This window comes from Pantherophis guttatus, chromosome 2, assembly GCF_059756535.1.
Source record: "Pantherophis guttatus breed Tessera chromosome 2, ASM5975653v1, whole genome shotgun sequence".
NCBI classification, from domain to species: domain Eukaryota; kingdom Metazoa; phylum Chordata; class Lepidosauria; order Squamata; family Colubridae; genus Pantherophis; species Pantherophis guttatus.
This window is the reverse complement of record NC_142064.1, coordinates 161,545,358-161,617,446: the sequence shown is the minus strand read 5'-3', so window position 1 is coordinate 161,617,446 and position 72,089 is coordinate 161,545,358. Positions and strand designations below refer to the sequence as shown.

Genomic DNA, 72,089 nt, shown 5'->3' with positions numbered 1-72,089 from the left:
TTTGTTTAGTTTGCACATTCTCAGCCTGGATCCTGAACTTTCAGCAACTTTGTGCAATCCACAGGTAGACCTTGGATGATGATAGCAATTGGGACTGTAATTTCCAAAGTTGTACAGCATGATGTTATGTTACTGCATCACTTATTGATGGCAATCTCTATAGTTAACAAAATCATCGCTTTCGTTAAGCAAGAATGTGGGTCATTAAGCAAAGACTGGCAGGAATCCAGGCAATCATGTCTGAGGTTGAGTGCTATGAACAGGGGATACCACAGGTGAGTACACTACCAAGTGCAGATATTTTAACAGTAACAGAGTTGGAAGGGACCTTGGAGGTCATCTAGTCCTACCCCCTGCTTACGCAGGAGACCTGTACTAGGGATTTGAACCACCTGCCTCTGATCAACAAGCTCAGTATCTTAGCCACCTAGTCAGGCAGTTGGGTGTTAGATGCTACAGAATGCAGGTGGGTGAGTGGGTGCCACACAGGCACTGTGGAGGATGGTAGGCAGACAGTTGAAAAAGTAGCAGGATTAGAAGTGATTTGTGTGATGATTTGTCAGCCTCTGCCAAAATCACAAATGATTTTGCCTGCAGGGAAGGTTACAAATGGGGATCACATGACTGTGTGATGCTGCAACTGTTGTAGCAATAGCAATAACAATAGCACTTAGACTTATATACTGCTTCACAGTGCTTTTACAGCCCTCTCTAATCGGTTTACAGAGTCAGCATATTTTCCCCAACAATTTGGGTCCTCATTTTACCCACCTTGAAAGGATGGAAGGCTGAGCCAACCTTGAACCTAAATCATGATCATGGGTATGCAGTGACAGATTGCTCAATGTCATTGTAACTTTACATGGTAGCTGAATGAGTGGTCATAACAGGAGGACTTCTTGTATTTCTTCTTCCACTGGTTTGAAAAGGCCTTGGGAGGAGGGCTTAGCTAAAAGTACTCTAGCTTTGTCAACATACTTGGCTACTGTCTCTTCTTCAATCTAATTCACATAACTTCTTGAGCATCTGCACCTGATGGGTTGGTGGATTTTGCCAAATATTTTGCCCCAGCAAAGCCTGTGTGTAGCTTTGTGACTTCAAAGGCAGTGAACACACAAATGAGGGAGATGCTGAATGGATTGATTGAATGCAGCAAAGCAGAAGAATAACAATCTTAATAGCAAGTAAAATCTACACAAATGGTCACAGACAGGACATAAAAATTCAGTAGAGGAAGGTAAATCCAAAACACGATCTCACTTTTTTCTGTTGTTGAAAATTCTATCCTTTCCAAAGTCAAGAGTAACATTTCATTCCCCTGGTTTGTTTTGGCAAATGTGTAATACTCCAAATTGCTTGACAGTGAGATGGGTGGCATATAAATTTAATAAATAAAATCCCAAGGGAAGAACAGAGGAAAATGGTGTACGCCATCTAGATTTCCTCACCATTACAATAATTTTCCTTAATGGCACCACAGATTTAAATTTGGGTAAGGGAATTTTCTTATATATTTTTTCTTGATGAGTGTGTACAGGAAGTCCTCAACTTATGACCGCAACTAAGCCCAAAATTTATGTTGTTAAGCAAGACATTTATTAAATGAGTTTTGCCCCATTTTATGACTTTTTTTGCCACTGTCGTTAAGTGAATCACTGCAGTTAGGTTAGTAACACAGTTGTTAAGTGAATCTGGTTTCCCCATTGGTTTTGACTGTCAGAAGGTACAAAAGGTGATCACATTATCCTGGGACCCTGCAACCAGGGGTGGGTTCTACTTACCTTTACTACTGGTTCGCATCATGCCTGTGTGAGCGTTCTTCTGCGCATGCACAGATCACCTATGATGACATTCGGGTCATTGGGCAGAGCCTCCCACTGGTTTTACTACTGGTTCTTGTGAACCGGTCCGAACCAGGGGCAACCTACCACTGACTGCAACCATCATAAATATGAGTCACTTTCCAACTGTCTGAATTTTGATCATATGACTATGGGAATGCTGCAACGATCGTAAGTATGAAAAATGGTCATTTCATTTCATTTCATTTATTGAATTTATATACCGCCCTACTCCCGAAGGACTCAGGGCAGTGAACAGCCACAGAATAAAACACATAAATACAAAATTTAAAAACAGAATAAAATCGAATTAAACAATTTGGCCGAGACAAATTTTAAACACCCAATAATTTTAAAAACAAATTAAAATTTACATTTTAAAGGGGAAAGATTTAGGCCAGGCCAGCTTGATGGAATAAAAAATTCTTGAGAGCGCGACGGAAGGTGCGCAGATCCGGGATCCTCCGTATCTCCGGGGGGAGCTCATTCCAGATAGTAGGTGCCCCCACAGAGAAGGCTCTCCCCCCGACATTGTTTGGCTGACAGCACCCGGAGGAGCCCCTCTTTATGAGAGCGTACCGGCCGGTGGGAGGCTATTGGTGGTAGCAGGCGGTCCTGTAAATAACCAGGTCCTAAGCCATGGAGTGCTCTAAAGGTGATAACCAAAACCTTGAAGCGCATCCAGAAGACCACCGGGAGCCAGTGCAGCTCGCGCAGGAGAGGTCATAAATGGTCATAAGTCACTTTTTTCAGTGATGCTGTAACTTTGAATGGTCACTAAATGAACTGTTGTAAGTCGAGGACTACCAGTATACTTAAAGTCACTTATAGGTAGTCCTCAACTTGCAACCACAACTGAACCCAAAATTTCCATTGCTAAGAGAGACAGTTGTTAAATGATTCCCCCCCACCCCAATTTTACAACCTTTCTTTCCACAGTTGTTAAGTGAATTGCTGCATTTGTTAAGTTAGTAACACGGTTGTAAAGTGAATATGGTTTCCCCATTGACTTTGCTTGTCAGAAGGTCACAAAAGGGGATCACATGACCCCAGGACACTGCAACCGTCATAAATAGGAGTCAGTTGCCAAATGTCCAAATTTTGATCGTGTCACCACGGGAATGCTGAGACAGTCGTTAAGTGTGAAAACAATCCCAAACCACTTTTTCCAAAGCTGTTGTAACTTCAAACGGTCACTAAATGAACGGTTGTAAGTCAAGGACTACCTGTAACAGGATTCAATCACATTGTGTGAGCCGCTGCTACGCTACACCTTACTCTGAAGTTTCTAAGGACAACTATTGCCATGTCGCTCAAACACATTGGAATAGGAAAGTCTACGCTTAGCTTTCCTAGGGATTCAGTGTGACTCATGATAGCTAGGTCAAAAGACCTTCAATCATCACTTGAGCATTCATCCCACCAGGCCTCTGTCACAAGCAATCGTTCAGCACTTATAATTACCATTAAGTGTTGAGGCGTATTTTGTCCAAGGCAGGTTATATAATTTGATTATGTAAGAGTCAAGAGAAGCGAGAGAGTTTATCGCATGTTCTTCCTGGAGGCTGGTTGCACCCTGTAACTTTAAATACATTGACATGACATAAGACACACCAATGATTACCTATTGGACCTCCTATGAATTTACAGAAATCCTTTTCAAACCTGTCAGAAGGTACCTGCTCTGAGCCTGGGGAAAGGCAAAGGTGTATCAGAGGGAGAACGAGTGACAGACCCTTCTCAAAAATTAGCTTTGGAAACGGGTTTATTAGGTGACAGAGACCGATGTTTTCGACCAGCATTCTCCAAACAGTCACCTTTGGGGGTGTGGAACTGCTACTTCCCCAATTCCTGGCTAGTGTTCATTTAGCCTTCTGCCCTAGAAAGTCTGAAGTTGCAATCTCAAGGCATCTGCAAAGCCATTGCGCTCAAATCCCATGGATTTTTTTCCCTCAAAAGAATGAGAACAGACATCCATAAAGCAAATATTAAAATAAACTTCAAAATTCATAGGTGACCATTTCATTTTTTTTTAATTTCAGGAACTGGAATGATGAGGACTAGGAGCCTGGATAGTCACAGTTCAAATTCCACCTCATTGTCAACTGATGGCCATAGGCTGTGGCTATTATATCTCTGACTTAATTCCTTATCTACAATATGGACTGGTTATTGAGCAAACTGACGTCATGAAGTTAAATATACTAAAGCACTATGCCAATTTTAAATATGAAAATGTTAAGGTAAACACACTCTAAAAAGTACTCTTCAATTCAGTTGAGGGGGAAAAAAGCAATGCAAAATTTCTTCATTAAATAATCTTGTTTGTTCAGCAGTGTTTGGGAATGGTTTAATGATTCCTTCATTTCTCAGAACATTCTTTTAAACAATCAGTTTAAACAGTTTTAAATTCTGAATCTTTTGACCTGGCTTTAATACCAAGCGGAAGTACATTACCTGCATGGCTTAAATATTGATAGCCTAGAGTCTGTGGCATAATTGGCAAACTGTAATTCTAGGTAAGGAAAATTACCAGGGAGACACCACCATGCTTCTGAAAGGGACTAGAGGTTCTTGGAAAGAAGAAATTACATCTTTTTCCCCCAGCTTTTTCTTTTTAAAGGACAAGATTGAAAAGTCACGTGACCTTTGGTCACTCTTGAGAAATGCTTTTCAAACTTAAAAAAAAAAGACAAGACATGAGATGAAGAAGATTGTACTTTTACAGGGAGAACTAAAATGGCCTCCAGCTAATGACACCACCTGTCACTATTGCACACTCTCTTCATGTTTATCCTGTTGGGGAACTGAAGAACGTAGGCAGAGCAAGCCACGCACACTTTTTACATGTTAATATTCATTTTCTCATTTATTTTAATTCTGCCCACATGCAGTTTTATGTTTCAAGATAGAAATGTATTATGCAAATAGACAAACAAACAAACAAACGACAAAGGAGAATATTTGTAGCTCAGGATTAAAATGAGGGGTCCTTGGTGCTCTTTGAGCTTGCTTGCTTTCTTGCAGAGGTTTCATTATCCAAACTAGGTAACATCTTCAGTGCTAGTAAGGAGTGCTGTTTGCTATCAGTTTATATTCTAGTGACTTGCCTCTCAGTGTTGGTGGGGTTGGTTTTAGAAGTTCTTTAGTTGGGCTGTTTACTGTTGGCTTGTTTGGCAGTTCCTTAATTGGGGTATTGTTTACTTGATTGTTGGTTTGATGTTAATCTTGGAGTTAAGCTATGCTCACCTGGATGCCATTTGCTGGTGGGGAGGTGTTTTCATCTTTTTATTTCCTTTTTGACTTGTTGATTGTCTCTTTCACAGAGTACATAGATATTGTTTATGTCCATGTTTCTATTGATCAGAGTCCCATGTAAACGCATAATTATATTTAAATATAAGAATGTTCTGGAAAATGAAGGGATCATTAATTCCCTAGTGCTTTTGGACTTGGCTTGGTCTAGGATGGTCATAGCATCCCAATTGAAATTCTGGTTAAATGTGTCCATATGTTGTGAAATTAAAGAGTTTTCATCAAAGATGAGGACAAAATCATGGTTTCATCTGATGTCACAGCCCTGTACACATCCATAGATTCAGAATTAGCCAAAGCATCTATGACCACATTGCTCCATAGCACATCTGACTTAACCAAATACATTGAAACACCCAGGATTATGGATCTCATAGACCAGGGGTGGGCAATTGTGGCTCTTTTACAGCCTGTGGACTTCAACTCCCAGAATTTCTGAGACAGCCAAGCTGTCTCAGAAATTCTGGGAGTTGAAGTCCACAGGCTGTAAAAGAGCCACAATTGCCCACCCCTCTCATAGACCATTGCCTGACCATATACTTCCAATTTGATAGACAAACTTATCAATAAATTAAAGGCACACCTATGGGATTATCACTTTCTGGATTTATAGCAGTCTATTATGCAACGTCTAGAAACCATAGCACTTCCACAAATACAAACAAAAATATGGATCAAATATGTAGATGACACCTTCACCACAATAAAAAAGGACCAATTAGAGAACACCCACAGAACCATCAACATCTTCAAAGGAATCCAGTTTACTAGAGGAGAAGAAGAAAACAACAACTCACTACTCTTCCTGGACATCCTGGTCAGTAGAGACCAGAGTGGCAAACTAGAAACACAAGTGGACAGAAAAACCACTCACACCAACTACCACTAGTGGTAGTGCTCCACTACCAAAGCAATAACAAATGCTCAGTCCTGCACATTGGCAAGAGAAATAAGAACATCAAATATTTGCTGGCCAGAAACGATCTAAAAGTTGACCCACACTCTGTCAAGGACCTAGTACTACTCATTTCAAAGGATCTAAGCCCCAGAGCTCACTGTAACATCATTGCAAAAAAGGCATTAAGAGTTGTCAATCTTATTTTATGAAGTTTTCTCTCTGGTAATGCTATACTTCAAAGTAGGGCATACAAAACTTTTGCCAGACCTGTACTTGAATACTGTTCACCTGCCTGGAACCCTCACTGTATTTCAGACATCAATACATTAGAGAGGGTCCAGAGATATTTTACTAGGGGAGTACTCAAATCCTCTGCTCAAAATAAAATTCCCTATACCACCAGGCTTGAAATTTTAGGCCTCGAACTACGCCGTCTAAGTTCCGACCTAAGCTTAGTTCATAAGATTATTTACCAAAACGTCCTAACTATAAATGAGTACTTTAATTACAACCGCAATAACACAAGGGCTATCAGTAGATTCAAACTCAATGTAATTCGCTGTAATCTTGATTGTAGAAAATATGACTTCTGCAATAGAGTAGTAAATGTCTGGAAAACTCTACCTGATCCTGTTGTTAGTCTCTCTAATCCCCATACCTTTTACCTTAAACTGTCTACCGTGGACCATTCATGTTTTTTAAGAGGTCTCTAAGGGGGCGTGCATAAGCGCACTAGCGTGCCTACTGTCCCTGTCCTACTGTTCCCATTTATATGTACTCATTTTATAAGTTTATGGCTATGTTTTGCTTATTTATTTCCTTTTATATGTGTCCATGTCTATGTCTATATATTTACTTGTTTCCTTGTACTTGTTGACAAATAAATAAATAATAAATAAATAATAAAAAACCTAATCCCCTTCAAGAGAAACTGTGTAAGAACTTTGTTTAGATGAGCACAAACTCATTGCAGCAACCCTGAATAGCAGAAAAAGGAAACAGAGCATCTATACAACATATTCCAACAAAATGGATATCCATGCAACTTTATCAAAAAGTGCCTGACCATTCAACCCAATACAGTACAACCAACAGAAGCCCACAAAGAATAATACTGCCAGACATCAAGAACATCTCAAAAACCACCAACAGACTACTACAATCACATGGAATCAGTGTAGCAACAAGCCAACTCAAGTCCTTCAAAACATCCTAAGTAAACCAAAAGACCCAGCAGCCCCAGGGGAAAAAAACGGGAGTCGTCTACAATGTACAGTGTAATGACTGAAACAACCATACATAGGACAAACAGGCAGAAGATTGGCAGAACGCACCAATGAACACCAACCATCAGAGGACATGATGAAAACTCTCTAATTTCACAACATATGGACAGACTTAAAAATAGTTTCAATTGGGAAACTGTGACCATCCTGGACCAAGCCAAGTCCAGAAATGCTAGGAAATTTCTAGAAGCCTGGCACCCTGACAAATTAGCCATCAATAGACACCAGTGGTGGGTTTCCAATTTTTTTATTACCGGTTCTGTGGGTGTGGCTTGGTGGGTGTGGCTTGGTGGGTGTGGCAGGGGAAGGATACTGTAAAATCTCCATTCCCTCCCCACTCCAGGGGAAGGTTACTGCAAAATCCCCATTTTCTCCTGATCAGCTGGGACTTGGGAGGCAGAGAATAGATGGGGGTGGGACCAGGGTTGAAATCTAACATTTTTCCCTACTGGTTCTGTGGGCGTGGCTTGGTGGGGCGGTGTCCTGTGACTGAGTGGGTGTGGCCAACTCAATGTCACCCACAGCCACGCCCACTCAGCCACAAGACCCCCTCCCACCAAGCCACGCCCACAGAACCCAGTAGGAAAACTTTTTAAATTTCTATTCTGCTGGTGTGTCCTTACCTTTCTCCCTTGGCTCTGCCCACCCGTCCCATTGCCACGGAGTCGCTGCCTGCTCGCCCTTCGCCACACGACTCTGCCCATCCGCTCCATTCCCCGACTCCTACTGCTCACCTTTCTCCCGCGGCTGGCTGTCAGGGAAGGCAAGTGGCTGAAAGTTACCGGAGTCACTCACTCTCCTTCTTAAATGAGCCACTCTGGTCCACGCGTCAGCTGCGCAAGCGCATACCCAACTTGCCGCTGATGAGTGAATTAAATAAATGGTGTGCGTTTGCGCAGCTGGCGCGTGGACCAGAGCGGCTGGACACTAGATCAGAAATATGCCTATTTGAATTTGGGATAGAGCTATTTCTCAGTTTGCTTCTATCCTAATTACTGTCAATGACTTAACATCTGCCACATTTTCTGCAAATTGGTTTCCTCCCCTTCCTTTTGGTGGGGCCTAGAGGATCCTTTAAAGACAAGAATATGCTTTTCCAGTTCAATATGCTTTTCCGGCAGTGGCAGGGAGCCTCACTTAACTTTTGAGAGGCCTATCGAATTGGCCCATCAAAAAGAGGTTCAGTCCTGGACAATTACTACTTATTTATTGACCATATGGTTATTGAGTAGGGCTTAAATCATTGTTCTATTCTGTCACCTTTGCAAGTTATAGTTCTCATCAACTTTGGAGCGACCCCCAAGGCCTTCACCAAATGCTTTGAGAAAAGATTCTTTGGTACCCTCTGTAGCCTGATGAAGTTATGGGCCTTCAAGGATTTAGGAAATCCAGAGAATTAACTATAAAAAAAGGTCTTGCTCCACAGGAGCTACCACAAACCGGTTTTACAGCAATCCCTCTGGAGCTTCAGGGCAGGTGGTTTTACTCAAGTGGAATTTCCCACCTCATCCCACTTTGTGAAGCCTGACATTTTCCTCTGCTGCTAAATGTCAAGACTTTATCATAGTTCCTTGTTCTTATTTATTCCAAGGATGGTTTTGCTGTTCCCCATGCATAGGAAATTTAGATAATGTTTTCAAACTTAGCAATTTTAAGATGTGTGGACTTTTAACTCCCAGAATTTCCCACCCAGCATAAATCCATGCATCTTAAAATTGCCAAGATTGAGAAACATTTATTTGGGATCCTTGCCAAGCACATGCAGCTGCTGCTTATGAATAGAATTGATGAAGACAACAGTTGTGTCAAAGGAAGAGGGCGTAGTTTTGAAAACGTAATCGTGTTACACTTATCTTCAGAGAAGGAGGGCTCCTTGGGCCAATATTTAATCAAAACTGTTTCAACAAGTTGGTAAGAGATGTTGGATCTGTTCCTTCTGGTTATCAGAAGGAACAGACATAATATGACATAATTCTCTTCTTGTTTTTTTTCTCAATTGATAAGAGTGGTGGCCACCCTTTGTGACATCTGCGGATAGAATCATTTTACGGACGGTTTGGCATTTCAAACAGACACTAGATGTAACACATTTGTAATAGGCAGCTCTGAGCATCTGGATGCTGCGTATTTTTTTGTAATTAAAACAAAACTATCAACAGAGTAAGAGGCAGAGGTAAGTGAAAAGCTTAAAGGAGAGTTGATCGTTGAAAAAGACAACAATGTGTAGCATCAGAGCAGTAGAACTTGAATTAGCACCCCAAAGAATTTTATTCAGTGAAAGGGATGATACCTAGGAAAAAGACAGTAGAAAGATCTTATTTTTATTTAGTAGGAACAGATGCACAAATTATCTATACTATACCCTGTGCTGGCTGGGGAATTCTGAGAGTTAAAATCCATGCATCTTAAAGTTGCCAAGATGAGAAACAGTGATCTATTCGGTGGGCCCTAAGTAAGGAGAGACTCAATGTGACTGAAGAAATTTGGGAGGGGGGGAATGATGCTTTCATGAATTATTCATAAATAAAGGATGACATATGAGTGAAAATATGAAAGTAACATAGTCACATTAGCCAAACAAGACTCTTTCTTAAATGTTTTGTACTAATTGATTACTTACTAGAGGAGTGAGATTTTCTTTGGCCTGGGTTTCACAGTAATTTTTTGCTTGCTTGAAAGCTGCCGGAAGTGAGGCTGTGAGAGCTATAATTGATCTAAAGTCTTTCAGAGGCCTGCAGCAATATCTGGAGGGCCTTACCCCTGTTGTTTATTCTTCTCCTAGTTCACAAATAAATGTATGAATAGATGGTATCAATTTTTTCAATGACAAAGCAAGGCATCAAGAGAACTAAATCTAATGTACTACTATTTTTACTTCCTGCAGGCTTCAGGCCATTTTTCACCTCAGAGAAGTTCCTCCTGTCATCAAAATTAGGCTGGATGAAAGAAATGGTATTTCTGATAAGTAGTTCAAAAAGTCAATCTTTTCACCTTTTTAGTGTGTGCAAGGTAAATCTCTCTACCTCCGGCTGTATATGAGGTCAAAGAAATGCATGAACAAGCACGGCTATTATATCGAATCTCTTTTGGCTCTGAGTGTTAGTAACAAAAAGTCCCTGCAATCAAAAATTAAATTGTGGTGACTTGTCACACATATCTGTCATTCTTGCAGGGTGATAATATAATATTTTCCTAAAGAAGTTCAAACAAGTCATTCCAAAACTAATACGTTAAGAAGAAAAGATTGATATCTGAGGTTACCTTCTATTATTTTTTCTATGGCACACAAAGTCCCAAATCACAGACTTTGGTAAAGGGGCACTTTCTAGATCAGCAGTCGCAACTGGTGGCCCGTGGACCACTGGTGGTCCACAAGAAAATTTTGGTGGTCCGCAGAAAAATTATTTGCATTTTTTATATTGCACTAAATCAGGGGTCCTCAAACTAAGGCCCCTAGGAGCAATAAACTTTTGTTGCTGAAGAGAGTCTCCCTCTTCGGGGTCTTTTTGTATGGGTCAGAGGGGGACAGAAATTCTGGTTTGGAGTCTGCTTTGGCCTCCTGGTGCAGGGCTTTAGGCGAAGGCTGGAGGGAAATGCTGCTGGTAGTGAAGAGCCGGAGGGCCTTGTTCCAGTGGGACTGCATCATGGCCTGGAACTGGCTGACCATCTCAGGCCATACTGAGCCTCCAGGCGCCTGTATCTGGCCTTTCACTCCTGCAGGTCTCGCCTCTGCTTGGAAAGCCTATGTTCGTAGTCCTCAGTGAGGTGCTTCTACTGAGCCTCGTTCTCAGTCAGATCCAATTTGAACTGAGCTGTTTTGCCAACTCTTTCTCATGGTGGCTGCTTAGCTCCAACAACTGCTTCCTGTTGGGGCTCTAAGGAGCCCGGGCGGGGAGATGAGGAGTGGTTGGGAGGGGAAGGGCGAATAGATGCTGGCGAGGCGCCCCTCGATGTGAGTGACATCGAGTTGGCCATGCCCACCCAGTCACATGACCACCTAGCCACATCCACCCAGCTGGTCTTTAGGCAGATCATATTAGTGGTCCACGGGATTTAAAATTATGAATTTAGTGGTCCCTGAGGTTCGAAAGGTTGGTGACTCCTGTTCTAGATAGTCTCCAAGGGCATTTCTATGAAGAATTAAAATTTTAATCCATACAATATTCTATGAGGGAGACCATCTTAACTGCCTTGTATTTTAGTTAAGGCTGTAATCAGTGCACCAGCTGGAGCCAGGCAGAGGCTTTCCAGGATACAGCTTCCACCTGATGTTTCAATAGAAACTTTGAGTCCAGAAGGACTCCCAAATTGTGAGCCTGTTCTCCATGCCTGAGCTCCAGCCTATGAAATGTCAAATGAAGTATAAATCTAGAATCAGAGGGCTTCATTCAAACCTGCCTTGCTAGGTTTGAATGTGAGACTTTTTCTCCTTATCCAGATCCTGGCGATCTCCAGACACTGGGTTAGGACTTCAAGTTCTTCCTCAATTTACAGCTGGGTATCATGAGTATATTGCTGATACTTTATCCTAAATGGATGGATGAGCTCTCCTAGAGGATTCATATAGAGGTTAATAGGATGGGGGAGAGGACTGAGCCCTGGGCACCCTATAAGGAAACACCTGAGAGCCAGTTGTCCTCCCCTGGGTGACCACCAGTGGATTCTCCCATTCACAAAAGAACAGAACCTTTGTACTACCAGTTTGTGCCACCAGTTCCTAATCGGTGGCTTTAAAAATTGCTAGCATCAACAGGCATCTAAATAGGATGGGGATGGTTATGCTCCTTCCCTCCAAGTCTTGCTGCAAGTCATTTGTGAGGTAAATAGGGTAGTTTCAGTTCCACTTCTGGTTGCCGTGAATCCAGATAATTGTTTCTTTAAGATCCCCTGTAACTATCACCCCCGTGCATTCTCCTTGCCACAGAGGAGAGTTTGAGTATAGGATGATTTTTGCCCAATACAAGTGGGTCCAAGGCAAGCCTCTACAGCTTTCAAACCTGCTGGTATCACCCTCTCCTTCAACAAGGCATTGACTCTTGCCTAGATTGCTCTTTCCCTGGTCATTTTAATCATGGGGTGGGGGGCGGGGTGGTGGGGGGAGAGATGGAACCTACAGGTGGTAAATTTAAGGGTACAGAGAATTCTGTCCATTTCAGAGACTCAAAAGCTTCCCAGTTAACATAATCATGAGACAATGTCCCTGTCATCTCATCAGAACCTCTCCACATGGATCCAAACTCAGAACAAATGGGAGCAATTTGATCAGCCCGGCAATCACACTTATTGTCTCTTTTACTTTTCCCAAGAAGCGAATGGGTCACTTTAATCGATACTCTTGAATGACAGTCTGCAGATGCAACAAGGGTGGAGAAATAATTCCTCTTCACCACCCTTATTGCCCCAGAGTAGGTTTGAATTTGATCCTATACTCATATCCAATCATACATGCTTCTTATCTTTTGCCACTGTCATTCCTGATGTTTCTTCACCCACTGCTTTTCCAGGAACTTCTCACAGAACCACCCAGGATTAATGAGCGCAAAGAAGATACTGTGCATTCTAAATGATAATTAGGAGTTCAGAACTACCCTCTAGCTTACTGAGAAAATTACCCAAGTCATATGCCTGCTTCAGGCCATTCAAATTGGTCTATCTGCCCTTTGAAGGTTACTGGTGATCCTAGTCAGTCTGATGATCAGATTAGAAGAAACTAATTTGTCCATGAAAAGGAATTGATGGAAATGTTCTCCATCAGAGCATGTTGTACTTGCTCCCTGGGCAATGTTCGGCCAGCTCTGTAGATTGGACACATGGCGACTGGTGGCCACAAATTCTTGAGCCACCTCCAACCCTGGAGGGAAAGGTTAAAATCATCAAAGACTAATAGCTTGAGTGACTATATAAACCCCCCTGCCATAAGATCAGATAGCTTGGAAAGGATACTGCAATACAGCTGAGAGGAAAGTACAAGAATAGTCACCCGCAACCTCAGGCCTCACCTCACAAATACAGTTTAGTTTAGTTTAGTTTAGTTTAGTTTAGTTTAGTTTAGTTTAGTTTAGTTTAGTTTAGTTTAGTTTAGTTTAGTTTAGTTTAGTTTAGTTTAGTTTAGTTTAGTTTAGTTTATTTGATTTGTATACCGCCCTACTCCCGAAGGACTCAGGGCGGTGAACAGCCAACAATAAAATACATAGATACAAAAAATTTAAAAAACCAGATAAAATCAAATTAAATCATTTTGGCCCAGACAGATTAAAACACCCCAATAATTTAAAACCAGATTAAAATTTACATATTTAAAAAGGGAAGAGACAAACTCATACCCAGCTACCTACAAAACTGGTAGCTGATGCACAACCCAAAAACTGGATGGAAAAAAATTCAGTGAAAGATACGCTCTCCTCCTTGTTCAATCAGGTTTCAGTGGTCCCTGGAGATCTGCCCTTCTACCCCTAATTTCATGGAGGACGAGGCTGAATTTATAATAGACATAAGAGACAGATCTGGCATTGAAAATAGCTTACAAAGGTGTGGGATGAGAGGACTGACACAGGATTTCCCATCTCGCTTTCCCTAGAAGGAGCCAACCCCCCACTTCACCAACATACCTCCCCTTTCCCATCATGCATTTATCCCCACCACCACCCTTATCCCTGCCCCCCCATCTATTGGATATCCCTGCATTTGAGAGTCACATTCATTTAAACCGAATCCAATCCCAGCCTTCCCAATCCCAACCTTCCTGCATCTGCATCCACTTTTTCTCTCCCTCCTGCTCCCCATTGGGCTGTCGCCTGGTCTAGGGACTCTGTGGGCATGGGCAGAGTATCCCCCCTGCCCAGTTGTTCTTTCAGTTCAAGGAGGGGGGCCCTCCTCCCCAGTTTTCTGTCTGTATTAAGGGTAAAAGTTAATTACATCTTACTTTCTGTGGCTGTTTACCCACTCTCAATGTTGTTCATGGCTTCATAAATTTAACTCTGGGCAATCCTGGATCAAGCTGGCATTCTTCATCCATTCACATTTACAAACATCTTCCATAAACTAGATGGCCAGCTAGTCCAGCAGGGATATAGTACAGAGCCAGTTACTGCACACCATCATTTCTTTCCCCCCCCCTCATTTTTGCTCATAGTAAGACACTTCCAAGTGTCCTTTTCTCTCTTTTTCTTCCTCTTTTTGCATTTTTGGGGCCCAGATCTGGCAATAGCTACTCTGGCTTTTGGTGTTCTGCCATATACCCTCCCTAGTATAGGGTATGCAAGGGGCCATGGCTTCTGAAACTCCTACCTTTTCCCTTAAGTGAACTTCAGCAATCACTCAACATCAGTCTTTGAGCCAGGGGTGGGTTCTAAATTTTTTTACTACCGGTTCTGTGGGCGTGGCTTATTTTGTGGCTTTGGCTTGGAGGTCATGTGACTAGGTGGGCGTGGCTAGCTGGTCAGAGTCATTTCTGGAAGGTCCTCACACTTACGACCTGACTCATTTGTTTGCTTTTAACACTGATCAGCTGTAGGACGGCCCTTTGAAGCCCCGCGGCAAGAGTTTAAACAGTTTTTTTCCCTCTAGTCATCAGCTGGGACTCAGGAGGCAGCAATAGATTGGGGGTGGGACCAAATAAAAGGTAAGAATAACATGGGTGGCGGGGCGGGGGGGCGGGGGGGAGAACCGGTTCGGTGACATCATATCGTCACCGCTACCAGCTCGGCCGAACTGGACCGAACCGGGAGGAACCCACCACTGCTTTGAGCCCAGGTGACTATAGCTCTTTTTTTTTTTTGGTAAAATGTGGGATCTTAGGGCACTGTTTAAACAAATGTCACAATGTAAAACATGAGTCCTTTCCCTTCCTTTTTCTTCCATTGCTCTGAACAAGTTATCTTTCAAGTCCAACTTAATCTACCAACTTCTTCCCCCCACCCTATCTTTTTCCTTTTTCTTTCTTCCAAACATAGTTTGTTATCATTCCTATTATTCTACTAATTATTAATTTCCAATTTCTCAGACACCATCCTACATTATTGTCTCTTGCAATTGGAAAAAAAAAAACCACCACCAGGTGGAACGAAAAGAAGAAAAGCCAGAGCAATTCTTCATCATGAAAAGGTTACTCAGTTCTGGAAGAGGAAATAGGGAAGAGGAGAGGCGAGGAGGAGGAAGAAAGTAGAAGAGGAGAGGAGGGAGGGAGGGAGGGAGGGGAAAGAAAGAAGAAGGAGAAGGTTTGTTGTGAAAAGAGGGAAAAGAAAGGGTAGAAGAGCAACCCCAAATGAAAATTAAAAGGTCTTATTTTTATGCTTTCATTAGAAAAAAAATATGTATATATATGATTAATTATGGATAAGAGAATGTACATTTACAATATGTGTATAAGAAATAAAAATAAAAAACTTTTTTTTAAAAAAAGAAAAGATTACTCACTTCTACAGTAAAGGAAAGAAAGCAAATGCAAACTAGATGTTCAATGAGTTTGTATGCAGCATCTTCCCTCAGTCTGATCCCTTCTAGATGTGTTGGGTTTGGAATTCTAGGAGCTGTGGTCCAATATATATGGAGGGTACCAAGCTCAGTAATTTTATGAAAATTGTCCATCCTCTTGGGCAATTATTGACATATCTGAATCAAATGAATCTCTCCTCAATATATAAAATAAATGAATTCTTTTTAGCTAAGGTAGCTTTGATGACAGCATTGTATGATTCTTTTTCTATTTCACACATAACACATAATATTTTTGCAGAGGTCTTGTATGCAGCAAGTCATGAAAAAGAAGGGAATTTACTATGTTATCCATCCTATCAAATTTCTGAAATCTCCAATACACTTTCCAGTTATCTGCATATTTTTCCCTTCCAAAATATGATCTAGTGTTATGGCAGAGAACAATTTATTCTAAAGAACACATGCATAAGTTTTACCTATTTCACTAGGTCTGCAGACCTACCTTCCTTCCTTCCTTCCTTCCTTCTTTCCTTCCTGATAAATAAGGCCATTTTTGAACTTCTTGAAAGAAGGAGTTGTCCAAAGCATTAGGACACAATAGGACTAGACTATGTATTAAGTGCCTCTGATGCAACTTTATGGGCTTTAACCCACACAGTCAGAATGATGCTAAGATCTGGGTCAAAACCTGTCCCTGCTATGCAGTTCTATGAGTTCTAGAGAGATTTGTACATATCACCGGGTCAGGTCAAGCCCTAACCTATTTTAATTCAAGACATCTGGAGCACAAAAGCAAACTTTGCTCTTTCAAATTGATTTCTCAAATAAACTTGCCTTGATCTAGAAAAGTTCAGGGGTGGATATATGTAGAGCAGTTAGATATGGGAAATACCATGCAATTTAACACTAAACTTCTAAAAATCTGTGCGGCACTTCACAGGTCCTGATCCCTTGGATATCCTTGTGTTATTTAATGAACGTAAACAAGAGCCATCTTGTTTATGGAGAGACTCTGAAATCCTGAAAGAGACGTTGATGAAAACATCCAAAATATGGTTGTGTATTTTAAGTTCCATCATAACCTTCACTTTCCACATAGAGGTAGTCCAGCTGAGCCCAAAATTTCTGTGGCCAAGTGAGACAGTTGTTAGGTGACTTTTGCCCCATTATGCATTTCTATCCAAATCCTACTGCATAAAAACTCAGTTGTTGCCATTAGGTACAGACTTCAAAAGGCAATTTGGCTACTTCAGAGATGCAAATCTAAATCCAGAGGCAATCTGGATTTCTTTGACTGAGCAGATCAAATACTTCTGTGTGTGAAGGACGCTGTGATGCCAATCGCTGACTTGTGTTTCTTCCTTGCCCAAGCATTTGCAATGCAAACTCCACTGACATCCAAATGGTGACAAACAGAGGAAATACTCAGTTTGAAATTATCTTTTGCATCACCTTTGAAATATCTGTTTTCTTCAAATGCTAATGTCTGAAGTAAAAAGAGTGCCTGGCCAAGACATCAAACAATTCTGTGATCATATTTCTCTATTGTTGCTACAAATAGTGTGCTTCAAATAGTTTAGAGGGTGGTTTGGATTGTAGCGGGAGACTTTTTTGTTTTTTTGTTTTTTTGTTAAAGCACCGAGGCTTTGTCCTGATTAAGCTTCTTATTCAATACCTACCATACCTTGCAGTGCCCCGCATGCTGTACATAGCAAACAGTATAAATGCACCGCGATCAAAATATTGAAAAGACTTCTCCATGGTATCTTTGATAAAGTTTGGCCTGGACATGAATGATGGTGCCAAAACACTTGTTTAGTTTGATAAAGCAAACTTTCAGAGTTCCGCTGAAGCAGGCTATAATTGTTTCCCTCTTCCCACAGGAGGGGTTAAACTCCATGCAGGCAGGCAGGTACATGTTGTGGTGGCGATTGTTAAATATTGTGAATATAAAAGCATAATGTAATCTTTCTGGTACCTTATCATGCATTTTGCATTTTTTTTCCTTATGAAAAAAATAATCAGTGGGTCGTGTTAACATTTAATATTCAAATGATCCTAAAAACTATCGTATCTATGAAAGCATAATACAACTATTATTAACAAAGCATTTTTAATCGCACATGACTATGTATTTTGCTTTTTCTTTACCACTCCCTGAATTCAGTTTACATTTAAAAACTTCAGCTAAAGAAGCTCTTGTAAACCTACCTATTAGATTTCGCTGGGACTGCTTTGCATTCATGGGAGATTTTACAAAGAACCGGCCATCACACAATATATTTAACTGTCTTTTCTTCCCACTATGGGTACAGGTAGTCCTCGACTTACAACAGTTCATTTAGTGACTGTTCGAAGTTACAGCTGCACTGAAAAATGTGGCCACTTTTCACACTTACGACCATTGCATGGTCACATGATCGAAATTCAGATGCTTGGCAATTGACTCATATTTAGGACGGTTACGGTGTCCCGGGATCATGTGATCATCCTATTGTGACCTTCTGACAAGCAAACTCAATGGGGAAATCAGTTTCACTTAACAACGATGCAAGAAAGATCCCTGAATGGGGCAAAAGTCACCTAACGACTGTCTCACTTGGCCACAGAAATTTTGGGCTCAGCTGGACTACCTCTATGTGGAAAGTGAAGGTTATGATGGAACCTAAAATACACAACCATATTTTGGATGTTTTCATCAACTTCTCTTTCAGGATTTCAGAGTCTCTCCATAAACCCTGGGCTGGACCTGGATCAGCACTGGATCTGCTTCTTCATATGATGACAGCTTGTTTTGAGGAGTGAGTCAGACTGAGTATGGCTTTGTACAGGTTTTTCTGAAACTAGAGCAAAGCTGGGTTTTCTTTTTGCAATACCGGTGCTTCGGGCCATTTGGCTTTTGTATTGGATTTGCTCTTGCTCCATCGTCCCTTCTGGATCCTTGATGCCAATTGAGCACGGTGACATTTGCTGTGATTTAACTCTACAAGGGAAGAAGTGATTGCATCAGCAAACTTCATTTTAATCTGCTGTGCTCAGATTTGAACCAGTTCCCCCTTTGTGAAAAATGCCTGAAGTACTTTTTTTTTTTTTTTTTGCTTGCTGCATCTATAAGGAAACTGCACCATCCTGTTTGTGAAATTTCTGCTTGTGCAATTCCAGAGTTGAATTTGGAAGCCATGATTCTGTTCCCACTCCTGGCCCTCCTCTACATTCATAGATGTATAGATTGCACTCTGCAACATGAAGCCAGTTACAGAATTATGAACTGTTTGCAAAAGCTTAACTATGCTTTATTTGTGGATGGAAGCAAAATAAAAACAGTTATGTGGAAGTGTCCTTCTTCTTAAAAAAAAAAAAAAAAGATAAGTTGTGCACAGAATATTATCGTGAACATTTGAATCAACCAAAAATCTCATTTTGCTTAATTTATGATCTCACTCCTTAATTCGGGTGGTTAAAAACCAGCCTACACTCCAGAGAAATTAGCAGCTTTGTGGGTCTTTGGGGAAGACTGTGTTTTAGCCAGCTCATAGTTTGTGGAACAACAATTAAGATTGTCCTTGAAATCTTCAGACTTGATGCATGTCTTGTAGCATAGTTGTAGCAGCCTAATTGTTGTTCTACAAGAATTCAGGAAGTAAGACTAAAGGGCCCATACTTTGCTAGATTTATGAGACATTTTAAAATAGTTTAAAAATAGAACATAGGTGCAGATTGCATAGGTGCAAACTTCATAAACCCTCAGACTTTTTTTTCCTGTCCTATATATTGTTACATCAAAGGAAGAAATCTGCAATGCAACAACAAGATGTAAACGAGATAATAATTTATTAAAAGCTCTTCCAGGGAATCCATGCTTAGCTTTTGAAGGTCAAAAACTGGACAGCTTATCCCTTTTTTTCTATATTGTTACCACAAGTTTTATTCATCTCATTAAGATACGATCTTAGAATAAACTTTTGGTTGTGGTTAGGCTGAAGTGGAAAAAGACATCAAAGTGAAATGGTTTTCTGAAAATTGATTAACACCCTGCAGAAGCAAATGAAACAATGATGGAAGCGGAATTAATCACAGTATCTGAACAGTTCATCATGGTCTGTCCACTAGAGTAATGATTTCTTCAGGACTTTGAATGGACTCCAGTAAGTGGCCATCAACTACATGTGGTCATGGTTTATTTCACAGAGTAATAGGATACATCCAGGCTCTCTTTGTTCTATGACTTAATGTTTCTGTTTCGCCCGCAACTCCAGAACTAAACTTAGAGCAAACATATTGAAATCAGTGTAGACCTGTTAACCTTCATTGATTTCAATTTCTTTATCCTAAAAACGACTGGATTCAAGCCATTATGCAATTACATGGCTTGTGTTTCACATTATAATTTGATATTTTGTGTTTTATTATATTGTGGGTTATTTTAAGAGGGTAATTCATAAATAATTCAATCATCTTTTTGTCTCTCCTATCATCTTTGGGTGCCATCAGATTCTTACAATGCAGATCAAACATTTGCTACAGTTTGTCACAAATTATACAAAAGATGGTGATGGAGAAAGGGTATCTTGAAGTAACATCATGAAATGGTTGGTTCAGAAGTTTTAAACTTCTGTTTAAACAAAATAAGTAGGAAAGATAGAGAAACATGAAGCTGTAAAGCAGGGGTGTCAAACTCAATTTCATTGAGGGCTGCATCAGGGTTGTGTTTGACCTTGCAGGGGATGGGGGGGCCTGGCTAGGGTAGGCGTGGCCAGCTTGATGTCACTCGTGTTGGGAGTGCCTATGGTGGCCGAGTGCTCTGCCAGTGAAAACAGGCTCTCGAGCACCATTTTTGGCTGGGATGGCCTCCTGCAACCCTCTGCTAGTGAAAACGGAGCTTGCAAGGGCCATCCGCGACCCTCCCGAGCCCCGTTTTCGTTGGCAGAGGCACCGCGGGCCGGTCCTTTGCTGTTTCCAGGACAGACCCACAGGCCAGATCTAAGGACCCACAGGCTGGATCCGGCCCCCGGGCCTTGAGTTTGACATCCCTGCTGTAAAGATTCAAATGAACAAAGAAGAGAGAGACTGTGATACTGACTGGAAAATAATACCCTGTTTTCCCCCAAATAAGGCATCCCCTGATAATAAGACCAATTGGGCTTTTGAGTGCATGGTAATAAGGCCAAGCGCTTATTTCAGGCTTCAAAAAAATATAAGACAGGGTCTTATTTTCGGGGAAACACGGTACTAAATATATAATATGCATAAATGCTTAGGATTCAAAACTTTTGACTCGTTGCTAATAGATGTATGCAGCCTTAGGTACAATTTCTTTGGATAAACTCTGCAATTATGAGAAATTAGAAGTATATACTTTCCATCCTTGAGTTGCAAAAATTCTGAGTAAGGTAATTCTGACTTTAGAGAATGCAACGTAAGAACGGCTGCCACCGTGTTTGTACATGCAAAAATGAAGGAAAACAGGTTCCCCCCTTGTGCAAATCAACAACTGCCAGGTTTGCACATAAGTGCATGGCACACCATGCAAAATGTGCAAAATTCAGGTAACAGAAGGGTTACTTGAAGAAATACAAGACCACAGGGAAGAGAAAATTGGTATGGGGCATCCCTATTATAGAATGAATCATCCTTCGCTGTTCAGTACAAAGTTGGTGTATATCACTTAGTCAGTAGTCGACTAAATGGACAAGTTTAAATTTATAAACAATTTTTATGCATCTATCTTTTTTGGGGGGGGTGCCTTATGAAAAATTTCCACGAACACTTGAAACTAATTTGTAAGACTTCAGTTGACCCAATGAATGTATTCATTCAATATGGATTTCTTTTTCTTCCTGTTTTGCTTTTTATGTGACTTGGGAATTATTTAATGTTAGAGGAGCAGCCATTGTGCAGGAATATGTTCTATTACTAATTTAATTTTTTTTAAAAAAATCAATTAAACAAATACAGCAAGATTGATCCTAGTTCTTATTAAAATTGTACCATTTTAGAAGCTATCCAAAAAACATTGATAAGATTACGATCAACATGCGGTTTGCTCTTTGTAGCCACCAGACGGTCCCTCGGGACCGCCAGCCCCTTCGCCTGTAAAGAGCCACCTGTACAGCGGAAAGGCAGCTCGAAAAACTCCATTTCCAGAGCAGGTGAGTGTAGGTAGAGCTCTCCGTAGCCCCCAGAATCTTTTTTTTTACTCTTGGGGGCGAGCGGATGAAGCTCCCTATAGCACTCGCCGTTTGCTCCGGGCGTTGGGAGACCTCTGCTTTTTTGCAGAGCAAGGCTACGAAGACAAGCTTTTCAAGATAACTAACAGATTAACCAAAGAGGATGAGTTCTGGATCTGGACCTGTGACCCTAAATTGCAAGTATTAATACTTATTTCGCAAAGGATATTCAATAAAGTAAAAAAGATCTTTTAAAATGGCGACTGCCGAAACTGGAGCAGGGAAGCTGAAAAGGGAAAGTCCTTCTGTTTCTTATTAAGCCACAAAGTAGCGGAATAAATGCTCCTGGCTACATTTGAAGAAAAAACTCCACTTTCGTATTTTCTCCTTCCTGGAGATTTGATTTGATACTGATCTTGTTTGGAAAGAGGCTTGGGGTTTTTTCTTTCTTTTCTAAAAAGTTTGCCTGTGTGGAAATATGGCGTTTAGGCTTACAAAGCTGGACAAACAAGCAGGGGGGAGGGATTCCCCCATCCACAAACTATATGAACAAGTTCTTAACTTACAGTCTCAGAAAACTGATTTTAATATAATCGAATTTCTTCTGGAGGAGATTGTAAGAAGGGATGAGATTATGAATCAGAACTTTGAGAAATTTAAGCAGGAAACTAAAGAATTGGTGCAATCAAAGTTTGATATTTTGCATCGAAAGATTTTAAAAATGGCTAATGGTTTCTCAGAATTTATGATCAGGCTGGATACAAACACTAATCTATTAGAGTCCAAAGTGGAGGAAATTGAGGACAATTTGGAAAATAAAATAGAAAAAATTGAAAATGATTTGATAAATATTCAAGACAATAGTTTAGAAGAAAAACCTGAAATGGAAGCTGATTGCAATGTAGAAAATATACAGCAACGTATTGAAAAGGAAGTTTTATTGATGCAATATAATTTTACTGAATATGCGATTAGATTGAGAGGACTACAGGAAAATAACAGAGAGAATTTAAGGAAAATATCTTCTGAAGTTCTGGCTGGGATTTTAAAGGTTCAACCTGAGGAGGTATTTTGTAGGATCGATAGAGTTTATAGAATAAACTCCTGGATTGCAAAGCAAAGGCAATTGCCTAGAGATGTGGTGATTTATTTTACAGATAAAGATATAAGAAATAATATTGTGCAGAAATCTTTTAAGTCTATTTTGCAATTCTTTGGAAGAAAGATTTGGATTTATAAAGAGCTCCCGCCTAAGATATTATTGGAAAGAAAGAAATTTGGTTTCTTGGTGGCCGAGCTTAAAAAAAGAAAAATCTTATTCAGATGGAATGTTCCAGTTGGTATAATATTGAGATATCAAGGAGAAAGATATCAATTAAATACTGTTGAAAAAGCGGAAGAATTTTATCAAAAATTTTTAAAAATGAACTTAACATCTTTATGCACAACACAAGACAAGCAGAAGGAGTTAGAAATAAAGGAAAAATATTGAGTTACAGAGGCCTTTGCAGATGAATTGCCTTTGGATTCTTCAGATACCTCAGATGGATTATTTATAAATAAGAGAGAAGTGGCATTGGATTTTAATGTGATGACTCGCCAAGTTACAGATAACCATGGAAACCAACCAATTGATATACAACTTACAGAAAAGAAATATGAGTCACAAAAACAAAACCAACAAGATCAAGTTATAAAACAGAATGAAAATCGATCAGTTGATACACAACCTGCAGAAAGGAAATCAGGATGGAGGTCAAACCCACAAAAAGAAAGGAAAAAAAGAAACAGGTTTCACAAAAATAAAAATTTCTAAATTAAGCAACAGTAAAGCCAGTTACTTTGAAAAAATACATGACTGAATATATGAAAAGATGGATGAGGCGAAGTAGTGGTTGATATCATCCTGAGGAGAGTGACAGACCTCTGCAATGCCGTAATTTTGGGATGTGAAAAGGGTCTTGAATTGTTGGATTGGAATTATCTATTTTGGGTTTTTTTTTTTTTTTCATTGATCAACGTATTATATTTATGCTGAGCTATAAGGCAAGAGAGTTATGCTGGGGCATGCAGAAGATCTGGTTGTTACCCCATTATGAGAATGGGAATTAAGAATCCTGAAGAAAGCCACTATTACAGATATGGATTACAATTATAAAGTCACTCGGGTGGTCGTTTTCTTTTTTTTATATATATGAAGATATTCATTATTGATGGGGGCAGATGATAACTGAGGATTTTGAATATTCTGTTGCAACTGGGATGTTATGTTACCCTAATTCGGATGATGGAGTCAGCAATCCAGTGGAAAGACATCAAAGAAGATATTATATGGATTATAAATTTAAAGTCATTGATTTTGTTTATATAAGGGAATATTTTTTTAGTAGGATGGGCAGAAGAATAAAGATATTAAGAATTGTTGTGCATGGTAATTTTGTAGGAAAGTGGGTGGAGACAGGCTAGTGTATTGATTGTATAGATTAAGAAAAGGGATGCTTAAGAGATATATTTGTGGGAGTGGAGGAAATGGATAGAGTAGAACAAATGTAAAATTAGAATTCATGGGGAAGGCTGCTTTGAAATGTTATATTAATATACACAAAAGATTAAATGTTAAAGTAGGATTTATTATATAGTTCTAAAGTGGAAGGTTGTTTTGAAATGTTATATTAATATACAGACATAAGTATGGGGAAGGGGGAAAAAAAAGAGGGCAGACTATCGATAAACTGGGAGTTATAATAATATTACTGTGTTAAATCAGAAGTTATTATATAGTGTTACAATGGAATGTTATTTTGAAGTGTTTGGTAAGAGGGGGAAGTAATAATATTAATAATATCACTAGAAGTAAGGGTCAGTATTTGGAGGGGGGAGTAAGGGGATGGTAAAATATTATATAATCTGTTATGTATTAGGTTTTTATTTTGAAGAAGTCACAGGGGGGATGGGGTGGTGAGGGGGGGTTAGGGAGGAGTGGGGGGAAAGGGGAAATTTGTAATTGAAAATTTTTTCAATAAAAAAAGATTACGATCAACATGCTGAGAAATTAGTTGGATATTAGTTATGTGAAATAATATTTATATCTAGATATTCTTAGAGAATCAAATATAGTATGTTTTAATAGATTTTGGCATTGGAAATTCTCATGAATTCTCTCTCTCTCTCTCTCTCTCTCTCTCTCTCTCTCTCTCTCTCTCTCTCTCTCTCTCTCTCTCTCTCTCTCTCCCTCCCTCCCTCCCTCCCTCCCTCCCTCCCTTCCTCTCTTTCTCAAAACCTTTGATAATATATACAGTATGTGGATGTCTCCCTCTAATGGTGAGTCTCTTTTCGATAGATATATTGCCAAGTTGGTGGTTTTAAGTATGAGAAAGTGTTTTTCTTACCACTACAGTAGCATGTAGCTTTGGGAAGAATGCTTCAGCTACTATGTACATGGGATATTCATGCATTTGAAGCAGTAATTCATTAAAATAGCAAATTACATATAATACATACCCTAGAGCAAGTTCACAAGATGTGACTTGCAGTGAGTAGTTGCCTGTTAAATTGGATGTCTCATTACATTTTATGTTAGTACATCATGTGAATTGACAGGATGCATGGCTATTGTAACATCATCAGGATTTTCCAAGATCACAGATGGAATGGGAAGTGGCTCATGGAGCTCTAAGTCTAGTGATAGAGTGGCTAAAAGGCAGAGCAATGTATCTGGAATGCCTCCATTCATTTCTTAATTTGTCTGTGAACTCACTAGAGGGTCTTTGACAAGAACAACAGCTCTTCTCATGGAGACTTTGTTGGGTTGTTGCTGCCAGCTTTGATGGATCAATGGGCAATTCCAAAAACCTTCCTTGATAGCCATCTCATCTTCCCTTAGTCCAAGGGTGTCAAACTCAAGGCCCGCGGGACAGATCCATCCCACGGAGTGCTTAGATCTCACCCATGGGGCCGCCCTGGAAACAGCAAAGGACCGGTGTGCCAGGCCTACCAGAGACCGGCCTGTCTCTGCCAGCGAAAACGGAGCCTGTGTGGCCCTCCCAAACTCCATTTTCACTGGCATAGGGTTGCAGGAAGCCATCCCAGGTGAAAACAGGGCCCAGGGAAGCCATGCGCACCCCTGAGCTCTGTTTTCGCTGGTAGAGGGCTAGCAAAACAAACAAAACAGAAGGAGAAATGTTTCCCCTTTTGCATTTGAGCATGCAAGAAGGGACAAGTAAGGAGAAAGGGAAAGAGGAAAGAAAAAGAAGGAAAGATGGGAAGAGAGTAAGAAAAGAAAAATAAGGAAAGAGGGGAAGGAAGAAGAAAGGAGAAGGAAGAAGGAAAGAAAAAGGAAGGGAGGGAGGGAGAAAGGGAGGGAGAAAGGAAGGAAGGAAGGAAGGAAGGAAGGAAGGAAGGAAGGAAGGAAGGAAGGAAGGAAGGTTATAATAAGAGTGAGGGGGGGTCTGAGGGAAGTCCTGCCTTAACACTTGGCCACCACAGATACCCCCAAGATGAGTGACATTGAGTTGCCCACACCCACTCTGACCCCCCAAGATCAAACACAACCCTGATGCGGCCCTGAATGAAATCGAGTTTGATACCCCTGCCTTAGTCAAATAAATATTTCGAAATGAATAATCCTAGAAGACTGAAAAGACCATCTTATAAGATAGAGGGGGATTTTGGAGCTTCAGAATAGTTTGATTTGATACAGATCAGCCCAGAGATCATATGTTCCAGTTTTATAGACAAACCAGGAACAAAATGTAAAATCCAAATCAACCAAATACTAAACTCTATTCTTTGGTAGCCTAGCACGGGGAAAATCCACATAGCTATAAATTTTCTTTTTTAGCAGGATGGGATGACATTTGCAAGCAAGCCTCGCATTTTATCAGCTAACAAAAATGTGTCAAATTTTACAGAAATGGGAAGAGGGATTTTCTGAATATGCTCCCTTTAAATATGATTTTGTGGTTCTTGCAACTTGGATGTTTGAGAACAGATTACAATGCAATTTGCAGAGATAGTTCACCTTGTGATGGTTTCACGCAAAATAACGGTTCATTAAAATATTATAATTCTCTAAGTATGAGAATGCTGTTTGTCACAGGATGGGCAGAAATATAACAGATTAATTGATTGATCATGTATCTTTTCCTGGTGCTAGAACCAATACATTTGCATCAAGTCATTGGACTTGGTGTATCTCCTTTCTCTCTCTCTCTCTCTCTCTCTCTCTCTCTCTCTCTCTCTCTCTCTCTCTCTCTCTCTCTCTCTTTCCTTGCTTGCTTGCTTGCTTGCTTGCTTTCCCTATTAATTTTTTCATCCTCATCTGAATGTTTCAAAGTTCATCTATTTCCAGGTGTTCACAAATTATGCACTCTTTTGACTGTTCTATGAATTTGTCCCTCAACAACAAAATAATTTTTAAGAAAGAGGTTGGATCTCATTTTGGGGAGATGACCTTTATGCAGCCTAAGCTTCTTTCAACTTCCAGTTTTGCAATACGTCAGACCTAATTGGACTTTGGAATCCCATAGAGTCCAATAAAATAATTTTAAAGCTTGAAATAAATATATACATGTTTTCTAGCGGAACAATCAGATCAATAGGAGAGAGATCCTATAATAGGATATATATTCATCTGATGCAGTTGATTCCAGTTATTATTAGAAATGATTGAAAACTAGATAACTAATCACATAATAATATCTCTATTACTACGAAGCTCATTGTAGTAATATGACCTTGGGAGAGAACTCATTTTTGTTCTTCCTTTTCTTTTTTTTCATAAATGGGCTTTTGAAACAAGTATACATATGACTCATTCACATATATCCCTTTATACCAGCACAATAAGCATGAAGAAAACGAATAATACTTAATCATGTGTATCATTAATTAGCTTTGACAACATATTGGTGTTAATAACCTTTGCCCTAATTCTCTGGAACAAAATGATTTGACTGGGCAATGCAGCTGAATAAAAGCCAAAGGTAATTAAAAGCAGGAGAGTATGCACTCCCCATGTTTTGAACATGAAATGTGTTCCCTCAAAAACAAGCATTAGGTTGGAATCAATACTATGACCTGTAGCAGAAGACATTGTTAGCATAGTGAGCATCCTAACTCTCCAGTGGACAGTATATAGGGTTCAGACCTTTAGTTCTTTATTCTTTTTTTCTAAGCAGGTTGGAAAAACCCAGCAAGAGATTGCTGTGAGATGCCCAGAGATGCCCTTCTTACCTGTCCTGTAATGACATTTAACTCGAGACTGGAGAATGAAAACAAGAAAATATTTATTATAATTTTTAATATGCTCTGCCTGATTGCTATCTTTGAAGAGAATGTATTTTGCAATCTAAACATTTCAAAACAAATTATTTTGCAATTTATGTTTGCATATGTTTCCCTTTTCTTTATTCCATTAAAAAGATCTCACGTGTGATGGAATTTTTGTACCCAAGGGTAGGTGCTCCTACTCATATCACTTGATCTTGTAAATCTCCCAAACCCCCATAAGTTGCTCCCCCCCCCACCTTCAGAACTGAAAAAACTTCTTGGATGAGAAGTAAAACATTTTCAAAGTCCAATTGCCTTTTGAAAAACACCTTTGAGACAATAACGATCTGGATGATTAAGAATTTCCATAGACTTTTTTTTAAAGAACTCTTCTTAACTTGAAAAGTCATTTTAAATTGTAATGGAATCACAAAGAATGTCGGGAATATAGGTTCAAAATATTTCACCCAGACCTTTTACAAGGATGACTGATGCTCCTTTCTTCTTTTTTGTTCTCCTCCTTTCGTTTTCTTTGTTTTCTTTGCCATGTGTTTTTTTGATATTGATTTTTGTTCTTAAATGTTTTTAACAATTGTAAACCACCCAGAGCCATTGGGAGTCAGACTGCATATACACTTACTATAGTATAGTTGGTTGCACATTCATCCAGAGGTTTTGACTGGATTTGGCATTTTTATCCATCTACGGAGTCCTTTCCAAGGACCTGGCATAAGCAGATGTTGTGGTTCGATGGAGTTAAAAGTATCATTGCAAATTGCCTCCTACTAAGGCAGTATTTAACATCCAGCTGCCTGCAATTACTGTGAGTTCAATTCTCACCAGGCTCAAGGTCGACTCAGCCTTTCATCCTTTCTAAGGTGGGTAAAATGAGGACCCAGTTTGTGGGGGCAATAAGCTGACTTTGTATAAAATATACAAAAGTATGAAGGCTATTGCTTAACGCATTGTAAGCCGCCCTGAGTCTCCGGAGAAGGGCGGCATATAAAAATAAATAAATAAATAAATAATTGTAAGCTGTTGCAAGTAAAGCCATTTTTGCAATTGACTGATGGTGCTTTTGTCAATGAAAATGGTGTTCAAGTGGTGCTCCAGATGTATTATTATTATTATTATTATTATTATTATTATTATTATTATTAACTTTATTCATTAACCATGAAACTCAGTCAACTGAACATTCAAAAATGCATCACAAATACCGTTGACTGGTGCTAATGGTTGATACAGGTTACTGCCAGCGTCCTAGGTATCAACCCAGTACCTTCTTAAGATGTACGATGTTCCGAGTAGCGCAATTTTTTGCAGTTCCGCTGGTGTTATTGCAGGAAGCTGCAATTTCTTGATGTATATTATTATTATTATTATTATTATTATTATTATTATTATTATTATTATTATTAATCTTTAGTGAGATTCACAGCCTTTGAGGCTGGTTAATAGCTCAGCAGATCGAATCCTAACCAAGGACCTAGGAACTGTTAAGGTATCGTCGGAGGATGTAAGCTGTTCTGAGTAAGGTGTTTTTTTGTAGAGTCAAAATGTTCAAGTCTGGTAAATTTAGAATTTCTAAATAGCAGGGTAGCCCTTTGGGTATTGCTCCAAGGGCTCCAATTACAATTGGGACAACACACGATTTCTTTTTCCACAGTTGTTCAACTTCAATTTGCAAGTCCCGGTATTATGTGATTTTTTCTTGCTGCTTATCTTCAATCCGTGCATCACCAGGTATTGCAATGTCAATGAACCATACTTTTTTCTTTTCAACTATTGTTACGTCAGGGGTGTTGTGAACCAAGTGCTTGTCAGTCTGAATTCTAAAGTCCCACAAGATCTTGAGTTTCTCATTCTCTAACACTTTCTCAAGTGGTTCCCAGTGGTTTTTGCTGTACTACTACTACTACTACTACTACTACTACTACTACTACTACTTATTATTATTATTATTATTATTATTATTATTATTATTATTATTATTATCAACTTTAATTCATTAAACATGAAACTCAGTCAACTAGCTGCAATTTATTGATGTATTTTATAAAATTCTTGGACATGGTACCAAATGCCCCAATGACAATGGGTATCACTGTTACATGTTTCATCCATAATCGTGTAGTTTCGATAGCCAGGTCGCGAGATTTTGTGGTTTTTTCCAGTTCTTTTTCTTCGATTCCGACGTCTTCTGGTACAGCGATATCAATAATTGTACTCTTCGGTTTTCGACAACTGTGATATCTGCCGTGTTGTATTCCAAATGATGATCCACCTATATTTGAAAGTCCCACAAGATCTTCACCTTCTCATTTTCGACAACTTTTTCCACTTTATATTCCCATGACTTTTTGGATACAGGTAAGTCATATTTTTTACATAATGAGCAGTGGATTAATTTAGCAACTCGGTCATGTCTAGCTTTGTAATCAGTTTATGCGATTTTACTGCACTCACATATTAAATGTGAAACAGTTTCAACTTTGTCATTGCAAAGTCGGCAGTTATTATTATTATTATTATTTAGATATCAACAGATTGAAGGGGATTTTGATGTAAAGGTAAAGGTAACGGTTCCCCTCGCACATATGTGCTCGTCGTTCCCGACTCTAGGGGGCGGTGCTCATCTCCGTTTCAAAGCCAAAGAGCCAGCGCTGTCCGAAGATGTCTCCGTGGTCATGTGGCTGGCATGACTAAATGCCAAAGGTGCACGGATCGGTGTTACCTTCCTACCAAAGGTGGTCCCTATTTTTCTACTTGCATTTTTTACGTGCTTTCGAACTGCTAGGTTGGCAGAAGCTGGGACAAGTAATGGGAGCTCACCCCGTTATGGGGCACTAGGAATTCGAACTGCTGAACTGCCAACCTTTCAATCGACAAGCTCAGGGTCTTAGCCACTGAGCCATTGCCTCCCTTTTGATGTTTGATTTTGATTTTGATGTAGGATATGTTTATAGTATGGACTTGATGTCACTCCTACATCAGCAGTTACCCTTGTGTTCAGTGGTCCTCCTTGGACAGTAGAACTCAGCAAAAAAAAAAAAAAAAAAAGGCAACATTTCTGGCTTCTGATTTGAGACACTGAATGTTTGTAAAACTAAGAATTAAGAGTTTTTCCAATACATGGTAACTTTTGCTTCCTCCTAATTGCTACGATTTGAACCTGGAGTTTTCTAATCAATTTGATAAACAATAAATCTAATCTTAACCATTCTAGTCAATATCTAATCAATCAACAAATTACTAATGCTTAGTCAGTCAGTGGCTTGCAAAATTTTAAAAAATAGAACAAAAATGGAATGAAGTAAATAACTATAATAAAATCTAACAACTAGCAAAATGAATCATGGAATATAACATCCACTCCTCTCTTACTATATTAATACTGCTATTTACCCAGGTGATAAATCTGATACATTAATAGGTATAAAATAAAAATAAAAAGTATGTATCCCCTACAGTTAATAGTTAAGATGCAACAAACCAAGTAGCATGTCTAATCGCAACACCTATAAAACCTTGATTTCCCTATTTAGGTAAGTAGTATGTATTGAACTTCTGTCTTCTTCTTACTTGTATTGTCTGGCCTCAAACAAGTGATCACTCTCTTCATTTTTCACTTACACATATAAAGCCTCTATTCAGAAACCAACATCTATGGCTACAACTACTGGGGATAAAACGGGTACAAAACTATGGTTGTGATGCCATTGTTAAAACTTTCAATAGGATTTACACACTGAAAATATTTGCAACCATCACCTTTTTCATTGTACAAATAACTAAAATATTTTGGAAAACAGACTAATGTGGACAGTTTGCACTGAAAATTGGGAGGTTGTGTCTGCGTTGTACTTGTTCCCCCCTCCCCTCCCCATTTATGTGCTATATGGGTTCCCGTAGAAGCTGCCACAGCTTAAGGAAGTGCTGTGTGGGAGAGGAGATTTGCATTCTCTTTTGGCTCACAGTGTTACCTGTTTGTTCTCAGCATTCTAGGATTAGTGGGAGTGAGGACAATTGCGGGGATGACTTCAAAACTGGAGAATGGAAAGTGTACAATGTATGAATATCTCCAATTTTTTATAAACAAACTACTGATTATAACTATTCTTGAGGGAGATGGGTAGTCTAGAAATATGAAATATAAATAATATATTTATAATATATGAATATATTATATATTATAATATATATAATCTATTTATAATATATAAAAATAAGAATGTTTTTATAGGGTGAAAAAAGGCTTACTGCTTAGTCTAAAATATGTTGCAGGATTTATTCTTTGACTGTCCTGCTCTATCTTCTATGGAGTTCAAATCATCTGGCAAGCACTAGTAACTTCTATGGGTCAGTCTGGGCCTTAATTTTATTATATACTAAAACAGGCACTCATAAGCTACTGTGTCTACTCTTAGTAGATGTCAGATGGCACAAGTTAATCTTTGTTGTAACATACTCCTGTAAATTTGTAATCGGTTTCATATTTAATATAAACTGATGAACCGGTTGACATTTTGCAATCAATAATTAAACTGTGTAATTGTTTGGACTGATAAGGAAAATGTGGAGAACTTCTGCCTAACATGATGTGAATCAGCTAATGATAAACAAACCTGTTTTAAAAAATCAACTTGACTTATGCAATAGTGATTACAACAATCCAGCAAGTCAAAATGATTAAAATGTTTTTGAAAACCATAGTGTCAAAATCATGGATCTATCTCAACAGTAGTGGGTGAGGAGATACTATTAATGCTAGAGCACCAAGCAAAATTAATGAAACATTAATTGTATAGATAGATTCTAAAAGAAGAATGGGCAACAATCTTCATTTTGCCCAAACCAATGACTTATGGAATGAGTTGATATTTTGTTCCAAACTGGAATTCATCAACTTATATTTTCTCATTAAAATATTTATCTTGCCTTTAGACAACATGTAGCAGATAAAGTAACAAGAGTCTAATAGCAGCTGAGAAGATTGTTGATTAAAACACATGATACCACAGATTTGTATTAAAAAAAACCTACCACAGCTCTGAGATGTATTGAATGATACAGTAGGTATGACTGATTGCTTTGTCTTTTGGAATTCAATGGGTACAAACATCATGAACAATGTGACTGGTATCTTCATTAAGTCCTTCCTCTGGTTTTCTGATTCAAGTGAACATGCAACGGATAAGCAAAGCATTCAGCTGGATTGCTTGTACACCTCCATGATCAATGAAGAGGCATTTCCTTTTATAGATAATACTGAAAGAGATTTTTTCGCTGGAGATCAAGATAGAAGTTAAGTTTTCTTTGAGCGGAGCTCAACTCGTGAACTTCATGGATGCCTCCAGGTAGTCTTCTTGGCAACAGTAGCCAAATGGTTTGCCACAACTACTTTCTAGAAGAATTGTGGTTGGTCGTACAGTCAGCCAAATGTTTAGACTGGATTTGGCATTTTTATCCACTTTCCCAAGGATGTGGCATGGGCAGATGTTGTTCGTTGGTATTAGACCTATTCTTATTTTCAGTCTAGCCTACAACCCTGAAAGTTTTTTGAATGCTTTTTCATCCAAGTACTAATAGGATTGAATTCTATTTAGTTTTTCAAGATCAGGGCAGAGCCAATGCAATAGAAATGGACATAAAATCAGTTCTATTGTTTCCACATATTTTCCTGAGAATAATGGTCTTGAAGAGGTTGGATTTTATCTTCCTTCTCCAAACAAAAATTTCTCAGCCTAGCCAACTTAACTAGAATAAGTGATGCTGGTGGTTGTTGTTACTTTTATTTATTTTATTACATTTATATGCAACACATCTTGCTAATAAGTGATTCTGGGAAGCTTACAACAAGAAAAAAACAATGGTCTATTGTTGGATATTAGTAGTTTAGGAATGGCTGACCTACACCAGAACCTGTATATGGGGAAACGTGAATAAATTCAATTATGGAAATAATTGCCCATTGGGGTTTAAGCACAAAGTAATTTATTTCAAGGAAACTGGAGCATTAGTGAATGCTTTTACACAAAACAGATGTTTTGTCTACTTTTGTCTATACATTTTGTTCATTTGAGAGCTTAAATCTTCAAGAAAGATTTGCTTTGCACAAAGGACAACTTTTGAAAGAGAGGCTTCTTCAGTTCTACTGAATGGTGGGGTGGGGGTGGGAGGAATGGAAGGCTTTTAACAGATTAACAGATTAACAGAGTTGGAAGGGACCTTATAGGTCATCTAGTCTAACCCCCCGCTCAAGTAGGAGACCCTACACCATTTCTAACAAATAGCAGTCCAATCTTTTCTTGAAAGTCTCAAGTGATGAAGCTCCCACCACTTCTGAAGGCAAGTTGTTCCATTGGTTGATTATTCTCACTGTCAGAAAGTTCCTCCTCATCTCTAGGTTGAATCTTTCCTTGGTCAGTTTCCATCCATTATTCCTTGTCTGGCCTTCAGGTGCTTTGATTTATATTCCTTGCAGTCATCTGGTCGTTTCTCTGAGATTTGTTGAGGCCACCTCGGGATTTATCTGTGCCCTCAGAGTCACCTGAATCAGAGTGCATCCTTCTATTCTGACCCTCCTCCCCTCATTCAGTCAAACAGAAGAAGCTTCTTGGATGAAACATCTTGAAGAAAACAAAGAAAGTCCAGTTGACTTTTGGAAAAAGCACCTTTGGGACAACCATGACCTGGATGACTGAGATGCTTGCTTTGGACATTTACCTGAAAGCAGTGGACCAAATTTATAATACAGAATGAAGCATAATTTATGGTAGAAGAATTAAGTAAACTTCACTGCAACAATTGACAGACTGGTGAGGCTATTATTCCAGTACAGAATGTACTAGGAAACTAAGGATTACCATAGTTTTCATAAAATTAAGATTAATATAAATTACTGTTTGGCGTGATGAGTAAGTTAAGAAGATTTGTCTATATTTTACTTCTCCAGGCATTTTAAAATCTATTTTAGAGTTCTTGGATTATTGCTGTTTTACTGCTGCATTTTCATGTTGCTTGTATTGCTGCTATTATTATTGGTGCTGAAGATATTTGTCTTATGGTTTTGTCTTTTGTTTAGCTTTATCTTTTTTATAATTAAAATATAATTCAATTATACTTGATGAAGAAAACTATGGCTATGAGATGATCTAGAAATGCAATAAATAAAAAAAAACATATTCTGAACAGAGCTCGGTTTATCATTTGAGGCCTGTGGCTTGTTTCTATTTTGTCAATGTTCTCTCATTTTTAAAAATAATTTTATATTGGAGAAAGCTTGGAAAATTTTTACTAATCGGTATTTGGGCTGCAAAATTCCAGATAAATATTAGATGGTACCCAAGAGTTTGACTTCAAAGTTCTTAGTATTCTTGTGCAGTACCAAGGAACTAAGGTACTTTTTCATTTAATTTTTTAAAAATTAAACTGATCTCTTCCGTAAGTGATGGAAACCTATCTTTATCCTTAACGTTTTTCTTCTGATGCAGGTAGCAATGGCTACAATTTCATGGAATGTCCATGGAGCCCTTGGCTCAGATTTCACAATTTAGTGGTGTATACCAACAATTCCATGAGTGTTTCATCTCATCCAATATACTAATGCTGCACATTGGCTACCTCATTGCCCATTTGTGGCTTTGTGGTGGCATAACACATCCGGTCAGGTTGTGGATCTTCAAGTGGCAAAGTAATGATGCACAATAACCTAACCACATTTTGACATGACATATTTATTTACCATGCACACCATCTCAATGTGGTGAATTGATCTTGAGTTTTAAATCTTGTTTTAATCAATTAATTTATTGTCAGTATAAAGCTTTTCCCACCAAGGCAATCAAGGCAAAAGAGAAGTCCAAATTATATCATACTGCTGTGATGCAAAGAACAAGCAAATCTGGAGGGAAAAGAAATATAAGTAAATTTGGACACTAATTCTTACTGTATTAGTACAGTAATACATTATTATTATTATACAGTATACATTACATTACATTATAGTGTAATGTATACACTAATTCTTCCTGGAGCAACTGATCATATTAGAATGATCAGTTGTTACAGTAACTGAGAGAAACAATTCTGAGAGAAGAAAAAAGCAAATATGTCATTATTTATTTATTGTGGAATAACAAGCTGCAAAAATATAGCTCCCTCTGAACAATAAAAGTAAAATGTTACCTTTCAAGGTGTTAATTAATTATTATTATGTTAATTATTATACTTTTTCACAACATCATTTATAATATAAATTATTTCATTATTCATTAAAAAAGGTATTATTAATTAGCACAGTGATTCTCCTCAGACTTCTGGAGGGGGCTGTGATGTCATCACAGTGGGTCCACGAAGGCTTGAAGAAATGTTATGAGTTAAGTTTTGGGGGTCTGTGGCCATGGTCCGTGGCCACAAAAGGTATTTAAAGGGAGTCCGTGGTGAAGAAAAAGTTTAGAACCACTGAATTAGCATCCTTCCTTTCCCTCTGAATTGTGTGAGCAACAAAGCTGGCAACGACAATAAAAAAAAAGTTATGTTTAACATAAAATTAATAATTAAACCTATTAGTCAACTAGTAAATAAATCTTAATTATAATTAATAACAGCATTAGTTAATTAGAATATAAATTATAATAATTATTAATTGTAAAGAAAACCATAATGGCATGTGGAGTTACTCAAGAATAGTTTTCTTTATTGTTATTCACCTACAGACAGAAACTTGCCAGACTCAAGCAACTGTTTGCATAACTACACATATATATTCTAGGATCTAGGGATCTAGGGAGGAGCCATTTTAATCCTCTTTCTCCTGACCAAACTTTCCAAGCTCAGTTGCTTCTTTGCCCATGGAAAGCAGCCCTTCCCTCCTGGGAATCCAGATGATATTCCATCAAATCAAATCAAATCAAATCAAATCAAATCAAATCAAATCTATCAATTAATTTAATTAATCAACATCCCCTTTTCTTGTTAAGCTCTAAATAAAATATTTTCTTTAATATAATATAAATATTATATTCTTTAATATAATATAAATAAAATTATTTAACTAATGATTAATTTTGAAAATGAGTCATTTATATGAAATACTTAAATAATTATTTCAAAATAATTAAAGAGGCAAATTACGAACTTATTTTCTAAGGAGAGAGAAAGATTGGCCAAAAGGTCTCAGAAAAAGATTTTCTACTATTTGCCTGGAAAATTAGTTGTTGTTTCTAGTAACATGTAATGGAAATTTTCTTAATTAAATTTGAATTATGAGATTTTAAAGATTTATAAGATGAGGTTTACTAGAGGTGGGATGAGGTTTACTAGAGGTGAGATTTTGGGATGAAATATTAGAGAACGTGTTAAATTGCTGTAAATGTTTGTACTTAGTGAAGGGGAAATTCATACACAAACATACACACACACACACATACGTGTATGTATGTGTGTGTGTGTGTGTTCCCTTGTTACCACCTTCTTTTACCTTTTTTTCTTTTTCCACTTTCTATTTTTTTCTTTTTAATATTTTTCTTAGTTTGTACCGTATTAGTTTTTTTATCTTTGTATTTGAAACTTTAATAAAAAATATTATTAAAAAAAGAAAGAAAATTGGCTCCTGACCTTGCAGGATCTTTACTTATAATTCAGTGATAAAAATGCCTGGAATTGTTAGTCCTGCATTTTAAAAAGTGGAAAAGAAACTAGTGAGCAAAACCTGAGTGAATATCGTAGCTATTGACCCTGGAAGCAGGCTAGCAGGGAACTCTGTTCTTTCCAAGCTCTTGCTGAATTCAAGCTCTTTGTTCCATCTCGCCATCTTCTCTGGAATCTCTTTTAAAAAGCCCCAGAAACTAATGAGAGGATTGTTTAGTGTTTACCTAAAGTGAGAAGTAGACAAGCTTTGCTCTCTTGCCGAGAGAACTGGGAAAAAGCATGACAAAAGTTCATTGTCAGCTTCTTGTGAATTTCTGATAAATTTCTTTAAGCTCATGCTCAGAAAAATTGGATGTGCCCCTTTCCTCTCCCGCCCCTCCTTCCCTTGGGTATTTTGGGACTGTTCGTTTCCTGAAATAAAATGCCTGGCACTTTAAAACCAGCTGAAAATTTTGGGGCTTTGCTCCCTTCCTCATTTGCTACCTTTAAAAATACTTCCATTGAAGTAATTGAGATACAGGATGTCCTCAACGTACTACCACAACTGAGCCCAAAATTTCTGTTAAGTAAGCGAGACATTTGTTAAGTGAGTTTTGCCCCATTTTTACCACCTTTCTTGCCACGGTTGTTAAGTGAATCTCTGCAGTTGTTAAGTTAGGAACACGGTTGCTAAGTGAATCTGCCTCCCTCATTGACTTTGCTCGTCAGAAGGTCCCATAAGGTGGATCACATGATTCCAGGACATTGCAGCTGTCATAAATATGAACCAGCTGCCAAACATCCAAATTTTGATCACATGACCATGGGGATGCTGCAATGGTCATAAGTATGAATAATAGTTATATGTCACTTTTTTCAGTGCCGTTGTAACTTCGAACTGTTGTAAGGTGAGGACTACTTGTATACTTCAAGTCACTTACAGGTAGTCCTTAACTTGCAACCACAACTGAACCCAAAATTTCCATTGCTAAGAGAGACAGTTGTTAAATGATTTCCCCCCCCATTTTACAACCTTTCTTTCCACAGTTGTTAAGTGAATTGCTGCATTTGTTAAGTTAGCAACATGGTTGTAAAGTGAATATGGTTTCCCCATTGACTTTGCTTGTTGGAAGGTCACAAAAGGGGATCACATGACCCCAGGACACTGCAACGGTCATAAATATGAGCCAGATGCCAAATGTCCAAACTTTAATCGTGTCACCACGAGAATGCTGCAACAGTCGTAAGTGTGAAAGACAATCACAAGCCACTTTTTCCAAAGCTGTTGTAACTTCAAACGGTCACTAAATGAACGGTTGTAAGTCAAGGACTACCTGTAACAGGATTCAATCACATTGTGTGAGCCGCTGCTACGATACCCCTCACTCTGAAGTTTCTAAGGACAACTATCGCCATGTCACTCAAAGCACATTGGAATAGGAAAGTCTACACTTAGCTTTCCTAGGGATTCAGTGTGACTCATGATAGCTAGGTCAAAAGACCTTCAATCATCACTTGAGCATTCATCCCACCAGGCCTCTGTCACAAGCAATTGTTCAGCACTCAAGGACTGCCTGTATATCACAATTGTATGCAGCAACAAATGGCTGGTTCTAACAACATTTCATCACCAATGGACTCACCCCGTATTAACAGTGAAATTACACCTTTTATCTGCACATCCGGAGAAGAAATGAATCCAGAACTAGTATTAGTTTTGCTTTATCTTCTTGTGCATCTATGGAAATGCAGTCAAATATATTTTGGAACAATCTTCTCCCTGGATCAGACTCACAGACTCTTACTTAGGGAGTTTTTCAACTTTCAATTTCCAAACATTAAGGTAAAGGTAAAGGTTCCCCTTGCACATATGTGCTAGTCATTCCGGACTCTAGGGAGTGGTGTGCATCTCTGTTTCAAAGCCGAAGAGCCAGCACTGTCCGAAGACGTCTCCATGGTCATGTGGCCAGCATGACTAAATGCCAAAGGTGCACAGAACGTTGTTACCTTCCCACCAAAGGTGGTCCCTATTTTTCTACTTGCATTGTTTACGTGCTTTCAAACTGCTAGGTTGGCAGAAGCTGGGACAGGTAACGGGAGCTCACCCCGTTACGCGGCACTAGGGATTCGAACCGCTGAATCGCCAACCTTTCGAGCCACTTTCGACTTTTCAAGCTCAGTGTCTTAGCCACTGAGCCACCGCGTCCCTTAACATTAAGGGTGCTCAAAAGCTGGGACCTGCCTTGGGGATTGTAAAGATATTTTGGTCACTTTAATAAATTTAGATGTGCTTGGTAAATAACTACATAAATATCATAACTTTTTAACATTTTTTTGTTTCATTTCCTATCTGCAGCTCAAAGGACTGTTCCCATCAATGAACAACCCCCCACCCCCCACCCCCAATGAGGATGTGTTCTAGCTATTCTTTGGATTTATTTTTATTATTTTTCTCTGTCCCTTTTAAATGAAGAATTAATAAATTTGATCGGAACTGTTCGATCAAAGAGTGCAATTGGCAGGGCAGAAATGAAAACATTTGGGCCTCAGTTTCTTATATCTCCATCCTACGAGAGAGATGGGCAGTTAAGAAGTTTGAGAGCGAGAAGGAACCGAGTTCCATCTGAGGATGGAGGATGAGTGAGGGATAGGCAGAGAATTAGGAGGAGTCTTGAATATTTGATCTTGATTGTCCCAAAGGTGCTTTTTCAGGAGGCAACTGGACTTCCTTGGTTTTTCTTTGAAGACGTTTTGCTTCTCATCCAAGAAGCTTCTTCAGCTCTGACTGCATGGTGGGGAATGGGAGGATTCAGCCACCATCCAATCAGAGGTGAAGAAGCTCCTTGGATGAGAAGCAAAACGTCTTCAAAGAAAAAACAAGAAAGTCCAGTTGCCTCCTGAAAAAGCACCTTTGGGACAACCATGACCTGGATGACTGAGAATCGCTACAGACTTCATCGGGATTGCTTTCTGCATCCCCTCATCATGTCGACCACTGTGTGATTTTTAGAGTTGAGATTTTCTGGATTTAGAAGGTATTGGGAGACAGGAGGGGGAATCTGATGCTGTAAGTAGTCCTTGACTTACGACCACAATTGAGCTCCCAATTTCTGTTATTGAGACAGAATTTTGCCTCATTTTGTGACCTTTCTTGCCACGGTTAAGTGAATCCCTGCAGTTGCTTAGTTAATGTGGTTGGTAAGTGAAAAATGGCACCCCATTGACAAAAGGGGTCACATAACCCCGGGACACTGCAATCGTCATAAATATGAATCAGCTGCCAAGCAACTGAATTTTGATCACATGACCATGGGGATGCGGCAAAAGTCGTAAGTGTGAAAAACGCTCATAAGTCCCTTTTTCTCAGTGCTGCTTGTAACTTCAAACGGTCACTAAATGAACTCTTGCAAGTCAAGAACTATCTGTACTTTTTTCTATGAAATCAAATTCAATGCATTAAGGGGGGAGGGGGAAGGGGAATTATTGAAGAGGGTGAGAAAATCAGCCCGGGAATCAGAGAAATAGCAAATGCAATTGACTTTTTTTTCTCTGTTGCACGGATTCCAATAAATAAATATATAAAATGAGTAGAAACTCATAAAAAGATGGTGATTAACAGAAGCTTTCAAGGAGCTTACAAATGAAGTTCCCACATTCAGGTGAGGTACATAAATACCGGAAACTGTAAACCGTTTCATTATTCAACAATGTTATTAAGAAACTGTTGGAGAATAAATTTGAGTTTTGCATATACTATTTTATTATTATTTTTAAAAAGACTTGTACCCACATCAGAAGAGAAAATCTATTTTCCATTTATTTTCTTGCCCAGTCTTTTTTTGCTTTCTCCAGGGGATCGTCTTCAAAGAAGTACCTAGTACCTAAAGAGCCATGGAAGGGTACATTAGCGATCAGTAATGATATTGAGGTCTTGAATGTCTTTTCTTACGCACAAATGCCTCATCCAGTCTCTTTTCCTTCACAACATACCTTTTATGTTTACTGGTTTAAACATATATTTAGTGGCTCAACCATCATATGATGACGCTTTTCTTCCTGGATGAAAGATGCTTGCAAAGATGCAAGGATTCTTTGAAAATCAAATTTGTGATTTTTCTATTGCAAATGATCCTTTTGATAAAATGAGAAGCATTATATAAAAATTAATAAATATAGGGTCCCAGGACTACTACCTACCAAAGCCTCAGTATTCTTTCTGTAAAGAGTTATATCATAATAAAGTGTTTTAAGAAACCCTACTATTCTATTGTATAAAATAAATTGTATTCTAAAAAACAGAGGAATCACATGCATTGTAGACAAATAATTTATTGTTTACAGAAGTATCCTCTATTGTCTGCATAGTATTAAGGTAATAATAGTCCCTATGTAATTAATTGAACCACTGGAGACTTGGGTGAAATGTTACCCATTTACCAGCAGATGATACTCTTCACTTGGAGAAGATGGATACCCATGCTTGGCTGCCTAATACTAAAGGACCTGAAAAATAAAAACAAAAACCCACCACACACTGGGCATTTAACATTCTGTATAATTTGAAATAAAATAATTGTATCATGTCTAAGTTGTATATTTACAACACTATAAGATCCGGCATGGTTTCTGCATTGGTATCCAGATATTACTGGTAGTTACAACAAATAATGTGCAAAAAATGAAGAGGAAGCATGTATCTCACAGGGGTGAGAAAAACTCGCATTTGTGAAGAATCTTGCAATTCCACTAATTTTGAATCTTCATTTGACAATCAGGTCTCTGTGTCCTTAGAATAGAATACAGCTGGAAGGGACCTTGGAGATCTTCTAGTCCAACCCCCTACTCAAGCAGGAGAACCTATACTAGTCTCTTCTTAAATACCTTCAGTGATGGAGCACCCACAAATTCTTTTTCTTTTTTTTTAAATTTTAAGTTAATTTATTATTATTTATATATTAACATACATAAATCATAATATATAATATATAACAATATACACAATACAAACAATCAACAAGTGCTCCCCCACCCCTCGGGATCATTCCTGCTTCCAAAATCTTAAAGCTTCTTCTGGTGGTGGTATCCCCCTTCCTCCCAAAAACACATATATTAGGAACTGTTTCCAGATTCCATTGAATTCATTTACTTTCATTATGCCTCTCCTTAGTTTAATATTACAAGTCAGTTTATCATTTATGGCAATATCCCATACTTCCTTATACCATTCTTCCAAACAATAATCACCTCATGTCTTCCAGTTCCTAGAAATCATTAACCTTGCTGCGGTCAACAAATTTGTTATCAACTCTTTAGTCTCTTTTTTACACTTTATATCTTCCAATAGTTTTTTTTTTTTTTAATTTGATTTATATGCCGCCCTTCTCCGGAGACTCAGGGCGGCTTACAATGTGCTCAGCAATAGCCTTCATCCTTTTGTATATTTATACAAAGTCAGCTTATTGCCCCCACAACTGGGTCCTCAATTTACCTACCTTAGAAAGGATGGAAGGCTGAGTCAACCTTGAGCCTTGGCGAGAGTGAGAGTAATGCTACCTTTGGTGCCTCTTCTACCTTTATTCCTACAATTTCTTCAATCTCATACCATCTTTCCCATACCATCTTTCCTAAATTTTCCCTCTCCTCTTCCTCCAACAATATTTTATAAATTCCACTAATTAAGCCTTTTATCCCTTTATTTTCTTCCTTTACAGTTTCATTTTTTTCCAATTAATTCCTCGAACCTCATTAACTCTCTACACTCTCCATTTTCTCTTATCCAGTTTTTAGTCCATTGTTCCACTTGGCTGTAATTTAACCAAGACAACCATTTTCCTCCTAGAACCTCTTCCAATTCCCCACGTGTCCTCATTCCTCCTAACCATTCCCTTAGTTTCATTTTATTTTTTTCTTTTAAGATTTTATTCACTTTATTCTTCAAATTCCCTGGGAACTTTTCCAAGATTACTACTGGTGATAATGGAGAGTTCTTTGGAATCAGCCTCCCTTTATATTTACTCCAAATTTCCCAATGAAACTTCAGGAGAGGATTGTTTATACTTTCAACCCATTTCTTTCCACCCTCCATAAAAAATATATTTTCCAGCTTCCATTCTAATTTGGTTTTAATTTTAGATTTATCTTCCAACCATTCCAATTCTCCTATTCCTAAAATTGCCTCTATAACATGTATAAGTCTATTAGCGACATAATATAATTTAATATTTGGGAGTCCTAAACCCCCTTTTTTTTGGCTTAGATACCACTTATTTTTATTTATCCTCACTTTCTTATTCCCATTACAATAGTTATTTAGTATTTTCTGCCAATTCTTTAACTCTAAATCTGATATTATTATTGGTAGCATCCTAAAAGCAAAATTAATCTTTGCTAAAATCTTCATTTTTACTAAAGCAATTCTTCCAAACCATGATAAATTCAACCTTTTATATTTATTCAAACTTTCCAAAATCTCCTTCTTTAAGCTGCCTATATTTTCCTTTTCTAACTTCTCCAATTTTTTTGTAATTCTAACTCCCAGGTATTTAATATGATCTTTAATTCTCATTTTGCTTCGCTTCCCTTCTCAATCCTTCTCTTCCCTTTTAGTATAATTAAACAACATCAACTCAGATTTTGACCAATTTATTCTTAATCCAGTTATTTCTTTAAATTCTTTTAGATGCCATCCAATTCTTTCCATCTTATCTACTATGTTCTTAACTGTTAACAATGTATCATCAGCAAACATATTTAGTTTTATTTTACTTATCCCTTCTATCTCCCCATCATCTCTCAATGCATTGGCCAATAGTTCCATAACCAATACAAATAGGACAGGTGAGAGTGGGCACCCTTGCCTTGTTCCTCTGGCGAGTCGTATCTTGTCTGTAACTCCATCATTCACTACCACTAAGGCAGAGTTCCGAGAATATAATTGATCTATTACAACTTTGAATTTGTTTCCAAACCCCATTCTGTCTATTACCATCTTTAATGCTTGCCAGCTCACACAATCAAAGGCCTTAAAAATGTCTAAGACTAATATCCCCACTTTAAGCTTTAGATTTTTAATCTCGTGAATTACATTTAACACTCTTCCAACCAAATTATGCATTTGTCGACCCATTACAAATCCACATTGATCTTCCCTTATATAATTACCTATACAATTATTCATTCTTCTTGCTAAAATAGTTGAAAAATTTTTTGCATCTTGATTTATTAATGATATAGGTCTGTACGAGTCAGGGAGCGTCGGATCCTTATCTGGTTTAGATATTAATATTATTAACGACTGCTCCCATGATTCTGGAATCTTTTCCCCTTCTAATATTGCATTATACAGCTTTAATAATTTCGGTACTAATAATGTTTTAAATATTTTATAGAATTCTGTTCCTAATCCATCTACCCCAGGTGATTTACCCACCTTCAAACTTTCAATTACTTCTACAATTTCCCTTTGCGATAAACTCCTTTCCATTAATTCTTTATGCTCCGTTTCCAGAGCCCTTTTTATATATTTCCCAATATAAGCTTCCATTCTATCCTTCTTAACCTCCTTACCCTTGTACAACTCTTGATAAAATTCCTGGAATATTTTTAACTTTCCTTTCATCGTACTACAATAATTCCCCAATTTATCTTTCACTATACCCATTGAATTTTTAGCTTTCTCCTTTTGTGTGAGCCTGGCAAGCATCTTGGAATTTTTATTACTATTTTCAAAAAATTCTCTTTTCATGTATATTAAATTATTCTGAACTTCCTCTAAATTTTTATTCTCTAATTCTTTTTTCTTATCTTGTAATTCTATTAATTTCTGTTTATTTCTTGTATGCCAATACTCTTTTTCCAATTTCTTGATCTATTCCTCTAATTTTTCCCGTAATACAGCTTCTTGCCTTTTAACACTACAGGCTTCCCTAATACATATTCCCCGTGTCACCGCCTTCATGGTATCCCACACCAATCTCGTTGTTATTTCTCCTTTTTCATTAATTTCCCACAATTTCTGAAGGCAAGCTGTTCCATTGGTTAATTGTCCTCACTGTTAGGAAGTTTCTCCTTAATTCCAGGTTGCTTGCTTCTCTCTTTTGTCAGTTTCCAACCATAATTTCTTTTCCTGCCCTCTGGTGCTTTGTAGAATAATTTGACCCCCTCTTCTTGATGGCAGCCCCTCAAATACTGGAATATTGCTATCATGTTGCCCCTAATTCTTCTTTTCTTTAGACTAGCCAAACCCAAATCCTGCAGGCGTTCTTCATATGTTTTAGTCTCCAGGCCTTTGATCATCTTAGTTGCTCTTCTCTGAACTTCTTCCAAGGTCTCAACATCGTTTTTGTAGTATGGTGACCAAAATTGGCTGCAGTATTCCAGGTGTGGTCTTACTAGGGTTTTATAAAGCAGTACTAATACTTCACGTGATCTTGATTCTATGCCTCTGTTTATACAGCCCGGGATTGTATTAGCTTTTTTGGCTGCTGCCACACACTGCTGCCTCATATTCAAGTGATCATCCACTAGGACTCCAAGGTCCCTCTCACAGTTACTGTTTTTGAGCCAGGTCTCGCCTAATCTGTACTCATACCTTTGATTTTTCCTGCCTAAAAGTAAAACTTTACTTTTCTCCACATTAAAATTCATTTTGTTGGATAGGGCCCCATTGTTCAAGTTTTGTCAAGATCTTTTTGGATCCTGAGCTTGTCTTCTGGGGTGTTGGCTATTCCTGCCAGTTTACTGTCATCTGCAAATTTGATGAGTTCCCTCACCTAAGTCAGCTATGAAGATATTGCAGAGTCCTGGCCTAAGACGGAGCCTTGTGGTACCTCAATACTTACTTCTCTCCATGTGAATGTAGTTCCATTAAGGACTACTCATTGAGTACAGTTTGTCAGCCATCTACAAATCCATCTGGTGGTGATGTTGTCTATTCCACATTTTTCTAGCTTACCAAGAAGTAGGTTGTGGTCTACTTTGTTGAATGCCTTGCTGAAGTCTAAGTATACAACGTCCACAGCATTTAGCTGGTGTACTACTTTAATCACTTGATCAAAGAATGGAATAAGATTGGTTTGGCATGATCTGTTTTTAACAAACCCATGCTGGCTACTAGTTATAACTTTATTTGCTTCAAGTTGTACGCAGATCTGTTTCTTGATTATCTTTTCCAGGATCTTCCCAGGTATTGATGTTAGACTGATTGGTCTGTAGTTTCCTGGGCTATGACCTCATTTCATCAATTTAAGAGTGGTGCTCACTCTTTTTTTTTTTAACCTGGATGAAAGAGGCTTGCAAAGATGCAAGGATTTTTTGAAAACCAATGTTTGTGATTATTAATGCAAAGATTATTCTATTGTAAATGACCCTGAGATTTTTAATAAAATGGGAAGCACTATATAAAAATTAATAAATATAGTGTTCCAAATACATGAATTTTAGTCTAATTTTATAATTATTTTAAGGCCTAAACTTTTCTGAATCTCACAAAGGCTTAGGCCTTAAAATAATAACAATTTTTTAAAAAAACTACAGGTTTTAAAGGTGTTACAGACTCCAATTTATAAATACAATAAGTATGATATAATTTTGGGACTTTTGTATTCTTCAAATTTTGTAAACTTTCTATGGCAAGTGTATTCTTCCATCATAATTGTCGTACATTATATTCCTATGCATCTGTTTAACCCTTAGATGAACAAAGAAAGCAACGCATCTTTATGCAATTCATTTTTACCTTTTAAAATCATTCGTTTGTACTTCTTTTTGACCAATTTCTGAATTCAACTTAATTCAATGCAAGGTTACTTGGTATAGGATTAATAATCTTTGTTGCCTTCTTTATTAGTCCTTTATTATTTCTAGTAATTTATACTGGTTAATTTTATGGATGGCTTTACAGTGCAAATATGAACAACTACCTGTTGTGGTCCGCCAGCAGCCTGTGGAGCTGGCAGCAGAGTCAGACAGTGAGGAGGCTGGGAAGGAACATGGGCCAGTCCTGAAGACTGGTAAAGGCTCGGATGAGGGCTCTGCGTCGGAGGCAGAGATGAGGCCAGGGCCATCTGGGAGTTATGTGCGGACTCTGGAGCCTCCAGAGTCAGACATCAGAGAGGTAGAGGAACAGGAGGAACCTGTTCCTAGTGCGTGCATGTGCAGAGCTGCCAGAAGGCAAGAACAGTTAAAACAAAAGGGATGACTCGGGAGTAAGGCTTGGAGATGATTGGCCCCTCCCATAAGACATAAAGGAAGAGCAAAGGCACGTGGGCCTTTGCAGGAAGCAACGTTGTGGATGGTGTCAGTTTGTACTTTGAAGCTCCGATTTTGACTCTGTGTTTCTGTGTGGCCTTGCCAAGATAATTGCCAATTAGGTCTTTGGCAGCATGTCAAAGAAGGTGAGTGTTTACCAGCCTTATCCAAAGGACTGTGGCAGACTTCTGTTGAACTATTTATAATAGTTGATTCAGCACGTGCTGTGAATGAAAAGAATTCACAGCCAATAACATTTTAAAAAAGGAGTTTTGGGACTAATTGTATGCTTTTTACTATATCAGGAAGCCTAGGTCAAAACACTACCCCCTCTTCAATCCAACCTGATCTCTAAAGGTTTGACAAAGCAACTGATTGGAATGCTTGTTCCACATCTGCTGGTGGTAACTATTGCCACTTCTGAATAAGGGCATCAACCCATAGTTATGAACAATTAGTGCAATTAGAAAAACAGGTAGTAGTTCTCATTGTCATCTCTCCTTCTTGAGAAAAATCTCTGCAGTTAATTCCTTTCTCACTGGGGATTGTTTTGACAACACCATGAATGAAGGAGAAAACAATCCAGTGTGACTGCTTTTTTTTTTTACAATTAATTTTAATTGCCTCATGTAAGCTGAAGCAAAGCTCCAGGGAAGAATTATTGTAGAGATGTTTGGACCGTTTGCAAGCACACCAACATTAAGAGCTGCGGTGGCGCAGTCGTTAGAATACAGTACTGCAGAATACTTCTGCTGACTGCCGGCTATTTGGCAGATCGAATCTCACCAGGCTCAAGGTTGACTCAACCTTCCATCCTTCCTAGGTGAGTAAAATGAGGACCCAGATTGTTGGGGACAATATGCTGACTCTGTAAACTGCTTAGAGAGGGCTGTAAAACACTATGAAGCGGTATATAAGCAGGGGTGGGCTCCTGGGGGTTTGGCAGGGTTTGGGTGATCCTCTAGCCAAGGATTGCCGAGGTTCGGCAAACCCCCAAATGCCATCTGTGGCTGGCCACACCCACCCCACCCCTCCCAGGACTCTCCACGTGGCCCATTCATCATTCCAGGTAAGTGCAAGGGCCATGCGGAGGGTCTGGAAGGGCAAAAAACGGGCCTACCAGAGGTTCTGGAAGTCTGGAAATGGGCCTGTTTCTGGCCTCCAGAGGGCCTCCGGACCCCGGGGGAAGCAGTTTTCACCCTCCTGGAGGCTTGAGGAAAACCTCAGGAGCCTGGGGAGGGTGAAAAATGCCTCCCCTGCTGTGATGCAGATGATCAACTAGGCCATGCCCACCATGGCCACGCCCACCCAGCAACGGGGCAGCGAACCTGTTGCTAAAGGATCTGAAGCCCATCCCTGTATGTAAGTCTAAGTGTTATTGCTATCTGAGATGGAAGTGTAAGATTGGGACTGCCGCCAAAGCAGCAAGTGTAAAAAAACATCTTGCTGCAAAGATGTTGATGCAATAAGACAATTTGATAGGTGTTAGATCAGGCGCAGGAAATGAAGACGTGACCAGCTCGATACATTTAGTAACTTTATTTGTTACAAGGTATAAGACAAGACTGCAGGCGCGCTGCCGGAGCTCTCCTTATATTCGCTCCGGCAGTTGCACCGCCCCTTGACAGGGATTCAAATTTTCCCGCCCGATGGCTAGCAGCCAATCTGGGCGGATGTCCTTATAAGGACATAACACTCCTCCCCCCTTAGTCCGGAAACTGTCAAACCTCAATAAAAGTCACGTAATCGCGCAGGTACGTAGGACGCCTCGGCACCCTAGCTGACCTGCACAGTCTCACTTCTTCTCCGCCCCCGACCTGGATGGACGGGGCTCCTGTGCCTCCTGGTTCCCACCCCCGGAACCGGGCTCGGTTCGGCTGGCGAGTGTGCGGGGTCACCCTCAGCGCCTCCGGCCGGACCGCAAACCTTGGATGGCTGGTTCTGGTAGTCTTCTTCCTGGCCTGTGGATCTATCGCCTCGTCTCGGTTGCTCGGTTCCGACCCGGGAAGAGCGTCTGAGTCTCGGTAAGTCCCAGGCTGTCACTTGCTCCTCCCTGGTCTCCCGGGTGCTGCGGTTCGGTTGCGGTTCGGCTTGCTGTCGCCTGGGGGGTGGTTCCGCTCGGTGCCCTCGGGTCCGGTCCGTCGGCTATGGGTGGTGTTGGCTCGCATCGTGTTGCTCAACCTCGCAGGGGTGGCGTAGGTCCCCTCGGTTGGGCTGGTGTTGGTCTACCCCGTCGGGTTGGCGGCGGTCGACCCGGTCGGGATGTTGTTGAGGGGCTACCTCTGCGGAGCGGCGGAGGTCTCCCCTGCCGGGGTGGTGCAGGTCTCCCTGGCCGGGTTGTTGTCGGCTTTCCCTTCCCCCTAGTCCCTGGTCTACCGCTGGTTGGTGCCTGGGGTCATCTGGGCCGGGTTGTTGTTGCCGGGCTGTCTTCTGAGGTGGGCGGGGGTCCCCCTCGCCAGGGAGTCATGTGCCACCCTCGCCCATGGGTAGTGGGGTGCCCGTCTTGGCTGGGTCCCGGTCTACTCGCCTGGAACTGAGATCTCCCTGGCCGGGCTGGAGTTGGCTGCCGTCACTTGTGGGGTGCGATGCTTCTCCTCTGGGCAGGTCCCGGTCTACTCGGGGGCTGGGTTGGTGGTCCCTGGCCCTGTCGTGCCGGGTGCCCACCTCGCTGGGTTGGTGTTGCCATCCCCCATGCGGCTGGCCCCGGTCTACCTTGCTGGACTGTTGACGTGACAGTGCCTGGTAGTGTGCTGGGCCGGCCTCGTCGGGATGGCGGTGGTCTGCCTCGCAGGGGTGTGGTAGGCCTACCTCGTCGGGGTATTGTAGGCCTACCTCGCCGGGGTGTTGTAGGCCTACCTCGTCTGGGTGTTGTAGGCCTGCCTCGCCGGGGTGTTGGAGGCCTACCTCGTCTGGGTGTTGTAGGCCTCCCTCGTCAGGCTGGTTTTTGTGTGCTCCCCCCCACCTTTTCCGGAGTTGGTCGATGTGACGTCTACAGACTTGTCCATCTTCCAACTCCACAGTGTAGGACTTTGGGCCGGTTGTGCTGTCAATCTTCCCCTTCAGCCACTTAGGAGAGCCGTTGAAATTCAGCGCGAAAACTGAATCTCCCTTGCTGAAGGCACGAAGCGGGCGGCTGGCGGTTGCGGTCACTTCTGGGCTGTATTGTGGGTGCAGTCGGTCCAAGGGTGACCTCAACCTTCTGCCCATCAGCAGTTCGGCCGGGCTCTTGTGGGTGGTGGCATGCGGCGTGATGTGCTGGGTGAGGAGGAAGTTGTCTATCCGTTCCTGCCAGTCTCCCGGGCCCATCTTGGTGAGTGCCTCTTTGGTGAGCCTCACCATGCGTTCCGCTTGTCCGTTTCTGGCCGGCCTGTACGGGGCGGACAGGGCATGGCGGATGCCCAGTCCTGCCAGGAATGATTCCATGGCCAGGGATGTGAGCTGGGGGCCGTTGTCGGAGACCAGCACGTCCGGTAGTCCATGTGTGGCGAAAAGGCAGCACAGGGCCCGGATCGTCACTTCTGTTGTGGTAGATGCCATGGGTACCACCTCGAGCCACTTGGAGAAGGCATCTACCACGATGAAGAGGTGTCGCCCTTGCATCGGACCCGCGAAGTCGATGTGTATCCTCGACCAGGGGTTGCTGGGGGTCTCCCACTTCGCGACTTCGGATTGTGGCGGCGCTGGGCGAACTTCTTGGCACGGGTCACATCTGGAGACCCATTGTTCAATGTCTCTGTCCAGGGAGGGCCACCAGACGTAACTCCGTGCCAGGGCCTTCATGCGGACGATGCCCGGATGCCCTTTGTGCAAGGTCTCTAACGTCTGCCGTTGCAGAGTGCTTGGGATCAGCACCCTGTCTCCCCATAGCAGACAGCCCTTTATGGTGGACAGCTCCTTCTGCTTCCTGGTGAACGGGCTGAACCTCTCCTCCGTCTTCTCCGATGGCCACCCCCTGAGGATCCAGGACTTCACTTGGCGGAGTGTGGGATCCTTTTGGGTGTGGACAGCCACATCAGCAGGATGAGATGGACAGCTGGCGTCGTCATCTATGTGGAATAGGTGGAGCGTGGGGGCTGGGTCTTCAACCGGATCCTTCAATGGGCATCTGCTGAGTGCGTCGGCGTTTCCTATGGCTGTGCCTGGCTGGTGCACGAGCCTATAGGAGTAGCCGGCTAGGAAGATGGCCCATCTCGTCATCCGCGGGGACATGAAGGTCGGGGTGGGTTGGTCGCCTGCGAGGAGCCCCAGGAGTGGCTTGTGGTCAGTGACTATGGTGAAGCGTCTTCCGTAGAGGTATTCATGGAAGCGCTTCACTCCTGCCACGATGGCCAGGGCTTCTTTGTCCAGCTGACTGTAGTTCCGTTCTGCGCCGGACATGGTCTTTGAGAAATATGCAATCGGGGCTTCCGTGCCGTTGGGCAGTTCGTGGCTGAGAACTGCCCCCACCCCGTAAGGCGACGCATCACAAGTCAGCTTGATGGGGAGCGTGTCGCTGTACTGGATGAGGACGCTTTTGGACGTCAATAGTCCTTTTATGGCCCGGAATGCTGCTTCCTCTTCCTGGCCCCACTTCCAGGACGCCGATTTCCCCAGCAGGCGGTGGAGTGGCTCAGCAACTGTGGCTTTCTGTTTCAAAAAGATGGCATAGAAGTTGAGCAACCCAAGGAATGCCTGAAGCTCCATTTTGTTTTTTGGGCTTGGAGCTTCATGGATTGCTTTCACTTTTTTTTTTTATTGAGAAAGTTTTTCAAATACAAATTTTTCCCCCTTTTCCCCCCCCTCCTCCCCACCCCACCCCACCCCCCCTCCCCTTTGACTTCCTCGTAGTAAAACCCAAGTTCATAACAGATTATATCATACTTTACTATCCACATACTCAATCTCCATATACTGACCCTTTCATTTTGATAGAATTATCATACCCCCCTTGTACTATGCTATAATAAGCATTTCAAAGTGACATTCTATTATCACATTGTCTAATAACCCCTGATTTAACATAATAATATTATTGTATCTCCCAATTTAACAATTTCTACTCGTAGTCTGCCCTTTTACTACCCCCCAGGCAATATGACATTTCAAAGCATACTTCCATTCTAAGTATTCAATAAATCCTAGTTTAACACTTATTCAATTCCATTACCCCTTTCGTTCCCCCCCTTCATTGCAAATATTCACATCTAAACATAATATCCCTTTTCTTTAAAATAAACAATCCATAACCTAACCTATCTCCACCCACTTTCCTACAAAATTACCATAATTATTCTTATTATCTTTATTCTTCTACCCAATCCCCTAGAAAAATATTCCCTTATGTAAATAAAATCCTAAAAGAAAAGAAACTTTAAACTTATGATCCATATAGCATTTTCTGTAATATCTTTCAACTGGATGATAAACTCCGCCCATGTTAGGGTAACATCGCATCCTTATTCCAGTAGTATTTTCAATATCTTCAATTACCATCTGCCCCCATCAGCAACAAATATCTTCATATTGGGGGAAAAAAAACAAAAACCCCGACAACCACCCGAGTGACTTTATAATTATATTCCATATAATGTTTATGGAGGTGTCTTTGATCCAGATAATTAGTTCCAACCTTCATAATAGGGTAACAACCAGATCTTCTGCGTGCCCCAATCCAATAAATCTCTTGCCATATAGCTCAGCATACACGTAATATATTTATCCGGAAATCCAAAAAAACAAACAAGATATTTCCAACCATTTGATTTAAGGCCTTTTTCACATCCGATAATTCAGCACTGCAGAGATCTGTCACTCTCCTCAGGATAAAATAAACCAATACTTTGCCCATTATCTTTTCGTATATTCAGTCTTCTCATAAGTAACTGGCATTACGCTGCTGTTTAGTTTAAAAATTTTTATGTTTGTAAGACCTACTTCTTCTTTTCTTAACTCCTTGTGGGTTGGATCTCCATCCTGAACTCCTTTCTGTAGATTGTGTATCAACTATTTGGTTTTGCTGACGTGTAACTTGATCCTGTTGGATTTGCTTCTGTGGCTGAGATCTTTCTGGTTCTGTAAGTTGTATATCAGCTGATTGACTTCCATGCTGTTTTGTGGCTTGGCAAATCATTGCATTAGGGTCCGGAACCGCCTCTCTTATATTAGATAATCCAGCTGAAACCTCTAAAAGAGGATCCAAAAGCGGCTCATCTGTGGAGACCTCTTTAACTTGTTGTTTCTTCATTATTTCCATCTCCTTCTGCTTTTCTTGGGTTTCTGTCTCTTGTTGATTTTGCTTTTTAAGTACCTTATAATAAAATTCTTCCGCTTTTTCAACAATATTTAACTGATATCTTACTCCTTGATGTCTCAATATTATACCCACTGGGACATCCCACCTGTATAAGATATTTTGTCTTCTTAACTCAGTCACCAAAAGTCCAAATTTCTTTCTATCTCTTAAGATCTTAGGCGGTAATTCCTTATATATCCAAATTTTTTTCCCATTCAGTTGTAAAGTAGAGTTAAAGGATTTTTGCACGATATCATTTCTTATCTCTTTTTCTGTAAAGTAAATTACCACATCTCTAGGCAGTTGCCTTTGCTTAGCAATCCAGGAATTCACTCTATAAGCCTTATCAATTTTACTGATTACCTCCCCGTGATGAACCTTTAAGATCCCAGCCAAAACTTGAGCAGATGTTTTTCTTAAGTCATCACTGTTATTTTCCTGTAAGCCTCTGATTCTGATCGCAAATTCTGTGATCCTGTATTGCAACATTACAGCCTCTCTTTCAATTCCTTGCTTTATATCTTCTGCGTTGTAAGTCTCGTGACCAGCTTCCTCTTTAGACTTTACTTCTAAGCTATTATCTCGAATATTTATTAAGTCCTTTTCAATTCTTAATATTTTATTGTCCAAATTATCAATTTTCTCCATTTTAGACTCTAGCAATTTAATATTTGTATCCAACTTTATAACAACTTCTGAAAAACCATTAGTCACTGTTACAATCTTTTGTTGCAAACTATCATACTTTAGTTGTATCATTTCTTTAATTTCCTGCCTTAAATTTTCAAATTTCTGGTTCACAGTCTCATAATATTTTGCCATTTCCTCCTGGATAAGTTCTTTTAAATTAAAACCATTCTGCAGAGTCTGTAGGCTCAGAGCTTGTTCAAATAGTTGTGAGTGGGGGAGCACCCCCCCCTTCTTGTCTATCAGATTTGATTAGTAACGCCATCCTTCCAGCAAACTTTTCTTTTTTTACCCCCCAAACAAGATCAAGAACAAATCACCAGGAAGAGAGGAACTTAAAATAACTATTCTTCTTTCAAATTGTAGCCAGCACTATATGTTCCGCTACTTTGTATCTGTTATGGAAAGACTTTTACTTTCATCTTTCTTCTACTTCCCAAGCCTCCGCGGCCATTTTAAAACTTTTTTTCCTTCTCTTCACTTTAAAATGCTTGTAGATTCATTAAGAATACTTGCGGTTTAGGGTCCCAGATCCAAGTCTCATCTTTTTTAGTAAGTCCATCTGTTAAGTTCATTAGTTAATCTGGTTCCAGCGCCTGGCTCTGCAAAAAAAACAGAGTGCACCCGATGCCTGGAGCGGCGGCGAGGGAAAAGGGGGAGCACCAACCTGCTCGTCCCCAAGAGTTAAAAAAGACTCTGGGGACTTCGCAGAGGGCTCTACCCACCCCCACCCGCTCAGACTCGCATTTCCATCAGGAAATGGAGTTTTTCGAGCCACCTTTCAGATGTAAAGGCGGCTCTTTTACAGGCAACGGGGCGGCGGTCACGGAGGACCGTCTGGCGACGCCGGAAACCAGACAGGAAGTCGATTGCTTTCACTTTTGATTTGGTGGGATGGATGCCAGTACTATCTATGAGATAGCCCAGGAACTCGACTTCCTGTACTCCTATGATGCACTTATCCCGCCTGACCCTCAAGCCCTTGGCCTTGAACCGCTGCAGGACAAGCCTGAGCCTTTCAAGGAGTTGAGCTCGTGAGTCTCCGGAGATTAGCACGTCGTCGAAGTAAGGCACCACCCCTGGAACGCCTTGGAGAAGGCGTTCCATCATGGATTGGAAAATGCCGGGGGCAGCGCTGACTCCAAATTGGAGGCGGTTACATTTGAATGCCCCCCTGTGCGTGACAATTGTTTGTGCCTCTGCTGTTTTTTCATCCACTGGCAGTTGCTGGTAAGCCTGGGTCAGGTCCAGTTTCGCAAAAATTGAGCCAGATCCCAGGGAATGCAGCAGATGTTGCACTACTGGGACTGGGTATGCGCTCTGTGCCAACGCCTTGTTGATGATACAACGGTAGTCAGCGCAGATGCGCACAGACCCATCATGCTTCAGTGGGGTCACAATGGGGGTCTCCCATGAGGCATGATCGATCGGTTCCAGGACGCCCTGGGCGATCAGCTTATCCAGCTGTTCGTCTACTTTCAGCCGCAGGGCAAACTGAACTCGGCGGAGCTTAAGCCTAATTGGGGTGATTCCCTTGTCCAGATTAAAGGAGATTGGCCTCCCCACAAATTTCCCCAGTTTACCATCGAAGACTTCTTTGAACTCTTCGATGATGGTGTCAAGTTCATCCCTGTGAATTTCGTGGATGCCTTCGATGGAAAGCCCCAGCGGCTTAAACCACTCCACTCCTAACAGATTCGGTTGGCTGTTCTCCACGATTGTGATGGGCAGCTCTCCTTTGAAGTCCTTGTATTGGATGCGGATGGTGGTTCTGCCCAGGAGTCCGATGGGGTTTCCGTTGAAGTCCACAAGCCTCGACTTCGGGGTTTTCAGCTGGGTCTTCTTGCAGGATGGCTTCAGCTGCTGTAGGTGCTGCCAGTCCATGATGGAGTAGGCGGACCCGGAGTCTACTTCCATCTTGCACGGTGACCCCTCTGCCAGCAGTGTCACGTGGAACTTGGTGGTCCCCTCATCGCTCGTGTGGGCGATGGTGGTCTGGTGCACTGCTTTGTTGCAGGGATATTCCTCCTCTCCGCGCCGGGACTGGTTCGAGGACCGTTTGGATGTCCTCTGGTTATCTCTGCGATTCTCGCGGAATCGTGGTCTGGGCGGTTCCGGGGCTGGATCTGCAGGCCTCGGCGATGTGTCCCCTCTTCAGGCATCGGCGGCAGGTCGCGTCCCTCCATCTGCAGGTTGCCCTGGGGTGGTCGCCTTTGCAGCTGCCGCATCGTTCTCCCCGGTCGCCATGCTGCGGGTTTTCCCGCCTGGGGGGGCGGGAAACCTTGTGGACGGCCATTTCCTCATCAGACTCTGATTGTGTGGTTGAGTCATCTGATGAGTTCAGGCCCGACTTGTGGATCTTGTGGATCCCTCTTGCCTTTACCATCGCGGCGGCTGCTTTCTCGGATGTTTCAGCCGCTGTTGCTTCGTCGAGGACTTCCTTGAGTGGGATCCTCTTTCGGCTCAGGAATTTCTTCTGCAGGCCCACATCTCGCATACCAAAAACAATGCGGTCTCGGATGGCATTGTCCACGTTGTCGAACTCGCAGTTGGCAGCGATTTGGCGGAGCGCTGCCACGAATTCTTTAATGGATTCACCTTCCCGCTGGTTTCTCTGTTGGAAGGTGAACCTGTTGGCAATTGGGGTGCCTGTGGGTGCTCCTGTAGGACTTCCTGCAGGTCGTTCCAGGACATCTCCTCAATGTCCCTGGGTGCCACGAGGTCAATCGCCATCTCCAGGATGTCCGATCCGTAGTGAGCCAGGAAGAGGGCTCTTTTCCGCTCATCGTCGAGGTTCTGGTAGCCATTCCCTCGCAAGAACTGCCGGAATTGGACCATGTACAACCTCCACTTCTCTCGGGATGGGTCGAATGGGTTCAGCGAGGCAATCGGAGCTTGCGGGGTTGCCATTCTGAAGGTCGCTGTGGTTTAGTGACTTCAGCTCGGTGGGCGATCGTGCCACGAGTCTTGCTCAGGTTCTCTTCTCCCATCCTCGTCACCAGTGTTAGATCAGGCGCAGGAAATGAAGACGTGACCAGCTCGATACATTTAGTAACTTTATTTGTTACAAGGTATAAGACAAGACTGCAGGCGCGCTGCCGGAGCTCTCCTTATATTCGCTCCGGCAGTCGCACTGCCCCTTGACAGGGATTCAAATTTTCCCGCCCGATGGCTAGCAGCCAATCCGGGCGGATGTCCTTATAAGGACATAACAATAGGTGTGCAATCTATGAACCAGTTACTGCTTTCTCAAGTTTTGTTACTACAAATGCCTTAAAAGCCGATTCCCAGATTCTGTGCCTGTGACTCAGAGCTAAGTCATAAGTTTAGGGATAATGATATTTAATCTTGTCTCTTTTAGTTTTGGGAGATATAAGAAGTATTTGTTTGCATAAACGGGAAGAACTTGCTGGGCGAACTAGTAACACATTGTTCTTGACTTAGCAATTATTTATGTCGTTTGATCCAGAACTGCAGCTCCAGGCTCCAGAGTTGCTATGTTGAAAACAGAATTAGGGATTTGTCTTTTTGACAAATGACTTGATTTGGATTCTGTAGGTGTTCTTGGCAGGCCCAAAGAGTTACTACCTAAAACAAAACAGTAAATGCAGTTCTCTACCCAGTCAAGCCAAAGTGCAAAAGAAAAAAAAAAAGGCTTTCACCCCCTTTACAGGGAAAAGAGGGGGAAAAATCACAAATAATAAAGAAAATGCCTAACTTTTTTTTTTTTTTGGGGGGGGGGGGGGCTTTTCATGAAATCTCAAGTCTTCCTGGCAGAAGATACATCATTTTCTGCCTAAGGCTGAGGGCAGATCCAGCATATGGGATGCCTATTTCCTTGTGTTTAGAGAGCTACTCCTGGAACATAGATGTTTGTGAAAGAAAGGGAAAATTTAATTAGGGGCACATTTTTATTCTTTAACCTGGGTCTCTTTCCTAGTGAATGGGCTGCTTTGGGTACCTGAACTTTCCCTAACCAAAGCAGATAATGATGAAATGTGCATAGTGTTAGAAACTTCATCTAGATAGTAAACCAGTTTCATAAGGTGGCCAGGAGGGAAACAGAGGTGAAGTCGCTTTGTTCCTACTGAATCATAAAAATATTTCAGGCTTTTCCCAGAGGTGTGGTAAGATGACACGAGATAGAGAACTAAGAAGACTTAATTTTATATTACTAATATGATTGGTTGCACAGTCAGTCTGATGTTTAGAATGGATCTGACATTTTTGTCCATCTAACAAGTCATTCCCACAGACCTGGAATAGCAGATGTTGTTTGATGGTGTTAAAGGTAGCATTGCAAAATGTAAGCTGTTCAATTGCCTTTTGCAATTGACTGATGGTGAATAATAACAACAACAACAACAACAACAACAACAACAACAACAGAAACAAAGGCAGACTATAAGGAAAAACAGCTGGATGACAGATTAAATAGATGGAAAACCAAAACTTTGCATGGACAGCACTTGAAAAACATTGAAGGAAAATGTGATGACAACTTTACATGGGCATGGCTTAAGATGGGAACCATCAAGAAAGAAAAGGGAAGGTTTAATACTCGCTGCTCAAGAACAAGCACTACAAACTAATGCCATGAGAGCAAAGATACAAAAATCCACTGACAATCCAAACTGCCGACTTTGCAACAACAAAGTCGAAACTGTTTCACATTTAAGATGTGAATGCAGCAAAATTGCGCAAACTGATTACATAGCTAGACATGATTGAGTTGCTAAATTAATCCACTGGTCATTATGTAAAAAATATGACTTACCTGTATCCGAAAAGTCATGGGAACATAAAGTGGAAAAAGTTATAGAAAATGAGAAGGTGAAGATCTTGTGGGACTTTCAAATACAGATGGATCATCACTTGGAACACAACATGCCAAATATCACAGTTGTCGAAAACCAAAACGTACAATTTATTGATAACACTGTACCAGGAGGCACCAGAGTCAAAGAAAAAGAACTGGAAAAAATCATGAAATATCATGACCTGGCCATTGAAAGTACACGGCTATGGATGAAACATGTAACAGTGATAACCATTGTCATCGGGGCACTTGGTACCATGTCCAGGAATTTTATAAGATACATCAACAAATTGCAGCTTCCTGCAATAACACTAACGGAACTGCAAAAAAATGTGCTATTTGGAACATCGTACATCTTAAGAAGGTACTTGGTTGATACCTAGGATGCTGGCAGCAACCCGTATCAACCATTAGCACCAGCCAATGGTATTTGTGACACATTTTTGAATGTCCAGTTGACTGAGTTTCATGTTTAATGAATAAAGTAAATAATAATAATAATATTTCCGAAAGGGAGAAAGAGCAATGGTATTTATGACACATCTTTAAATGTTCAGTTGATTGAGTTTCATGTTTAAAGAATAAAAGAAATAATATTTCTGAAAGGAGAAAGATCCACTACAAGGAAGATTTCCAGATGGCCAAAAGAAACTGGATATCTTTCCTTATAAGAGGGCGAGGAGTGTTTAACTGCATGCGTACAGGCACTGAATTTGAGGAATATATAAGCACTCCAGTTGAAACACTTCTCATTTGTCAGCCATTGTGTACGGTCAGATTGCCTGCCGCAAAGAAAATGACCTTTCTTTTTTTTATTCTCATAGTCCCTTTGTATATAAAATCTAAAAAAAAAAAAATTCTCAATTGTATTAGAATTCAAGGAATTTCAGAATTTTTTTTTCTGATTGAAAAATAAAAACATAAACATGTAGAGATATGAACAATCCTTTGTATATCCCAAAGATGCTTTTTCAAGAGGCCACCGGACTTTCTGGTTTTTCTTTGAAGGCGTTTCACTTCTCATCCAAGAAACTTCTTCAGCTCAGAGCAAAATGTCTTCAAAGAAAAACCAGAAAGTCCAATTGCTTCTTGAAAAAGCACCTTTGGGACAACCATGATCTGGATGACTGAGAATCTCCATGGACCAATTCTTTGTATATTGCTCCCTAGAATAGGAAACTAAAATTTAATATCTGTCCATTATCACCACAAAGTTTTATTAGTGGAAAAAAAAAGGCTTCAGGAGAAGATCTTATAGTTACAATTTTTTGGGATCCAGGTGGCATTGTTCACCTGAATTTTCTTGATCCTGGCACCTCTATCCATTCAGAATACTGCACTGCAACACGTAACATTTTAAAACACTAATTTAATGTAGAGTTTGGATGGACAAAAAAGAAGTTTTGCTGCAAGATGAAAAGGTTTAGCTTCATAAACCACTCAAAATGCAATTGGGAAGCTGGATCTCACCATCTTATCCCACATCCTTGCCATACAGTCCATATTTCGAGTTTTCCCCCAAGTTTGGAGGAATATTTTTGTGATTCAAATGTTGAGATGGAATATATTATCAGAACCTGGTTGAAGAGACTTTTTTCATTACAGTTTTAAGAAGCTTGTCCATCACTGACAGAGAATGGTGGTGTTTATGGGGGAAAGTGAATATAAAAAAAGCTTATTTCAAGGGCTGATTTCCTGTTTCATTTATTAAAATATCCTGAATTTAACTAAAGTTAGGAGGGGGAGTTGCTTTTTTTTTTTTTTTTTTTTTTACATCCAACCCTCATATTTACAACCTTAGACCATAGGCCCAACTATGGTCTTAACTCTGTATTTTCTGGCATCCAAAACTCTATTCAAGTACAATGTGTGAGTACGTCTGTGTCTATGTGCCTTTGAGTCAGTTTTTCATTCCTGGCAACTGCCTGGACAGGTTCTTGCAGTTTTCTTGGCAGTGTTTCAGAAGTGATTTGCTATTATATATGCCCCTATTTTGGGATGAGAGAGAATGATTGGCTCAAGATCACCTAACTGAAGGTGGGACTGGAACTAATGATGAACAACCATTTGTCCAGAAAGGTGTATGGTCTCCTACTCAAGAAGGTGGTTGGACTTGAAGACTTTCAAGGTCCCTTCTAATCCTGATGTTCTATGTTCTATTTCCTGATGCCTTAATCACTTCTGTACACCAAACTGTATTGTGTGAGTAAGATACATAAACCCATATAAAGGGCCATGGTCTTGTATGCAACTATAGAACTGGACTTGTGGATAATTGCTTAGAAACGTTTCCAGCCTTCCTCAACAAGCTACTTCAAGAATTCCTACCCAACTTATATATAGTAAGAGGAATGCGGCTGCAGAAAGAACTGTAAGGAATTTGTACAGTCTAATTTACTTCTAACAAATCCTCTTTAGATATGGACTGATTATGGGGCAAAGGTTGTTTCATCTTTTTGGACAGTCCAACATACTTTAATTAATTTAATTTAATTTGATTAATTCAATTTATATGCCGCCCCTCTCCGAAGACTCAGGGCAGCTCACAATACATTCCAAAAAAATCATTATAAAAAACCATTTAAAAATTAAAAACATTAAAAACATTAAAAACTCAATCACGCCATTCATGGCCGGATCTCGCCAGATCACAACAGCAAGATCAATGGCCCCAGGCCTACCGGAAAAGCCAGGTCTTCACCGCTTTTCTGAAGGCCAATAGGGTGGGGATGGTCCGGACCTCAGGAGGTAACTGGTTCCAGAGAGCTGGGGCAGCCACAGAGATGGCCCTTTCCCGTGGGCCCGCCAGCCGGCATTGTTTAGCTGACGGGATCCGGAGGAGACCAACTCTGTGGGATCTTACCGGTCATTGGGAGCTATGCGGCAGAAGGCGGTCTCGAAGATAACCTGGCCCTGAGCCATGTAGGGCTTTAAAGGTAATAACCAACACCTTGAATTGTGACCGGAGACCAATAGGGAGCCAGTGCAGCTCGCAGAGAATTGGTGTAATGTACTTGTAAGAAAGATAATTATAGATAATTAGTTTTAATTATATGATTATATAAGCCACAACAATTTGCGAGCCAAACCTAATTGAAAACTATTTAGTAGCTGAATTCATATCACAGAGAACCAGTTTAGTCCAGTGGTTAGGTTAGAAAACTGGAGACTGTGAGTTCTAGTCCTGAGTTAAGCATGAAAGCTGACTGGGTGACTTTGGGCCTGTCCCACTCTCTTGGTCCACAATGTCAGGCTTGGGGGTACAAGATTGTCAATCAGTTCTTCCATTTGGTTACTCTGAAAAAATGGACCCTGCACTTGTGGGGGAAAAGTTAGGGGAAAAAAAGCTGAATTATGTATGTGCACCAAAGACAAATTCCTTGTGCGTCCAATCACACTTGGCCAATAAAGAATTCTATAAAGCAACATATAGTTTATTCTATAAGTAGCGATTAAGCAAACCACAGATTAGAGATGTCTATGGAGAGTCTTGGTCATCCAAATCATGGTTGTCCCAAAGGTGATTTTTTTTTTTCAAGAGGCAACTGGACTTTCTGGTTTTTCTTTGAAGACATTTCGCTTCTCATCCAAGAAGCTCAACCTTTGGGACATAAATTAGAGAGCAGTCTTTCCCAATCTGGACCACTTTGAGACGTGTGGACTTGAACTCCTAGAATCTTCCAATTAGTCTGACCATTGCTAAGAATTCTGGGAATTGAAGTCAACACATCTTAAAGTTGCAGACTGAAAAACACTGAGTTTGAATGATGTGTGAATAACACCAATTACGTGAATATGAAATAACATTCCCTGGATAACTAAGTGATCATTGTGGTGATGATAGTGATTTGGTGGAGAAAAACTAAACTACTAAATGGAACTCTTTGTGCTCAGTATCCCACATGTATATTGAGAAATGTTTTTTAATGGATTGATATCAGCTGGGCTGGGAGTTCCACTTGGCAGTGGCAGCTTTGGCCCATTGTGCCCCAAGGACTGATGTAACATACTGTACTTGCTGTGGCAACAAGTGAGTTGCAGACTCATTTGATGAGGCAGCACTGACATCAAGGGGGAACTAAAATATAAATTAAACAGTACAAAATAAGCAGATAATGAAAAGCATTTGGAAATTGTGAACTCTTTCCTGAGAATTGACCTGTTCATTTTAGTTAGTTAGGTTTATATCCTGTCTTTGCTCCCTCTCCCATTTTCCCCAACAGCAACCTAATGAGGTAGGTTGGTTTTGAGAATTATGGAATAGGCATAATAGTAAATCTTGTGCCGACTCCCAAAACCGAAGTCTAATTTAATGAGTGTCTTGGCCTGCTTTTGCCTTCTTCTTTCTTAGTATTAATAGTTTGAGTACAGGAAGTCCTTGACATACAACCATAATTGAGTAAACAGCAAATTTCTGTTGCTAAGCAAGCAGTGGTGGGTTGCCTGCGGTGAACCGGTGGTAAAGATAAGTAGAATCCACCCCTGTAAGCAAGGTAGTTGTTCAGTGAGTTTTGCCCCATTATATCTTTTTTGCCTTGGTTGTTAAGTGAATCACTGTATTTGTTAAGTGAAGGATGTGTGTTTTTGGTTTATTTTTATAGTTTTCTTATGTATGATGTACACTGAAGATGGCATTTAATTTCATTGGACGAGGTGCAATGACAAGAAACTAAACTAAACTAAAGTGAAGAAAACGGGGTGCTTAGGTAAATCTTGCTTCCCCCATTGACTTTGACAAAAGCCGGACAGGAAGTTTTGCAAATGGTGATCACATGACCCCTGAGACAATGCAATGGTCATAATACATAGCAGTTGCCAAGCACCTGAATTTTGATCATGTGATCATGGGATGCTGCAACTGTCATAAATATGAAAACATATTGTAACTTTGAATAATCACTAAATGAATGGTTGTAAATTAAGGACTATCTGTATGTTTACACCAGTGGTGAAATGCTACCAGTTTGCAATGGTTCAGGCGAACCGGTAGTGATAAAAACTGAACCTGTTCTACTTACCTTCCCAAGCATCCTTTTGGCGCGTATTGTGCATGCGTGCACAGCGCACATTTGGTGCGCATGCACGTGCACACAGCATGTGTTTGGCATGCAGTGCGCATGCGCATGTACGCAGCGCATGCTTGGTGCGCAGCCGCATGTGCGGTCAGCGAACCATGGCAAACCAATTTAGATTTCACCACTGGTTTACACGATATATAAATAAATATTCTCAGGAAACTGAAACAATATCTGCTGGGCTAAAGAGATCACTTGTGTTTCTCTCAGCCAGTGTTTCACCATCTTTGCTGTTTCCACTACTAGCTTCTGCCTCAATTTTCCTCTTTTCTCCCCTTCATTTTCCTCTCTCTGTGGATGCAAATAATTTCAGCTGAAGGATGCAAATAATTTCAGCTTGCTAAATGTCTTTGTGCCTGTGTTATTTGCAATAGCTTGAAAAGCAAAATGCTGTAGGTTAGCAGCTTGGTGGCCTGGCTTGAGGTGGGGGGGGTGGGGATGGAGAGAGGACCTGGGCTGTGCAGATGGTAGGCCGGTACGCACGCAGCCCTTGTGCAATTGGTGGGCCGACACGCACATGTGCAGCTTAACTTGCATGAGCGGTAGGCTGGGGCGCGTGCACGCAAGTACCCGCCAGCCCACTGCTCGTGCAAGTTGAGCTGCACGTACATGCGTGTGCTCTGGCCAGACATGCATGCAGCCCAATTCTGAATAGGCCACGGCCCATAGTGGCCTATTGGGGCATTGGGGACCCTTGCTGTATCAACAGACAAGCTGTGCCCTTTCAATGATCTTTGTGCTATGGATAGATTGGCCTTCAAGGTGCTATGAACAATTTGTGAATGTTGCTGTTAGAAGGCGTAGGAGCTGCACGAACAGTTTTTTCTTTTCATCTTTTTAAAAAGCACCTCTATATATCAGTATAATCTCCTGTGTCTAACTTCATGATCCCATGAAAAAAAACTTAATTTAATTATGACTCAGTTGTTTGGTTTAAAAAAAAATAGAAAACATGTTTAGTGCCAATTACAGGGCAAAAATATAAATGTGGTGAGATACCACACATACTGCTGCATTTTTGTTAACTTCTTTTTCACAGTTTTGTATGATTGAAAATACTTTTTTTGGGGTCTGTTCATGGAGAGTGCCTGGACAAACCCCTGCAGTTTTCTTGGCAAAGTTTTTCAGAAGTGGTTTGCCATTGCCTCCTTCCTAGGGCTGAGAGAGACTGACTGGCCCAAATCACCTAGCTGGCTTTGAGTCAAAGGGAGAACTGGATCTCCTGGTGTCCCATTTTCTACCTTGATGCACCAAACCAGCTCTCATTTTAAATTAAATATGTATGAGGCTTTTAATTCTGTATCAAATCAAGGGTAGGCAATGCCAATTTTCCTGGTGTATCAAAAAACAGGCTACAATCAGCTGAATTCCTTAAAAACTCTTAAATTTCTTTTTCTGCCCAGTGTTATCGTTGATTGTTACATGCTAATAAACAGCCTGTGCTAAACAGTTTGTCCACAAATCATGACCACAATTGAGCTCAAAATTTATGTTGCTAAGTGAGACATTTGTTTAAATGAGTTTTGCCCCATTTTACGATCTTGGAAAAGAAACTAGTGCGCAAAACCTGAGTGAATATTGTAGCTATTGACCCTGGAAACAGGCTAGTGGGAAGCTCTGCTTTTTCCAACCTGTTACTGAATTCAGGGAGTATTTTCAGCTGTTTGTTCCATCTCTCCATCTTCTCTGGAATCTCTTTAAAAAGCTGCAGAAGCTAATGAGAGAATTTTCTAGTGTTTAGCTAAAGTGAGAAGTGGACAAGCTTTGCTCTCTTGCTGAGAGAACTGGAAAAAAGCATGACAAATAGTTCATTGTCAGCTTCTTGTGAATTTCTGATAAATTTCTTTAAGCTCATGCTCAGAAAAATTGGATGTGCCCCTTTCCTCTCCCGCCCCTCCTCCTTCCCTTGGGTATTTTGGGACTGTTCGTTTCCTGAAATAAAATGCCTGGCACTTTAAAACCAGCTGAAAATTTTGGGGCTTTGCTCCCTTCCTCATTTGCTACCTTTAAAAATACTTCCATTGAAGTAATTGAGATACAGGATGTCCTCAACGTACTACCACAACTGAGCCCAAAATTTCTGTTAAGTAAGCGAGACATTTGTTAAGTGAGTTTTGCCCCATTTTTACCACCTTTCCTGCCACGGTTGTAAAGTGAATCACTGCAGTTGTTGACTTAGTAGGACAGTTGTTAAGTAAATCTTGCCTTGGCAGAAGTTTGCAAAAAACTGATCGCATGACCCCAGGACACGGCCACCCATTTGCCCAAATTTTGATCATGTGATCACGGGGGGAGGGGGGGGAATGCTGCAAGGATTGTTAAGTAAAAGAGCCTTGATAGTACAGTGGTTTAGTGCACCCTGTTATTAACACAGCTGCCTGCAATTACTGCTGGTTCGAATCTCTCCAAGGCTCAAGGTTGACTCAGCCTTCCATCCTTTCTAAGGTAGGTAAATTGAAGACCCAGATTGTGGGGGCAATAAGCTGACTTTGCATAAAATATACAAAAGGATGAAGGCTATTGCTTAACGCATTGTAAGCCGCCCTGAGTCTCCGGAGAAGGGCGGCATATAAATCAAATTAAAAAAAAAAAAAAAAGTATGAAAAATGGGCATCTGTCACTTTTGTTCAGTGCCGGTGTAACTTTGAGCGGTCACTCGACGAAACGGTTGTAAGTCGGGGACTACCTGTATAGAAAAGTAATTCAGAACGTCTTCAAAATAGGGGGCCAGGAGCAGTCAGGGCGAAGGGCAAGGAGCGGTAGGTCACCGCTCTAGAGCCCTGGTGGCCCTTTAAGAACCACCTCCTGGACCTCCTGGACGTCTTGCTTTGTACCTCGCGGAGGTCCCTGGGCTGCAGCCAGAATCGCTCCGATCAGAATGCGCCGTTCCAGATAAAGATAAAGCAGCGTTCGAGTTGAAAGGCAAGCGGAGGCAGCGGGCGGAGCAGGGCTCGCTCCCAACCTCTAGCCTGGGATCCGGAGCAGCTCCTTCGGGCTTAATAATAAACTGTCTGCTGGCTAAGCACTCGGAGCTGACAGCCTGGCGAGCGAGTCTGACTGCACGCCGTGGCGGAGCCGCTGCCAAAAAAAAAAAAGGGCCACCCCCACCTTTTCTCCTCTGCCGCTGCCCTTTCCCGGGACAGCCCTCGCATTCTGCGGACGGGCAGCGGCGTCCTGACTGTGGGAGATGGAGCCCCGCTGGGAGGAGGAGGAGGAGGAGGAGGAGGCGCTGCCGAAGAAGCCGGACCCGGGCGAGGTGGAGCGAGGGAAAGCCAAGCGGGCCGGGGAGGGAGCAGGTGCCGCGGGCATCGCGCCGCTCGGAGAAGGCGGCTCTCCTCCTGCAAGCCGCCCGGCGGAGGAGAGAATGCCCGAGGAAGGTGGGAGCCAAGGGCGAGGGGATTCCTCGAACGACGCCGCCGTCCGGCGACAACGGCCCAACGGCTGCAGCAAAGCAGCTGGACGGAAGGAAGAGGAGGAGGAGGAAGAAGAAGAGGAAGGCTCGGCAGAACAAGGCGCCAGGCCCACCCGAGCTGGCTCGGCCCCAGAGGAAGATGTCAGGCTCTCTGCCCCGGGGCAAGAGGTGGTCATGTTGAAGAGAAGAGCGGTGGAAGATCTGCAACCCACTGGAGAGCCCAGGGGCTCCGAAGAAGCCCTGATGGGGGAGCTCTCCGAGATGGTACACAAGGTGGTGAAGACCAGCAGCTGGTGGGAGAGGCACGGGGTGGATGACACCATTATTGCTCTTAACCTCCTTAGCCTACCTCTAGGTAAGGAAGGGGTTCCCACCCGTGTTGGGTGGGTGGGTAGGTGGGAGGAATAGCCCTATCATTCCACCTGGGTTTCTGTTCTGCCCATCTGGAAATCCACTCTGCCTGCCACAAAGTGGGTCCTACTAGGAAGCAGTGGGAGGCTGTCCCTTTTCCTAGAGAAGGTGAGCATCAAACATTGCTGGTTTATCACACACACACACACACAGAGGCATGTTTAAGGCGGACTGCCTTGCAACAGTCCCTAAGGCAGGGAGGGGTGTTAACTTCATCCACTGGTGTAGGCAAAAGACCTAGTTGCTGATCCGGTTGGTTTCTGTGTCGTAGATGATGTAACAGGGGAAGCCACTGAGGAAAAATAACATACCTCGTGGCAACACCGTGGCAACACCTTAAAGAGTAACACCTTCCTTACTGTATTGCAGAAGCTGGTACAGAAAGGAACTGTGTTTCATGCATGTGTACGCAAGGGGGGGGTGGGAGAAAGTGTTAGTCTTAAATTCTGACAACAACCTTTGTTGCTTTTGGAACAAACTAGGAAAGTACAGTGTGTAATTTCTGATGACTGATTAGCATCTAGCAGTGAAATCTTGTCCTACTTAAAAGTTTCTTTGGCATTTCTGACTGCTCACCAAGAGATGGGCTAGATGAAATGGAAATTTTGTGTGATCCCAACTACAACAGCCTGTAGTGCCCCCACTTTTTTTGGCATGCTGACAACAATTTTCATGTAGCAACATGACTTACGATTATCTGATGTGCAACAGAAAAAAGGCCTATAAAAATGAGCGTAAAACACTGCTCCAGTGTTGTTATAATTGACAATGGAACAAAACGGATTCTTAAAGAGCTTGCCATGAATATGTGGTATATGTGGTAAAATATATTAAGCAAGGATAATCATAGCGGATGAACTTTTCTACGGTGGTATAAAACTGCATTACCTTGGCTTATTGTACATATATCCTGCAACCTTGTGAAACAGACTGGGTTGAGAATAATAAGCTGGATAGAGAGTGCCCCAGTAAGCTCTACAGTTGAGTAGAATTTGAACTTGGCTTCAATATCTTAACTATGAGCCCACCCTGGTGGTTTTAGAGTTGTTCTGCATGAAAAACACTAAGGTGCTGCTTTCTAGTGTGAGACAGCAGAAAATAATGCCAGTTTGAGGAAGTTCTGACTGCATTTCCAACCCCTACTTTTTCTTGGCAATGGAAGAGGCCAGGTGTTTTATCCACACCAGAAGTAGGGAGGGCTGGGGAACATTTAATTATTTTAAATAGTTTTTAAATTTTGTATGTCTTGTTTTTTACTTTGGCTGTTCATCGCCCTGAGTCCTATTTGGAGAAGGGCGGTATAGAAATTGAAACAAATAAATAAATAAATAAATAAATAAACACCAGTAACTGGCTGTAGATGGGTCTGCTGGGATCATTTCCTGGAACTGGAGAACTAAAAACAAATAAGCTTTTCTCCATTTCTCTCTCCCTCTTCTCTTGCTGCCTGGTGGGGAAAAGGGAAACAGCAAATATTTTTTAGTTTCCTCTTACAGGGAAGAAAGTAGGATGAAAGTGCCATGGTAAAGCTACCCAGGGGTGCTGGCAGAAGAGCTCCAGGGACTGCTTTAATTTGGAAAATTTCACTCTGAGGCTTCTAACAGGTGTTGGGCTCCCTGGTGAGAGGTGTTGGGCTCCCTCCTCTGACTTTTTCTATGAAGTTAGGGCCACAACTCTATGAAGAAACTGTGGGACATTTCACTGCGGTTCCATAATGAAATAGCTCATGGTTTCCTTGAAGATCTACTAGAAGATCTGGCAGTCATGTGAGAAGGACTATTAGAACCTGTGAAGAAGTCAACACAGAACTTTTTTAGCCCTATGGGGAAGCAGTGTTTTGTACAGCTATCAAACATTTTGTGGCTACTGGACATGTATCAACTTAACATGAATCTGTGGTGCAAGTGGACCAGTGACACATCAGTCGTGGCCCTCACAACTTCAGTGTGGATGTATCAAAGTTGTGGGGTTGGGACTAGATATCCCCCAGTTTCAAGAGCTGTTCTTGAAACATGTCATTGGTTCCTTTTTGATACATGCCCTATATCCAAAACTCTGCTGGTTCACTCTGGACTGATGTACTAAAAACTTCTGCTTTAGTGCTAGCTATACTGAGGTGGCAGGCAGTTGTACTGCAGGAGAGCACCCTGCAGGAAACTTCTGTGGAGGGAGGAGAATCAGATCATTTTAATGCCTCTCAAAGTCTCCTCCTTCTTTCCTGCATCCCGTCAGTAGGAAGAGAAGTGGGAAACATGGGTGTTTGGCTCAGCAGAAAACCTTGACTATCTCACTGCCAAAAGGTAAATGACTCTGAAAACTGGTGGCCAGGGCGAGGAAGGGAGAATGGCCAATAAGAACAGGGTAGGTGCCTTTCTCTGAACTTTGCTTAGAATTATTTGCTGACCGCTTGGCTCTGCTTCTGCCAACCGAAGTATGAAAATACTGTTTTCACAGAGGAGCAAGAAATGAATGGATGCAGGCTTCATGGGGGAGGACAATGCAATCCATTCCAGTTGAGAAATTGCACATAGGCAGTCCTCACCCCAGAGCAAGCAGGGTGGATAAGCCTTAAGTATCTTTGTGCTGTGGGAGTAGTACAGGGCAGTCCTCACCCCGGAGCAAGCAGGGTGGATAAGCCCTAAGTATCTTTTTACTGTGGGAGTAGTACAGTTGATCTAAGAGAATAAGTCAGGGATGTTTAATCGCTGAATACTTCAGAGCATTTTGCTGTACAGTCCTAGAATTAGTGAAACTCTAAAATGTTCTCTTTCTCTTTATATCAGAAAGGTCTGCAACAGGAATGCAGGGAGGAAAAGCTCGAAGGCATAGTTTCCTCAGTGAACCTTCGTAAGGGCAGATTTGAAATGCTTTTCTTTTCTGAAGTAGTCATGAAAACAGAATACCTAAAATGCATTTGAAGGGAGCAAGGTATCTCGATGCATTACCCAATAACAATCCACCTGAATATTGTGTATAATATATGACAGCCTTCTCCAATCTGGCATCAGGCAGATATATTGGTTTGTAGCAACTTTTGGCCATAGCCAACATAGCCAAATGCCATGCTGATAGGAATGATATGCACCGTGGCCCAATTCATATGGAAGATATGAGGCTAGGGAAGGTGAAGTACAGAACCCCAAACAATTATATCAATGAAATTAGAACTATTCTTTTGGGACAGCCTCTGGAAACAAATTATTTTTCTTTATTTTCTGGGGCAAATTACTCAGATTTAGTCGGAGGGCCCCAGTTCTGATTCATGCTATCCTTTCATGTATCTCCATTGGAGACCTTGGGTTACCACAATCTTTTGACCT

At 40.8% G+C, this 72,089-nt stretch overlaps 1 protein-coding gene and 1 long non-coding RNA gene across 6 annotated transcripts in view; one reads left to right on the top strand and one right to left on the bottom strand.

Moving 5' to 3' along the window:
* Positions 1–34,248: 34,248 nt before the first annotated feature.
* On the bottom strand, positions 34,249–43,438 carry LOC117660624 (uncharacterized). 2 transcript variants are annotated; one of them, XR_015731939.1, is made up of 4 exons: positions 43,339–43,438; positions 41,637–42,349; positions 35,961–36,119; positions 34,249–34,845 (listed from the first exon to the last, which is right to left on the bottom strand). It is a non-coding gene; the product is annotated as an uncharacterized LOC117660624 (long non-coding RNA). The 2 variants fall into 2 exon arrangements; XR_015731938.1 differs by lacking the exons at positions 34,249–34,845; positions 35,961–36,119 and adding an exon at positions 36,126–36,726.
* Positions 43,439–67,720: 24,282 nt separating this feature from the next.
* The window catches only part of FADS6 (fatty acid desaturase 6), a 21,415-nt gene continuing 17,046 nt past the window's right edge, over positions 67,721–72,089 (top strand). For 2 of the 4 annotated variants that reach the window (XM_087887166.1, XM_060688712.2), the window contains exon 1: positions 67,832–68,713. In XM_087887166.1, coding sequence (XP_087743292.1) covers positions 68,134–68,713 — 580 coding nt within the window. In that variant the 5' untranslated portion in view covers positions 67,832–68,133. Of the gene's footprint in view, positions 68,714–72,089 lie in introns of all 4 variants that reach the window. The other 2 variants (XM_060688710.2, XM_060688711.2) reach the window with 2 other exon arrangements.